At 46.0% G+C, this 71646-nt stretch overlaps 2 protein-coding genes across 5 annotated transcripts in view; one reads left to right on the top strand and one right to left on the bottom strand.

Annotated features, from left to right (window-relative positions):
• The window catches only part of CCSAP (centriole, cilia and spindle associated protein), a 15181-nt gene extending 13099 nt beyond the window's left edge, over positions 1 to 2082 (top strand). For all 3 annotated transcript variants that reach the window (XM_033099632.1, XM_033099633.1, XM_033099634.1), the window contains 2 exons: positions 485 to 750; positions 1876 to 2082. In XM_033099632.1, coding sequence (XP_032955523.1) covers positions 485 to 750; positions 1876 to 2052 — 443 coding nt within the window. In that variant the 3' untranslated portion in view covers positions 2053 to 2082. The remainder of the gene's footprint in view (positions 1 to 484; positions 751 to 1875) is intronic.
• A 14204-nt stretch (positions 2083 to 16286) lies between these two features.
• On the bottom strand, positions 16287 to 52902 carry RAB4A (RAB4A, member RAS oncogene family). Of its 2 annotated transcripts, XM_033099460.1 has the most exons (8): positions 52632 to 52902; positions 34358 to 34438; positions 32753 to 32867; positions 27996 to 28058; positions 26442 to 26596; positions 25127 to 25222; positions 21652 to 21787; positions 16287 to 16643 (listed from the first exon to the last, which is right to left on the bottom strand). In XM_033099460.1, exons 1-7 carry the CDS (start codon positions 52660 to 52662, stop codon positions 21672 to 21674), a joined length of 657 nt encoding a protein of 218 aa, XP_032955351.1. In that variant the 5' UTR covers positions 52663 to 52902; the 3' UTR covers positions 16287 to 16643; positions 21652 to 21671. The 2 variants fall into 2 exon arrangements, with proteins under 2 accessions (XP_032955351.1, XP_032955352.1); XM_033099461.1 differs by lacking the exons at positions 34358 to 34438; positions 52632 to 52902 and having other exon boundaries at positions 26442 to 26558.
• Positions 52903 to 71646: the final 18744 nt, after the last annotated feature.

Below are 71646 nucleotides of genomic sequence, written 5' to 3' on the forward strand. Positions count from 1 at the left end.
AGCAGGCTCCAGACGGGACCTCCCAAAGTAATGCACCCTGGGACTTAAGTGAGTGACTTAACAATCTGAGCCTGTGCAGCGGCTGCACACCGGCCACAGATCAGGCCTTCCCTGAAGCCAGGTGTCAGGACCACGGGGCTGCCTTGGGAGTGTGGAGAAAGCTTTTAGGCCACCATGCTCTCTGGGTTTCAGTGTTTAATGGAGACGCTTAATCTCAGAACACGCGTGACAGCAGTTGCTTTTGAAGAGGGTTGGTTCAGTTCTGCTGAATTTGTGGTTGATTTAAAAATGGGATAGACTGAAAACTTTACATCAACTTGTTTCTGCATTTCTGCTTTAGATGAACCTTGTGAATTGAACTATAAGTGAAAACATTACTGACTTAACTAAGCATTGTGTACTTTTCAACCCAAATATTTAAAGTCTTTCTATGTCGGCTTGATTTTAAAGCATTTTCATCTTGTTTTGTCTCTTTTTGAAAAAGCATTGCCAGTGAAAGACGTGAAAGAAAAACCTGAACAACCGGTGAAAACAAAGGAGACCGACCGATTGCCCAGCTGTGAAGCCCGACAGCAGCAAGGTGCCGTGTTTGGTAGAGGAGCTGGGAAAGCGGTCAGAAGTCCACAAAGATCGTCAAGTAAAACAAAAGAGAAGAAGCGTCCGTTTGCTCTGTATGGGTGGGGAGAAAAGCAGATGGACACGGGAAGCCAAAGGACTCACAACGTCTTGGCGTCTGCCCCAGTGAGCGAGGTACCCTCTGCCTGCCCTCTGCCCTCGGGGTGGGCTCAAGCTGCGTCCCATCCCTGTCATATCCCGCGGTCACTTGGACATCGTAGGGACAGTACAGTGGGGCAAGGAAACCCAGTGGGAGGAATCTGCATGTCAGCTGCCAGGAGCTGGCTGGCACCAGGAGGGCTGGCAGCACTGAGCCTGGCGAACATGTGGGCACACGGGCAGTCAGGGCTCTTGGGGTCATGGGGGCCGTGAGGCAAGGGGTGGGGTGCAGCTGGGCTGGAGCATCAAGAGGCTCCCAGGCCCGTGCGCTGATAACCAGCCATCTTCTACTCCTGTTTCTGGTTCGTGGGTCAGAGTGCTCTCCCGGCAGCTTGAGTCTGCCCCAGACCCATTTGTTCTTGGGATGAAATTCCAACGACTGTTCCCACTCAGGGGACAGTCTGTCCTCTCACCTGGGCCTGGCCTGTCCCTGCTCACCGTCCTGAGAACATGTCAGACGGATGTTCCTCCCGTCATGTATGCTAGTATTCATTTATACTGTTCCTTCAGCCTAAAGCAAAGAAGGAACGAGAAGCAGCAGGAGAAGTGCCAACTGTTTGGATTGTGATTAAACACCATACTCACATTTTACTGAGCAAACTTCTGAACCCTGGCAGACGGTGTCGTTAGAGTAACAAAGCTGCGGTTTCAGCAGAGAGTTCGGCAGCCCCATGGGATTAAGTTTAACGGGCTTTACCTGTCGTATCAAATGTCTTAGGCGGTAAAATAGCTTGAGATCCTTCTTAGTGATTTGCTGTAAAACAAAGACCTCCAGTGGAGTACGTGTCTGTGACCGATTCAAACCCAGTAGTTTTCCTGAGCCCGTTTCTAGAGGCACATGCAGGCTGCCTACCCTGGCATCTGACATTGGGTGCAGTGGACACGTTCTGTCCTCCGTTTCTGTATCACTAATGGTGGGTCAGCCACAGATGTGGGGCATGGCTCCCTCAAAAAGCTTCTCTATGCAGAGACAGTGATGAGACAGGGCTTGCCTGCTCCCTGCCTCAGCTGATCTGGGGAAGCTTCACTGCACAGATATTCTTGAACATTAGTACAAAAGCCACCTAAGTGATTGTACCCTGATTTTTGAACTCTCCCTAGATTCATGAGTCGGCATTACGAGCCCAAACCAGGAGACAGGTGGAAAGGAGCAGACTGGCTGCTCAGAGGCAGCGGGCTCTCTCCGATGGTGTGGAGGGCAGCAGGAGGACCAGGCCTGCATCCTCGGAGAACCCGTGGGTGACAGAGTACATGAGATGCTACTCGGCTCGAGCCTGAAGGAAGCAGCAGCTGCCTGCACAGCCTCCGGAAGTACAGATGCAAGAACAACCACACAAGTCATCAAAAGAAACTGGACGCAAGGTTAAAGAAACCAGCTGATTACACAAGGTTTTTCTTAGGGATTTCCCAAAAGATTGCTCTCCTCACATGACTCCTGGTCGCCTTCCTCAGCGGGAAGGTGATGGACACTTGAAACCATAGACACTTGGTTATTTATGAAGATAATTCCCTTTGATATTTTTACAAGGCTTTTGTTTTAAAGCATCTTAATTAATCCTTTAAGATAGTGTCACCAAATGCCTTTAAATGGCTGTAGATGCTTCACACTCAGTATTTTTTTCATAAATTCTATAAATTTTCCCAGTCTTTTCCCTCAGACCTTCCTATTGTTTTGAAAATGACAAAAGTAGTAGTGCATGGGTAAAATAAAATAAAAAGAAGTATTGAGTGAGAAATGAAAGTTCCCTTCAGTCACACCCCTTCAGCAAAATTTTGTACCCCTTCTTGGAGGAAATCAGTGTTGAGTCGTGTAGAAACTTCCAGAGCTTTGTCCTAAGTACTTACTATGGAGGTACATATATACATTTTTTGTAGAAATATGGAATAATGCTATCCACATTCTGTATTTTTTCACTTAGTATCTCAGGGAAGGTTTGGGTTCCAGGTGGGGTAGAGGTAAGGTACAGCCCCTTCTGTCCTCACTGAACACAGCTCTGAAACCTGGAGGGATGGACGTCACAGCTCTCTGAGAACCGAGGACGGCCGGCACTAGGCAGCTCGGCCAGGAACACCAGAACTCTCAGTGCAACTCGTGGCGAATCCACCATCCTTTTATTCCTCTGGTATCTCCCAGTCTGGATACAACACAGCGCAGAAGTGAGCTCAGCGGTGCTGAGATCCTGGGGCAGTGGGACGTGCCCCCCTTCTCCATGTTGGTGCTGCAGCCCCCAGGGTGCTGTGGCTGCCCAGGGGAGCCTGCGAGCCTGAGTCTGAGGAGGGGAACTTCACCAACAGGGTGAAGCTACGTCACCTTCTTTCTCTCCAAAGGACATGGCTCGGTTACCAAAGTGTATGCTTCGGGCTGGAGGACCAAAACAGGGTGTCCCGGGACCCAGCAAGCACTGGAGAGGGAGCTCAGGAAGTGACTCCACCAACATAATTAGCATACCACACACGTGAACTGAGGTGGACACAGGGACAGATCCAAAGAGCACCGTCAAGGCTCTGGCGGTTGAGCTGACATTGGAACCAACAACACCCACAGGGCTGGCCAGAGCCTAACCAGATCGATTACTTGCTAGAACAAAAATTTCAACATTCTCCCTGAAGTTCACTTGCATCTCTTCACGTCACACTCAAGGCGCCAGGACACAGTCCTAAATTACTCGGCACGTGAGGATCCACGAAAACAGCTCTACTGGAAACAGCGGTGTCGTGATGGGCCGTGAAGGGCTGTTAAGTTCCCAGGGGCTCTCACAACACCTGGGGTCAGTGCGAAAGGAGAGAGTGTCCTCAAATGGGCAGCAGAAACAGACGAAAACAAGACAATTGCAAACACCATGAAATAAGAAAAACCTCACTGGTGAGACTCAATAAAAGAATGGAGACAACAAAAGAAAGAGACAGATCAATGCAATCATCCAATCTGAACGGAGAAAGACTGAGATGAGTTTCAGGGTCACAGAAGGAGAAAGTATGGTGCTTTAAAAACCTCAGAAATAATGGCTGAAACCCCCCAAGTAAGCTGAGTGAACCCAAAGACATCGAAGCCCAGACCCATCATAAACTGTTGAAAACTAAGGGCATCTTGAAAGTAGCTAGAGAAAAATGAAAGATTACCGGTACAGGAACATTTCAAATGACAGAATCTTGTCATTCAAGAAACTCTGGAGGCCGGAAGGACGTGGCAGTTGCCTTTAAAGTGCTCAAAGCGGTGTCAACTCAGAATTCTCTATCCAGTGAAACGCCTCTCAGGCTGGAGGGGAAATAAAGACATTCTCAGATGAAGAAAAACTAAGAGAACTGGTAGCCAGCAGACCTGCTTTAAACGAGAGAAGAGAAAATAGGACGAAAGGGAAATTTGGAATATTGGGAATGAAGAAAGCATCAGTTATTGCGTTTGGTCGTTTGGTCGTTCGTCTTCAGTTCTTGAAATAGCTCCAGAGCCATAAAGATGAAAGAAATGTCTTGTTACCCATAACAAGCTCTTTTCAACCACAGCTGAGCTCGTGTTAATGAGGTGGCCTCTAGGAACCAACCTTGGGGAGGGGTCTGGGAGCCGGGGGGGCCAGCTTTCAGTCCCACCCCCAACCTCCAGGAGGGGAAGGGGCCAGAACTTGGGTCAATCACCACCGGCCAATGATTTCATCACTCCTGCCTCTGTAATGAGGTCTCCCTAAAACCCCACAGGACTGGGTTGGAGAGCTTCCGGGTCAGTGGACACGTGGACATTCAGGGAGAGTGACCCGCCCAGAGAGGCCATGGGAGCTCTGCACCCCTTCCCACACCTTGCTCTGTGCATCTCTCCCATCTGCTGTTCCTGAGTTCCGTCCTCTTATAATAAACCCGGGATCTGGTTGGTAAATAAACTGTTCCGAGTTCCGTGAGCCACTGTAGCAAATCAATCCAGCACAAGGAGGAGGTCGTGGGAACCTCCACTTTATAGCCGGTCAGCAGCACAGGTGACTGGACATGAGGCCAGCTTCTGAAGTGGGGAGGGGCAGTCCTGTGGGGTGTGAAGCTGTCTCTGAGGAGTGAAGATGAATGTAGGACACCCCGGGGTTGCAAAATTGCATGGTGTGAGGAAAACTGCCCAAATCTGGTGTCAGAGAAGCAGTGTGGACAGTGGAGGAGACACACAGAAGTGAGCTTTTCCTTCCGATAAAGATGAACTGGAACTTTAAGCCAACGGGTCAGTGAGGAGTCGGTGGGCAGAGCGAGTTCTGGCGCTCTGCATTCTGCGCCATCGGAGAACCCGACGGGAAGAATTCAGTTTATAATAAAGCTCTATGGTTCTCACTTCTTTCCTTCCATGAATACTCTCGATCAAGGCCCATTCTGCATGTGCCTCACCGTGTCTGCTGGCATGCCCCACCCCCGCCCCATAAACCCTGTTTGGTGACAAAACACCTGGTCAATATTATTTTTCAGTCAACACTTAGAATCTCACAACAAAGCATCAGAAAATGTGAGCTTCTGTGCCAGTGGTGTTCTCCTGACATGGTGAGTGTTCCTAAGAGCTGGAGGACGTCTGTAAGTGTGGCAAGTGTCATCCCTACAAAATGACAAACAAGGATTCTCTGTACGCACAGGAAAAGAAGCACCGTGGCAGGAAACAGTGGCTGTGGGGGGCAGGGGGGGCAGACTAGCTAATCTCCCCGGAAAAGGGTAAAACTACAAAAGAGATTGTCCTGAGGCAAAACATAGCAAGGAAAATCTGAAAGAATTAGACAAACTTACAATTACAGTCGATGACTTCACCATTCCTACCAGTAACAGAACTAGTAGACAGAAAAGCATCGAAAATATAGAAAACACCACCATTAAGCATATAAACTCGACACTTATAGAACACACCACCCAACAACAGCAGAACACATATTTTTCAAGTGCACATGGAGCATTCATCAAGATAGACATCTGGGGCGGCCGGCCGGCTCAGTTGGTTAGAGCCCGAGCTCTCAGCAACAAGGTCGCCGGTTCAGTTCCCGCATGGGATGGCGGGTTGCGCCCCCTGCAACTCAAGATTGAAAACAGCGACTGGACTTGGAGCTGAGCTGCGACCTCCACAACTAGACTGAAGGACAACGACTTGGAGCTGATGGGTCCTGGAGAAACACACTGTTCCCCAATATTCCCCAATAGAATAAAATAAAATAAAAATAAAATAAAAAGATAGACCATATCCTGGTTTATAAAATAAACATTAACAAAAATAAAGTAAATGAAATCATAGAGTATGTTTCTGACTAAAATGGAATTAAACTAGAAATAGAAGGTAACAGGAAAATTGCACATCAGTTGGAAATGAAACAATATACTCCATAACCCACCAAAGAGAAATTAGAAAAATTTCCAATGGAAGAAAAATCAAAATACAACATATTAAAATTTGTGGGCACAGCTAATGCGTCTTGGAAGGAAATTTGTAGCCTTGAGGGCTTATATTAGGAAAGAAGGGCTTATATCAATAATCTAAGCTTCCATCTTAAAAACTGGAAAAGGATGAGCAAAATAAACCCTCATCTAGCAGAAAGAAGGAAAAAGAAAAGAGCAGAAATTAATGAAATTGGAAAAACTCCAAAAACAACAAAGAAAACAAATGAAGCCAAAAGCTGATTTTTGGAAAGATCAATAAATTGATAAGCCTCCAGCAAGACTGACAGAAAAGAAAGTCACACGATACCAACAGCAAGAGTGAAACCTGGTTTTCTAATTTGCAATTCACTGAGTATCAGTGAGGTTGGCACCTTTTCATGTTTATCAATCATCTGTCTTTCTGGTGAATGACCTATTTATATGCTTTGCCAATCTTTTAAAATTATTTTGGAAAAACTAGAAAAGCACACTGCCACCTTTGTGTGTATGTGGTAGGTTTCAGTCTTAACTTCTTGGGGTCTCTATATCTGATACCAATTTTGTTAATATGTTGCAATGCTTTGTCATAGCCCACTGCTAAACTTTATGTTTTCTTTTGTCTTATAGGAAATAATAATTTGCAGAGTCAAACCTCAAACCTTTTCTTTACAGATGGGATATTTTGTGTGACCTTTAGAAATATTCACCCTTCCATCATAAAAAGAAATACATATGTTCTTCCAATGCCTTAAAAAAAATCTTGCCTTTTGCTGTTAGATCTTTCATCCAACTGGAATTGATTTTTTAGTAAATATGAAATAGAGATCTAAACTTTTTTTTCTTCCCAAATAAATGGGTAGCAAATGGACATAACACCATCCAGTGAAGAGCCCTTGCTGATGGAAAAAAAAAAAAGGTCACATCATGTTTCAGTAAACTGCCCTAGATGCATGGGAAGGTTTCTAAATGTTGCTCTTCTATGGATACAGTTTGTCTACACCTGAGCATAGAGTGCTGTTCTAATTTAATTGTGCATTGTGTCACATCTATCCCCTGCCCCCGCCCTTGTTCTGTTCTTTTCTTGGTGATTTTTGTAAATGTGAACTTTATATCCTTTAATATGAACTTTAGAATGAGTTTGTCTATTTCTATATTAAAATTCTATTTGGGAGTCTTATTAAATTGCATTGAATTTAGTAATTTTGAAGAACTGACATCTTTGTAATATTGCGTCTTAATATTGTAAAGTCTCCATTTAAGTTGTTTTTCTTATATTTATTTCGGTAAAGTTTTCATCAAAAAGGTCTTGTACACCTCTTGCTGGGTTTTTCCCCCCTTCCATCAAATTGTGTAAATAGTTTTGTCTGTGTATGGGAAAGGGGCAAAACTGGAAAGAATGCTATTACTTTTTTTTCTGAAAAAACGAGGGAAGGAGAATGTGGGTGAAGACTGAGAAATTAACAATGTTGTAATTAATGAAACATTTTGGAATACCTCAATTGTTTACGAATAAGGAGCTAGGTAGAGTACTGTATATCCACACAATGTAATATTATGCAGCCTTTCATAAGGAGAAAGCTTATTAATGTACTGAAATGTGCAAAGAGCTCCAAGATACAGTGTAGCTGGCATAAAGATAGTGTGTGTAATGTATTACCTTTTGTTAAGAAAAAGAAGGGTAGTAAAAAAGATTGTACCTACATCAAGAAACTGGACAGACACACTCCCTGTGGGTGGCGGAAGGAATGGAGTGATGGAGGGAGGACACTCCTGTGTTTACTTTTCCTACTGCTCTGATGTTTGAACCATATGAATGTATCAGTTATTTTAAAAATCCTAGAGAAAACACAAAATAAACATCAACGTAACATCCACTCTTGAACCATAGGTCCTCCCCCTGACGATTGTACGTGGGTGCGAGGGGGGTGCTTTGAACATTACCATATTTAAAATGCTGAATTTTCACTAAAAAGACTAACCTTTTCTAGGAATAAAACTTAACATGAGTCTGTTAGCAATAAGAGCCCCTGAAGCTTACCCAGCTTTTCAGAAGCACCAGGGCTTGCTGATGTAGGCCAGGCTGCTGGATTTTTCACCGGCTCTGGTTTAGACGCGCAGACTGCTCCTCTTTCCTCCCAGCACCGACGGATGTCCCCAGGGCTGTCTGCTTCAGAAGCCTGAGCGACTGCCTCGGTGGAATAAAAGGATGCGCCTTCGTGATTACCGCAGTACTTACGGCAGGAGTTAAAATTTCATAAAAACAATACAAGCCTAATTAAAAACCCCAGTATCGTGGATTTAAGTTCGGGCCTCCTGCTCTGTTAGTGGGAGTGTGAACTCTCACAGGTTCTCGGGGGACGACGTGGCTCTGTCAATCTTAACCCACGTGTGCACACTGGGCAGATTGTGGCACAGCCACCGCCTCTGATAAGGAGCCAGACCTACAGGGGGAAGAGCGAAGGCAGGAGAGTGCAGAACAGTCTGGAAGCTTAGTGGAGACAAGCGGAGACCCCCGCCGCGCCCCCTCCCCCGCCCACTACGCGTGCGCACAGGCACCCTGGTGTGCTCACCGCGCATGTGCACAGGCCTTCCCGGCCGACTGCTGGGGGGTGCCAGGGCCTGCTGCTTGGAGTCTCGCCCTGTGTGTGTGTGTGGTTTCAGTTTAAACTGAAGACACTCGCCTTGTTGACTAGGAAAGGAAGCCGGAAATCGATAAGAGTGACTACTTGTGAAAACTGATTGACCCTTTACTGCATGTAAGACTTAGGTGATGACCACTATCTTGGTTTCTCTCTCTCTTACGGCTTGAGGATTGTAGAATCGGGGAGTCCTCTGGGCCTGTGCTGCTCTCTGGTCTTTGAGACGGACTGGGGAGTCGGGACCACATGCTGCTTCCTGCCAAGAGCCCCCGCACCTGCTGGAGCCCCCTCCTCAGGCAGGGGCCACACCCCACTCAAGTCCAGGGCCCTCGTCCCAACTCACACTTCCTGTCTGCCTGCCGTGCTTTCTACAACCTCATCCATCGAACTAGACTTTTACTTCACGCCCAGCTGACTACTCTGCTGTGCAATGTCGCCCACGGATGGGACAGACCTGACATCTCATCAGAAGATCCCTACAAACACCAGACTTGGCCACCAGGTGTGGGTCCCAAAATGTAATGACACTTGTTAAAATTCTAAGCAACAGGGCAGCATTTAAAGTCAAAATCATGCCTGGAGATAAGAGAAGAGTATGGCCATAGTGGAATACCTTGATAGTCACAGATTAAGTAAACAGCCCTGAGTAAGTAATGAAATTTTTCTTCTGCCGCAGCTCAAGGACCAAGTTAAGTGACTAGAGATGAGAAGCAGGACCGGCAAGGGCCAACCTGGTCCGGTGGCTTGTTGACAGACAGCACAGGAATGTTGCCACAATAAATTCAATGTGCAGGCGAGGGCTGCGGACCCTATCCTGAGGCTCAGAATATGCTCCCACAAAGCGGGGCACAGCGGCCGTGGCTAGCCTAGCAGAAGATGGGGGCTGAGCTAGCAAGAGCAGATTGCAGTTAGCTCGGCGGATTGTAGCTAGCAAGTAGGTTGGTTGGCAGAGAAGTGGATGGCAGCTCGCGGATAGTGTGGCTCCTGCTTCCTGTGTCTCCAACCCAGCCGCCAGCGAGACTATAGTGGTGTGACTCCCCTACCTATGGCTCCGTGGGTGTTCCTTTTTGGCCTCACCATGTCCTGCGTTCGAGTGTGGGGAGTGGGACTGGAGACCCCGCCTGACACCCTACATGACAGTCATGCACTTTTGATTTGTGTTTTCAATTTACTGAAGGCAAGGACAAAAAAAGCAAGTTATCAAACTTGCAAACATTTTTTTAAAAAAAACAACAACTAAGCATAGTCTCATGGTGATTAAATCAACTTATTCCCCACCTCTAACAATTAAACATTAAAGGTATTTTAAAAAGGGAAAATACTCTTATAAGTTAAAATGAGAACTGTTTATGGTTCTTAAAATTCCCGTAAACGTGTGTTTGAAATTTACATAGTAAATTTTGAGGACAAGTCCATTCCAGCCAACAGGAATCCCAGTGCTCTGCTCACTGTGCTGTGCGGTGACATGGGCCACACCCAGGGCCACTGTCCCTTCTGGGGGGGCCAGCCCCAGCCTCTGCGCCTTGGCCCTCGGTTGTGGGATGGGCCTAACAGCTGCTCTGTATCACTGCCAAAGATCGTTTTGAAGGTTAAGTCAGGTGTAAAATGTGAGAACACCTTTAAGTTGTAAAAAATGCTATGCCCCTTCAAGTTCTGATGATTAAAGACATTTCAGTTGACTATTAAAAATGAGGAGCTTGTTAACCTAAAAACTCTCTAGCAATTTCTCCAATAAGGTAAGATTTTTAAAGAAAAGAGAAGTGGGCATTGAGTGCCAAGCTCTGATCAGAGACACTGAACTACCACGGGAGTGTCCAGCAACTGCATCTCTCCAAGTGCAAAAATAAAAAAATCAGGTAAAAACATGAATAAACACCCTAAACAGAACACGCAACTTAAGAGCTTCAGGTGAAATTGTCTAACCTGAAAGGCAGGTGGGAAAACCCTCCCTTGCTGTCCATCTCCTGCTCCTGCACAAAGGTGGCAGGTACCAGGCTTTCAAGCTCTCAGAATAGCCCTGGCTTCTGCTCCCGCGTGGGGACTTGTCCGCTGTAACAGGATGTGTAACGCACGGAGCCAGAGCCGACGTGCTAACATACGCAGCCGCAGGCCTGTACGCCCCTCGGAGCCTGCAGAGCTGGGCGCCCGGGCCTGAGAGTGCGGCTGACGGGCAGCTGTCCCAGGTGCTCCTCGAGACTCGGGACTGAGCCTCGTTTTGACGGGGACAGACCGGTGAGGACGCAGAGCATGGCGCTGCTGGTGTTGCGAGGCACCGAGAGGCCAGCCAGGAGCGCAGACAGAATCCCAAGGAACATTAATGCAAACAACACAGCCTGCAGCCTAAACACCAACGCTGTTAACCCTAGAATGTGAAATAAGATGATTTGGTAACTGTATGGGAGGGGGCATTCAGAGAAGGCGCAGGACTTTAGACAATTTTATTATGATGTGTCTTGGAGAAGATAGTTTGGGATTGAAATCACGGGGGGCCTGTTAGCTTCTTGAACTTGAATGTCTATGTCTCCCCAGGCCTGGGAAGTTCCCAGCCATTTTTTCTTTCAAGAAGCTTTCTGCCCCTTTCTCTCCCTCTTCTCCGCTGGGGCTCCCATGATGCGAGCATTGTCCCGTTAAGTCCCACAGGCTCTCTTCCTTTTCATTCTTATCCCTTTTTGCTTTTCTGGCTGGACAATTTCAAATGATGTCTGAGCTCACTGGCTCTTTCTCCTGCTCGGCCCATTCTGCTGTGGAAGCTCTCTAGGGAAGCCTTCATTTCAATCGCTGTATTCTTCAGCTCCAAAATTTGTTCGGGTTCTCTTGTAACTCTCTGAGCATCTTTAGAACAATTGTCTTGAATTCTTTGTCAGCACTTCCTGGATCTCCATTGCTTTGGGGTGAGTTCCTGGATGTTTGCTGTGTCCCTGGTGGTGTCCTGTCTCCCTGACTCTCCGTGGCCCCTGGAGCCTTGAACGGGCGTCTGCATCAACAAGCACTCACCTCTTCCAGTCTTCATGGACTGACTCTGGTGAGAAGCGACCCCCTCCGATGGGTGGGGCCATGCTGGAACATGCTGTGGCCCCAGGACTAGTGGTACAGGGTGCCAAGGGCAGGGGCACATGGTGGCCCCAGGTTGGGGGGTGCATGATGTTTCATTGGCTCAGGCCACCAAGGTACACAGCCATCAACTGTGTGGTCCCTGGCAAGCACTATTGGGGGGGCTGCATTGGTGGCATGGGCTGTTGGGGTCCTCGTGTCCAGTGGCTAGGGGCCAGGACAACAATAGCAGTGGCCAGAGGGACTGCTTGCAGACACACCATGTAGTGGTGGGGAACCAAACCAGCAAGGGCCTGGGCCAGTTAAGGGCCCACGGAAGCTACAGGGGTCCTGGCTGTTGGTGTTCTCTCCCACATCTGTAATGAGTCCCCAAGGGCCGTGCACAGCAGTACAGGTTGTTGATGGGGACCAGCCTGGGGCGTGCAGGGGCACAGCCAGGAGGGGGCACAAGTGAGCCCCGTGGTGCTGGCCAGTGACTGGACAAGGCCCAAATGCAGGCCCTCAAGCAGCCACGGGGGCCTGGCTGTCAGTGTGCGTTTCCGTGGCTGCAGCATCGGTAGTGACAAGCCAGGCTGGCAGCCTGCAAGTGCACAGCTGGACGGGCGCCACACGTGTGCACATTGCTGTAGGTCGGCCGCTGGGGCCTCACGGAGCTAGAGGCCCAGCAGGCTGCCAGTGCAGACCCAGGGCTCTGGTGGGGACAGGCACGGGGACTCGGGTGGCTGGCACCTGCGATGGGGAGGATCCATGGTGAAAAAAGCTGGGTCCTCTGCAGAGGTCACTGGGAGTATGGTTGCTCCCCCTGGTGGCTGAGCTGACAACTCCTGGCCACCTCTCTAGTCAGCTTTGCTGGTCTCTGGGTGGGTTGAAACATGCAGGTCTTGTATGGTGCCCAAGGGCTGGGGAAGCTGGTCGCTCACCCCTTTCCCAGTGAGTGAGACTTTCTGGCCGGAGCTCCGCTCTGGTGCTGAGCGGTGCTGGCCTAGGGAGGGGACGATGCCAGCACAACAGAACTGTTTGTCCCTCCCTTTCCGTGTGGTTCTTCTCAGGTTTTCTGTTTCAGGCCCTGCTGAAGCTTCTTAAGAGGTCTCCCAGATGTTTTTGTTTCTGGAGAGCTGTCTTACTGTTGTCTTTGTGGGTTGGAGGCTGGACTGGGGTTTTTTATTTCCCCATCTTAGTGACATCACCTAGAAAAGGGCACCAGGAGTTATGAAAGTCCCTTCCAGAAAGGAAGGGACTTAGCAGGACCATATGGCCACCTTTTGGGGATTTTGCAAAAAGGGATTTTGCAACGGTTGAGCTGGATATCTAGGTACATTAGAAAGAGGGACACAACCGACTGTGCCATCTGGAGTCCCTCCTGTGTGCCAGGCACTGGGCACACAGGAGCCCTGTCCTAGGGAGGTCTTGGCCCCGCAGAGAAGACAATGAGGACGCTGTATGCGTCAGTGCGATCAATACCAAAAGAGAGGCTGGAACAGCAAATGGCAGCAGCAGCGTTTGTGTGTCGGGTGGAAGGACGTGCGAGAAGCACCTGCAGAGGAGTGTTACACCGTCCGACACAGAGCCAGCAATGTGTCACAGGCAAGGGGACACAGGGGACATGCAAAGACACCGAGGCGATGAGAAGGTAAGGGGGCGTTCAAACACAGAGCTCCACATTCCCTGAGAATCAGGCACAGTACGAGGGCCTTTGGCATCATGCATTCGCAGCCCCAGAAACCAATGCAGTGATGGCGGGAAAAGAGAATAATGCAGTAGCTCATCCTGAACTAACCGGATGACAGAATTCCCACTCAATGTACAGTGATTTCAGGGCTCCCACCCCACACACAGAAATCGGCATTGTACTCTCATCCATAGTTAGTAGGTCCTTAAATATTTAGTGAACATAATTATTTCCATGGTATTTTGGAAGGTAAAATACTCAGAAATTTGGCAAGTTTGTTTCCTTAACGTTAGTTTTCTTTAAATAAATTTGCACATGACATCAAGAAGTTAGAGAAAGCAGCTGGGAGAGCACAGGAGTATTTTTCATTTGGCCCCCATGAGGTGAGGACAAAGTCCCCCAGCAGAGGGCGCACTCTGAGGTTACTGCTCACGGAGGCCCCTCGCATCTCACACCGGGTTCCAGAGGCGTCTCCTCAGTCAGCGTTAACCGCACTCCGCACCACGGGACACAGACACGCTGAGGTGCACTAAACCAGGTGTGCCTGTCACTGCAGTGGGGGTGACAGCACACGTAACCGGGGCAGCCTCGCTACCCTGGTGTCCCTGCTGAAGCATGACTGTCCCCTGGGCTAAGGAACAACACTGGTGCCACTAGCACACGCTGGGAAGTCACCTCCAACAGGACTGTGGAACAGAGGAGCATTTGCTTTCCAACACATGCCAGAGATCCAACTATATAACTGCAAGGTAAGAAACAACATAACCATTCTTGGCTGTGTAGCAACATCTTTTAAGACGTTCCCAATCATACAGTGACTATATAAATTAAAAATATATAGTCAGAGATGGATACTGAACTACTTTTGGGTGAAATGACAGATGCTATGCATGTGTCCCAATACTACAGCATTCAAACTGGGGCAGAGGGACCTAAAGTGAGGTTGCCACAGTGTAGACAGTTGTGGAAGCTGACACAATGTTATTTTCTCCATACTTGTGTATGTCTGAAAACCTCCGTAAGGAAAAATTGAAAAGAACATAAAGGCTATTTCAAAAGAAAAAATCACATTCCCCAACCACATTATCTTCTAGCAGCATGCAGTATTTCCTGACCTCAGAGCAACAGCCTGTCTTCTTGAGACTGGTAAGTTTCTGTGGCCACTCTAGCAAATTAATAGAACCCAAGGTGGGAGCTATGGGAACCTCAGATTTATGGCCAGTTGGTCAGAAGCACAGGTGACAACTTGGATTTACAACTGGCATCTGTGTCGGGCAGACTGAGTGCTGAACCTCTGGAATCTGATCGTGTCCCGGAGGCTGGCGTCAGAGCTGACCTGGGGGATACCCAGCTGGTGTCTGGAGAGTCAGAGTTAGTTGGTGGCGCTGGGAACACTGTGCTGACAGCTGCCTTCCTGCTGCACTCTTCCTAGAGGCCTTCATAAGAACCACCAGGGCTTGGTTCTCCAGCAACTTTTATTGGTCAAACAATGTGGAATTGATATGTAGTACCTATGGTTTAATTAACAAGCTCATTTATAAACCAAGTTAACATTTATCTTATTTTAAAAATTCTTGCATTTGAATAAACTGGTGTGGTCGAATGGACATGCTCCTAGCCCATGCAAAAAGCTACTCAAAAGTGAACAGCTCACAAAACTGTCCTGAACGAGACACTGAGTGAATCCTTCTTCCAGTGAGGTCCAAGGAGTAACTCAGTCTGAGAATTTGCTTCATATTCTAACTTTTCAAAATAAAATACAGGAGGATTTTTAAAGCAAATCAAAATAACTAAAACGATACACACTGACATTTTTTCCAAGTTACTTCCAAGAGTTTGTGGTGCCATCGTGCTCTGTCGATTAAAACAAAACGAGAACAAAAGCAGAGGCAGCTTCTGACAGACTGGTAGTGACATTTACCAATCGGTCTGCAGCTAAACCGTCCCAGTGGAAGAAAGCGTATAGGGTGAAGAATGCTTTTGAACCTTCAACCTTAAAGATGCTGTATTTCAACTTTAAAGAAAAGTTTTATACATACATGTACATACATACATACATATATACGTACATATATATATATATTCTGCATTGACATTTTAAAATATTAAAACGAGTCTTTGCAGAACAATGTATATTATACTTCAACAGACCTCACATGAATTAAAAACACTTTGACTTGATAACTGTACTAAGGCATTTAAGTATTCGGCAAAAGCTATACAGAAATTTCTTAGTGGTGTCCTTTTAATACCGGCTTGATTTAGTGGGTTTCCTTAAAATGAACACTAAACAATAAAAGGCTTAAAAAAGGGCAGTGAGGCTATAATACCGAATTCCGGGAAAAGCACTGGAACAACCAAGTGTTTTCTAGCAGGACCGGGCAGCTCACCACCAGCAGCAGACAGCAGCCCAGGCCGCAAGGTCTGTCGTGTTTACCGACAGCTGAGCGCAGTCAGCTGCCCGTGAGTGTGGCTGCAGGTCCAGAGTCCTCAGTGCTGACCACAGCGCCTAACGGGGCAGGTTACACGCCCGAACTGAGTGGGATGGAGATGCTCTAAAAATCAACAGAGTGCTGGACGGTGTCATGTTCATAGAAAAACCCCCACTTCTGATTTTATTTTGGTATGTAACTACTGATGGGGTATTTCAGGTGTGGGTCACATAAACACCTCGGGACTGTGGCAAATGGAATGAAGTAAGGACTGCACTGGCTGTCGACGCCAGAGTCTGAGTATCAGACCATAAATACACCAACCGTGCAATGCAACCGGCGAGATTGAAGCACACCTCACAGTAACAGGCTTCAGTTCACATGATTAAGACAATGAGAGACTCGTTTAGTGCGACGCATTTCACACGTCAGGTACCGTGCTGTAGAGGGAAGGGGCATATGCAGCACAGAGCCAGGACCGAAACCAAACGTGAAGGGGAATATGGAGCAGGGACGTTCACAGACGTCGACGCAGCTAACGGTGGTGTCCGCCGGAGCACATTTAGTATGGGGTGCACTGGGCCACATCCAGCTTGCGTCACACCGCAAATTATTTTCTTTTCCACACAAAGACCTACTCCTGTGTGAAGTAGAAACAGATGGTGGCAGAAACGTCTTCAAGCTCCAACAATTGCGTCCCAAATACCACTGTATGAACACCTAAAACACATTAAGAACAGTTTAGAAACACACATAGCCATAAATGTACAAATAGAGCTTACAGTCCCAAATGGAATTAGTGAATACCTCCAACTTTTATTTAAACTTATGTATAACTATTAGCTAGTGCTGACCACACATAAAAAGCTCACGTTGGTAAATGGGAAAGAAGAGGAAGCTTTAAGAAGTTAAAATCCCCATTTGGAAATGTTACAAATGAGCCTTCTATGTTACAAACGGGCATGTTCATTTAGCCTTCGGCGAACACCCCCGACAGACCCCTCCCACACAAAGGCCGACTACCTCCCTCACCCCATCCACTGCCGCCCTCTTTTTCTTCTGAGTGAGAGCGTAAGGATTTCCAGTAGCTGAAATTCTTTCAAGCACAACATCTAACTTCTTTTTTAAGTTCAGAAGGTTGGGTTTAATCTATTGTTTTGCTACTTGTTTTCTATTTCTCCCATCTGTTCTTTATTCCCTCTTCCCCTCTTTTTCTGCCTTTGAATTATTTAGATTATGTTTTTTTAATTTTCTTCCGTTTTAAGAATGACTATTAAACCAAAATTCTTTGTTGTGTTATTTTCTTGGTTGCTTTAGGATTTTTTTTATTATTAGGACTTTATTTTTTCAGAGCAGTTTTAGATTCATAGCAAAATTGACAGCATACAGATTTCCCATGTACCTCCCCCACCCCCGCCCCGTCCTCACACAGGCACAGCCTCCCCCACCGTCAGCACCCCCACCTGGTGCCATGCTTGTTACAACAATGGACCTGCAGTGACAGAACCACCCAGAGTCGGCAGCTGACATGAGGGTCATTCCCGGTGTTCCTTCTGTGGGTTTGGACAAATGTATAATGACATGGACCCACCATTATACTGTCAAACACAGTAGTCTCACTGCCCTAAACGTCCCCTGTGCTCCAGCTATTCACCTCTCTCTCCCCTCAAACTCCTGGGAACCCCTGATCTTTTTACTGTCACCATGGTTGTGCCTTTTCCAGAACGTCATGTACTGGGACTCACACAGTATGTGGCCTTCTCAGATGGGCGTGTTTCACTTAGTAACATGCATTTAAGGTTCCTCCATCTCTTTTCATGGCTTGACAGCTCATTTCTTTTTAGTGCTGAATAATATTCCACGGTCTGGATGGACTACGGTTATTTATCTATCACCTACTGGAGGGCATCTTGGTTACTCCCATATTTGGGCGATTGTGAATAGAGCTGCTGTAAAAACATCCATGCAAACTTTGGTGTGGACATGTTTTCTACTCCTTTGGGTAAATACCAAGCAGTGAAATGCTGGATTGTGTGGTAAGAATATGCATGGTTTTGTGAGAAGCAGCTGCACCACGTGCGTCCCGACCAGTGATGACTGAGGGCTCCTGCTGCACCACGTCCTTTGAGCCATAGATGTGTTGTAGGGTGTTTCACTGTTGTTTAATTTGCTCATTTCCCTGATGACATATGATGTAGGGCATCTTTTGGGCATATTTTCATGCACTTACCGCCATCTCTGCAGGGGTTTTATCAAGTTTTACATTTTGCACTTAGGTCTATGGTCCATTTTGAGTGAATTTTTGTGAATGGTGGAAGATCTGTGTTTATGTTCACTTTTTTTTTTGCATGTGAATAGCCAGCTGTTCCAGCAGCATTTTCTTTTTTAATACTTTGTGAAAAAATTTTTTGGGGGAATACTAGGGAACAGTGCATTTCTCCAGGGCCCATGAGCTCCGAGTCATTGTCCTTCAATCTAGTTGTGGAGGGCGCAGCTCAGCTCCAAGTCCAGTTGCCGTTTTCAATCTTAGTTGCAGGGGGCGCAGCCCACCGTTTCATGGGGGAATTGAACCGGCAGCCTTGTTGCTGAGAGCTCGTGCTCTAACCACCTGAGCCATCCGGCCGCCTCCCAGCACCATTTGTTGGAAAGACTGTCTTTGCTCCATTGTGCTGACGTGGTCCTCTGTCAAAGAGCAGTTGACTGTTCATGCGGGTGCATTTCTGAGCTCTCTTCTGTTCCTCTGATCATCTGTAGTCCTTTCACCTTGACTACTGTTATATTGTCTGCAATTGGGGACTGACAGTTGCCAACTTTGTTCTTCTCCTTCGATATCGTGCTTGTTATTCTGGGTCTTTTGCCTCCACATAAACCTTAGAATCAGTTTGGTTTTCCTCATAGAGATTTTGTTAGTTGTATCTAAGTATCTCATTTTTTGGGTGTGAATAATGTGACTGGTGTGTTTGTGTGTTTTAACTTCAACATGCACTTGTTTATAGCTGACATGTAGAAAAGTGACTGATTTTTGCATGTTAACCTTGTATCCTGCAACTGTGCTACACAATCATTTTACAGGAGTCTATGGAATCTCTTGGGTTTTCTATACATGAGGACAATTAGGTTTGCGAACTCATCCCAGAAAAAGTGCTACATACCTCATTGCTGAATATCACTATGGTCACCTTTGAAGTACTCCCCGTGGGAAGCTATGCACTGATGACAGCGCCTAGTCAACCCTTCAGAGCAATTCTGGAACTCTTTTTCTGGAATGGCCATCAGAGCTGTCCTCGTATTACCCTTGATGTCCTGAATGTCATCAAAATGTCTTCCTTTCAATATTTCCTTTATCTTCAGGTAAAGAAAGAAGTCACTGGGGCCAGATCAGATGAGTAGGGAGGGTGTTTCAATATAGTTATTTGTTTACTGGCTAAAAACTCCCTCACAGACAGTGCCGTGTGAGCTGGAGCATTGTTGTGATGTAAGAGCCATGAATTGTTGGTGAAAAGTTCAGGTCATCTAACTTTTTCATGAAGCCTTTTCAGCACTTCCAAGTAGTAAATTTGGTTAACTGTTTGTCCAGTTGGTACAGATTCGTAATTGAATAATCCCTCTAATATCAAAAAAGGTTAGCAATATCGTTGCAATAAATCTGGGAACAAAATTGGCAGACCTCATAGATAATCATGTCGTCTATGAACAAGGACAGTTAATTTCTTCCTTCCCAGTCTGTATACCTTTTATTTCCCTTTGTTGTCTTACTGCATCAGCTTGAACCTCCAGTGTAATGTTGAAAAGGGGTGGAGCCTTGAACCTGATATTAGTGTGAAAGCTTCAAGTTTCTCACCATTAAGAATGATGGTCTTGGGGCGGACGGGTGGCTCAGCTGGTTAGAGCGCGAGCTCTGGGCAGCAGGGCTGCCGGTTCAATTCCCACATGGGCCAGCGAGCTGCGCCCTCCGCAACTAGAATGAAGTCAATGAGCTGCCGCTCAGCTCCCGGGTGGCCAGATGGCTCAGTTGGTTGGAGCGTGGGCTCTCAATCACAAGGCTGCCAGTTCGACTCCTCGACTCCCACAAAGGATGGTGGGCTCCACCCCCTGCAACTAACAACAGCAACTGGACCTGGAGCTGAACGGCACCCTCCACAACTAAGATTGAAAGGACAACAACTTGACTTGGAAAAGTCCCGGAAGTACACACTCTTCCCCAACAAAGTCCTGTTCCCCTTCCTCAATAAAATCTTAAAAAAAAAAAATAAAAAAGATGTTCTTAGTAGTAGGTTTTTTTGTAGATATTATTTATCAAGTTGAGGAAATTCCCCTCTATTCTTAGTTTACTGAGAATTTTCATTATGAATAGGCGTTAAGACTTTGTCAAATGATTTTTCTGCATCTCTTGATATAACCATGACCTTTTTCTTGTGGCCTAATCATTTTGGAATTTTGAACCAGCCTTGATACCTGGGAGAAATCCCACTTGGTAGTAGTACACAGTTCTTTACATACATTGTTGGATTTGATTTGCTAATATGTTTTTGAGGATTTGTGCATCTCTGTTTATCTCTCATGAGAGAGATTGGTCTGTAATTTTCTTTTCTTGTAATGTCTTTTTCTGATTTTGGAATTAGGATAATGCTGGTTTCATAGAATGAGTTAGGAAGTGTTCCATCTGGTTTTGTCCTGTGAAAAGAGATTGTAGAAAATCGGTATAATTTCTTCCTTAAATGTTTGGTAGAATTCACAAGTGAATCCATCTGGGCCTGGTGCTTCCTGTTTTGAAAGTTTATTAATTATTCGTTCAATTTCTTTTATAGATATAGGTCTATTCAAACTGTCTGTTTCTTTTTTTGTGAGTTTTGACAAATTGCGTCTTTCAAGGAATTGATCTATTTCCTCTTGGTGATCAAATTTGTGGCCTTCGAATTGTCCCTGGTGTTCCTTTATGATCCCCTGTCCATGGGAGCTGCAGTGATGTTCTCTCTTTCACTTCTGATATTCGTAACTTGCATCTCTGTTGTTGTTGTTAATTAGACTGGCTAGAGCCTTATTGATTTTATTGATCTTTTTCAAAGAACCAGCTTTGGTTTTGTTGATTTTTCTTTACTGACTTCTTAGCTTTAATTTCACTAATTTCTACTCTAATTCTTATCATTTCTTCTGCCTACATGAGATTTAATTTGTCCTTTTCTTTCTAGTTTTCTATGGTGTGCACTTAGGTGACTGTATCTAGATCTTTCTTCTTTTCTAATATATGCATTCAATGCTATAAATATCTCTCTAAACACTGTATTTCCCCCAAATTTTGACACGTTGTGTTTTGATTTTCATTTGGTTCAAAATATTTTTAAATTTTTCTCAAGATTTCTTTTTGACCCATGAGTTATTTAAAAATGGTTGTGTAAGGTCCAAGTGTTTGGGGGCTTGCCAGCCATCTTTCTGTTACAGATTTCTAGTTTAATTCCATTGTGGTCTGAGAGCAGACAACGTATGATTTGTGTTCTTTTAAATTTGTTTAGGTGTGCTTTACAGCCTGGAATGTGGTCTCTCATGGTGAATATTCTGTGAGGGCTTGAGAAGAATATGTGTGTTGAATATCTAACTTTTAATTACGCAACACCTCTCCTGTTCGTAACGTGGCTGCAGAAAGCAGCCAATGACTCCCTGAGGGTGTGGAGCTCAGACAGTGAACAGGGCACAGGGCGGAGGGGCCGCGGACGCCGTGATGTGGGCCTACCTGGCGCTGCCTCGCTGCTTCTAACAACCGCACTCCTGGGCGCTCGGGGCCTGTGCGCGACGTGGCGACCGCAGCTGTCTCAAGGCCGCGTCTCCATACTGGATGCCCGAGCCCATTCTCTCCGGGTCCAGCTCACCTGAGGTACAAGCAAGTGTCTAAAAACAGGTCTATGTTTCTGTGATCCCCAAACTACATGAAGTGAAAAAAGCAAAGTGAAGAATACTGTGCATATACACCACATGTTTACTAAAGAGGAAAAATATACACATCTATGTTTGCTTACACAGGCATAAAGTCTCTTTGAAAGGACACATGAAGAGCTGATAATGATGGTTGACCGCAAGGAGTTCTAGAAGGCTGGGAAAGGAGAGGGGTGGTGATGGAGGCTGACCTCACTGTACCCTCTTGTACTTTTTGAATTTGGAATTAATGTGAATATATCATGCACGCAAAGGTAAATCAGTTTAAAATTAAACTACAAAGAGCATTTCTCACTTATCAGACTGCTAAAAACCCCAGTATGCTAATCTACCTACCCAGTGGGCAGGGCTCCAGTGAGAGGGGCACGGCACCTTCATGCACTACTAGTGGGTGAGAAATTGCTACAAGCCTGACAGGAGGCTTGACAGCCTCTGCCTATTTTGACCCAGCAATTCCAATTCTGGGAACTTATCCTACACATACAGTCACACGTGTGAAATGATATATAGAAGTTATTTACTGCAGCATTATTTGTGACAGCAAAATACTGGCAACAACCCAAATGTGCAAAGTAGACTGGTTAAATTATGGCAGTAACACAACTGAATATTGTGCACGCACACACACACACTCTCTGGGTGTATGCGTACATTAGCATATGTGCGTACACGAGAGTCTCCACATACTGATTTGCAATGATTCGTGGGCAGTGAGTGCAACACGCAGCTGCATATAACTTGTGTCAGTCGGGGAGGAAATAATAGTTTGTGAGTCACATGAATGCCCTGCCTACTTCGAAAATTAAGAACTGCTGAAGAATTCTAATTTGCAGCCTTATAGTTTCTCACCTAAATGTAATTATGATTTTGATGATCTCAGAAGAAATGTATCTTGAAAGTTTTATGAGTCAATTCCCGCGAACTGACCCATGGCCGCAATACTAAAGTAGCAGGAGAATTAAAGTAAACCTCATTTGAGCTTAATAATACACACCACCAAGTCAATTTTAATAACTATTTGTTATGGTCTTTAAAAATAAGTTTTTCTACCAAGTTCAGTAAAATATTTTTTTTGGTTTTCGTATCAAAAACAAACAAGCAAACAAACAAACAAAACCCAACCAAGGAAGGATAAGTGGCCCTGCTCCCGCTGTCTGACCCGCGGTCCCTCTGGCACCTGGACCCATGACCTCTCAGTGGTCTCCTCTCCTGCCCTCCCTCCTTCACCTCTGCCTTTCTTTCTCGGCATTTACACTTCTGCACACGCCAAAGCTCTTTAAATGAACTTTTGTGTGCTACTGTACAGTTCCTCCTCCACAGATGCTGTTTTCTTACCTCATCCTCATTCCTCAGTTGCCACCTGTTTTCTACCTTCATAATTCCACGGAAATGTTCCCGACAAGGGGACTCATGACTGCCCACCGCCCACCCCAGTGGGTGTTTTACCCCTCGGTTCTTAGCTCCTGAGACTCCGCTACACGTGGTAACAAGCATCCTTGACTGGGTGCTGGCTGACATGACACCCACTCTCCCCAGCTCTCTGCATATGGCTCCCACCACGTCCTGCGTGTCCCCTGCAGTCCCCCCTCTTCTGGTCATCTGCCCCTCTCACTCTCAGCTGCTCTTTGATCACATTCCTGCTAGAGTTTCAACTGCTCTCTTCAGTTGATGGCTCCCAAAAGCGTACCGTCAGCCCAGAACTGTCCGCAGACTTTACTGGATAACACCATGTGCTGCTGCAAAGGGGACACACGCCAAAAAGCGCCATCTTTATTCCCTTGAACCGGCTTATCCTCCGGCTTCACGTCACCCAAGGGTGACATTAGGTAGTTATCCTGGTTCGTCCTCCTACCAGACTACTCAGATCAATCTAAGTCTCTTCACTGCTACTTCCATATCCTGTTAAAGCTCCAGTCAGCCATCTTTTACTCCAATCACTCGAAAATGCCTACTTGGTATCCCGGCCTTTGCCTTGTCTCCCTTCAATCTGTACTGGACATGCCACCGACATACACGATTTGTCTCCAGTCACAACCTGACCACACCACTCGCTGCTTCCCACCCCAAAGCGCTGGCTGTCACTTGTGGATGAACCTTAGAATGAATCACTGAGAGAGCTTTGAGAAATGTTGACGCCCAGGCGATACCTCAGCCCAATTAATCCAGCATCTCCAGAGGCTCATTTGTACGCATCCCAGGTGACTCTGGGTACAGCCAGGGCTGAGACTCAGTAACTCACACGGGAAACCCCAGATCCCTGATGATGACCATGGGCCTGGCTGCTGCCTCTCTTCTACCTTCTCTCGTCAGGCCCTGCTGCCTCCTGTTCCAGTAACTTCCACCCCACGCCCTCTGCAGCCTAACATTCTCCTCACACCCGCGGCCAGCTCACGCTTCCCGCTTTGAGGTACTGAACTCAGTCAGCACTTCCTCTTGGAAGCCCTCCCTGACATCACCTCCAGGCCCTGGCTGGGTAGGTCCCCTTCTGTGTGACCTCAAATCCTGTGTACTCCTCAAGTATTGCACTGACCGCCCTGTATTATAATTATCTTTTGACTGTCTCCCATCAGACAGCTCCCATGAGGGTCCCATGGGGCAAGGGCTGGGATTCATCCGCTTTTGTACCCAGCATCTGACCAAGAGGAGGAATTCAGATATTTGAACGAGTCAGTTAGCGGGTGAATGTCTGCATATAATTTGTTAATATTGAAATAAAAAATGAACTTTAATATACGACAACTATATAGTATTTTGTCAGCTGCCTAAATTAGGGTTATTTTAAATTTATTTTTACTGAAGCAACAAATACAATAATGGGACCGATTACTACTGAGGTCTGCTTAGTTAGCTTCCGACACAAATTCTCCACGGTCCCCGTCTGCAACCACCAACAGCACAGGTAGCACCTGTAACCCCCACACCCCCAGCCCCCAGCCGCACAGCCGCCCCCCGCCCCCACACAACCTGGCCCAGCAGAGTTAGTGAGTGGCTGAGAAAGGGGACACAGGCCCATTCCTCCTTCTTTAAGGGCTAGATCCAGAAAGGGCCGTGGCTCTGAAAGCACACCTGCCACCCTCATCAGTCAGTGGGACCCCGGAAGCAACCGAGAGAGGGGTGGGCTGGCTTTACCCTCGGCACGTGGACGAAACCTCCAAACCCATGACGGCGGGTGTACACAGAGCGCGCTCTGACCACTTACTCTCGGAAACTCTGACGCGACTCTACTGAGCAGAGTAAACTATGCCGAGGAAGGTTGTTAATGGAGCGTCTTTTACCTGATTCGATTTTGTTAAGGATTTTTCTGGCACACTGCACAAAGGCTTCTTCCACGTTCTCCCCCGTCAGCGCACTTGTTTCCAGGAACATCAGCTCTGAAACGACAGCAACAAAGCGTGCAGCCACTGAAATGACTCGGTTACTAACAGCACTTCCCAGAGCAGCAGGCCAAGTGGAATTTGTCACTTAAAACCATGTACCCCTGTAAATATCAGATCAATGAATGTCAATCTATATTTTTAATGTGAGAAGCATTCTAACCTTTTCTGAAAAGTATTAGGATCCTGTGCCAGCACTTAACCTGTGAACAGACAAAGCAAACACCAAAGCTTGGTGAGGACACAGGCTGGTGGAAGTGGCCAGCCATGGACATCAGACAAAGCAGTGACTTCCATCTCCCAATAAGCTTTCTTGTCCCCCCAGATACAACCTGTAAGTGTTCCCATTTTGGGGGGATTACACTGCAGTCTGTCATTCTGACCACTATCCAGCAGGAAGACGGGCAGCCCTTGCCCTTGGGGACAAAGCACATTTGTAAAAGGGAGGCGCATTAAGTGACACCTGAATTCTTTTTGAGCTTTAACATCCTAAGCCTCTGTATTTCTAAGTAGCTTATTTATAAACGCATGATGGCTTATGTTTTTCTCACATGTTCATTTTCTTAGCAGAAAGCCAGCCAATTTGTAAGGCTATAACTTGGTGCTTCAAGAGTCCAATTGAAAATCGATATTAGGATATTTTAGTTCTTGATTGGTTCTAGAAATTAAAGTTATTTAAAATGTCTGAATTCCTATCATACTGTTATCTATAAGCAACCATTAATTTTCCGTGCCAATCTCATGTATTCTACGTGGACATTCAGCGAAGTTTCAAAGGCATCTATAACCAAATGACTTTAATGTACGTACGATAAAGCCGCTAGGCCCAATATTTCTTCCACTGCTTCTCTTTCTATGTAGATCTAATATTTTTCAGATCTACGTAGCTTCAAATTACATAAAAAGATGACATCATCTGATTAGAGCCTTCAAACATTATCGTTATTAACGTCGCCTTAAACGGAGGCCACAGACGGAACAGTCGTCATAGAACATCAGTACGTTCATTTTGATCATTATAGTAACTTTCGCAGGCAGAACGTAATATTGTGAAAGTATGCTAAATAAGTCTCAATTTACAGTAAACAATTGGAACGTTCTACATTTCCTAAATATAGTTTAATCTTAAAACTCCAGTATCTGTTTTAAATTGAACACTGTGTCATTACCCCCACGTCTGTCACTGAAAGTCAGTAAAAGATAAAAGGTCACTTGCCATTTTCTTGCGCAAATCTGGAGGCTTCTAAGAAAGTGACTTCCCGGTCTGCATCCAGATCCCTTTTGTTCCCACACAGGACAATGACAATGCTCTGACTGGCTAGCATCCGGGCATCTGTTAACCAATTAGTAAGCGCATTGTAGGTTTCTCGGCTGCGTGACAGAAGATTGTGAAAACGATACATGTATTTTATAAAACCGGCAACTCTTTCTGGTCATTCACACCTACTCACACTGCCTTCCACACGTCAGGGTCATGCCAGCACCTTTCAGGTAACTCAGGTAACCTGTACACCCCAGTACACCCCACACACACGTTTGTTGTGGTTGGTTTCCAGGAAAATGGGACAGCAAGTCAGGTGTTCTGCTGTTTTCTGTCTGCCCTCCGAGGCGCCAAAGGAAGCAGAATCTCCTTCACTCTGCAAGTATTTGTTAAGCTCTTGGTACATGAGGCTTGCTGCTAAGCAAGATCCAAGCTCCCTGCCACCCTCTAACAAGTCTGTGCAACAAGCTGGCGCTTTGTCTTCCAGAAACTCAGCACACTGACTCTGTCTGAGGACTGTGACGTGGGCTTTCCATGAGAAACCTGAGGCCCGGAGTCACACAGCAGCTGGTGGCAGTGCAGGGCCTGAGCAAGTCCCAGACCTGCTGTCCTCAGTCCTCATACACCCACGGACCACTCCTGTCCTGGCTCACAGCTTCACACTTGGGCAAGCGCAGCCTTTCGCTGCCCGACCAGGGAGGCCCAGCAGTGCCCCCGGCACCTCGTCGCAACACCAGATGGGGTGTGTGTCACAGCAGCAGACACACCCTCTCAGGACGCTCTTACCCAGGAACCCCAGAGGACATGGCTGAGATGACAGGTGTTTAAGGCAGTGCTGCCCACACAAGCCAACGCTGTCTGACGGGGTCTCTGCGAGGACAGGCCAGTCCCAGAATCCCACTGTCCAGCACAGCAGCCACCGGCCGTGAGTGGCTCCTGAGCCCTGGAAACAGGTGTGTGAGTCCAAGGAACGGAACTTTTAACATGACTTAATTACCATGTGTTGGTGAGGGCTACACGGAGCACACGTGGACTCCGGTCGCCGTGACACGCCCAGAGCCCGAGAGTTAGCGCTTTGATCGCTGGGAAGCTGACGAGTATCACACCATCATCATCACCACCATTCAGACGAGGACACCGCGCTGAGCATGTCACTCAGCTGGTCACCTGGGACTGGGCCTGAAGCCAGGCCAGCTAAGCCCAGCAGGTGCCCTCAGCTTCGGTCAATGTCAGCTCTGTCTGATAGTTTACCACAGGTGGAGCTGGCCTCTGTGAGCCCTAAGGAAAATGTCACGGCGCCCTGTTAAGAAGGTAGTGAGGCTGCTTATCTATGGAGACCCTGACAAACACACTTCTTTACATGGCAGTCATGGCAGGTGCTGGCTCAAAGCCTCTAGGACCCGAATGGAAGGGCTGAGGGGCTTCCTGCGGCCCAGGCCCAGCCATGCCGCCGTTGGACACACTGCCACAGGTGCTGTCAGCCAGCCAGGACCGCAGGGGCTGCATTACCTGGTGATGTCATAGACGAGTAGGGCCCCTGCTGCGCCTCTGTAGTAACTTCTGGTCACAGACCTGAAAGAGTTACAGGCTTTTACTTCCAACCCATCGCCACCTTTGCCCACCTTCTCATACAAAAGGGGCATTTCTGCTTTGGCAATCAAAGCACAGGGACAGATGTTGCTTTAAAAGAAATGATTCCAAGACATTTATGTATATGCATGAGGAAACCATGTCACAGAAGGGACGGCAGGTGGGGGCACGGGGCTGGGACAAGTGGATTCCCTGAAAGGTGGACGAAGCTCTCCACAGAATCTTCGGCACCTCTGGGAACTGACAAGGGTGAGAGGTCGGAAGCGGGGAGGGCATCCCAAAGCCTGGGTGGCACCAAGCGCTCCGTAGCCCCTCACCGCCATTTGTGGGGTGCCGATGGACCCCACTTCTTCGCGGGCAAAGGGTGGTCCTGGGACGGAACCACGAGTGCGGGCCCATGCGGCCTGGTCGCGGACAAGGAACTGCGCGCCGGGCGCCTCTCAGTCATTTCACGTCCGGGGATTTCTGTCCCGGGAACACCTCGGCATCCTCAGCCTCCCTTCGCATTAGGTTTTCCACAAATAAAGTCTTCCCTGGGAGCTCAGATCAGAGACGACAGGAGAAGCCGTGCAGGCCCTGGCGCTCCCCACGCTCCCGCACGCGGACTCCCGCCGGCCGCCCCCGGCCCTCCTCCAGGCCGCGCCCAGGCCCGCACTCCACCGCAGCAGCCTGTCCCGGTCGCGCAATATTCTCGGCGGGACCCAGGCGACTTTCTGCGCGCTCCCACCGCCTCCTCTCTCCAGCGCTTGGGCTCCTCCAACTCTGGGTGATTGTCCTCCCATCTGCCAGGGGGCGCCGCAGTCCCCAGGCTGGTCCTGTTCTCTTCTGTTAATGCTCTTGACCCAAAGTCCATCTTCACCTCAGACGACTTCTGCATGATCCAGGTGTTGCCCCAGCATCTCCACCTGATGCCTAACAACACACTTAACATTCATAGAGCTCTGGTCCGCACCCTCCATGTCCATCCTCGGGGCAGGGGACGGCAGCACCGCCGTTACACTGCAGGAATGCATCCTCCACACCTCCCTGCGCCGGCTTCACGCTGCACATGGAAGGCCCCGTCTCACTGACTACACCTGCACCGTCCTAACCAAACCACCAGGCCTCTGCCAGGCCCTCTAGGTGCCGGTGGCTGCTGTCCCCACTGCCGTGCACGTCTCAGTCCATCCTTCAGAGCAACCCGACTCCTCCTTCAAGCCTGCCTCCAAGGCCTGCTGCGCTCAGGGCTGGAGATGGGGTCCGCCAGTGGGGCCTCTGTACTGAAGCGCCATTGGAACTCCTCCCCCACCCGACTGTTGGGGAGCACACGGAGGTCCTGGGAGGGTGCCCCAGACCACACACCTTGTCATGCACCTCTTCCCTTTGGCTGTCCCTGGAGTGCATCCTTTATGAAGACACTGTTTAACAGTGACTACAGCGCTTTCCTAACCTGTGAGATGTTCCAATGAGTTATGAAGCCTGGGGGACAGACAGGTCATGGAAAGCCCTGATTTTGTGGTTTGCTGGGCACCCCATTTGTGGTCTGACGTGGGGGCAGTTTTGTGGGACTGAACCCTTCGTCTGCCAGTTCAGTGCTGACCCCAGGTAGTGTCAGACTGAATTGAATTGTTGGACACAGAGGTGTGGAGAATTGGAGAACTGACATGGAAAAACCACACTTGGTGTCAGAAAACAGGCATCACAGAAATGAACGGTGCCTACCTTTGGGGGATAAATGGTGGAACTTAAAAAACACAAACAGAACCGCTCATTATTACTTTAATATTGTGAAAAGGGCGTGAAATTTACTTTTTAGCTCTCAAACTCCAAAGGCAGGTCTTAGATTGCTTTGACAAACGGCAGACAGGATCTGGTTGTTAGGCTTCCCCAGACGGCCTCTTGCAGGAGGGGGTGAGGGAGGCCTCTTCCACACACAGTAAGAGGCAATGTTTCAGCCCCAGCAGGCACCTAGCTTCTAGAGACAGCAGTATCTGAGAGTTCTTCTCAAGATGAAACACATCAACATCTATTTCTTGATTTATTTTACACTATTTTGACACATGGCTTCCTAAATAAATTATTCAGGCATACAAATTTAAGCATACATTTTTAAGATATACATTTTTTTAAGTCATTTAAAACAAATACATGCACACAGTTGTAAGTAAAATATTGCTAAAAGTCTGGAAATGCACCAGCAGTGTCTGCTCTCCCACTCCTTCCTGCGAACCCTGCACCCCAAGGTACGCTCCTTAAGAGAGTACCCGCTGAACACCTGTGGACTAGATAATACCTGGGCTCTGAAGGAACAAACACAATACAGAAAAACCCTTCCTTGGATGAATCTTAGTTTCATCCTTCTGGGTTTGCGTCCATGTTTCTATGAAACGCTCAGGAAACTCTGAATTACCAATCTTAGAGCTTATTGCCTTCCTGCTTTGATCAGGGGGTCTTCAGCTCGCCCTCCACCCCCACTCTTCTCCTCAGACCTCTGCCTTGCAGGTGACACCACATGACACTTCCTGTTGCTCCCCCAGGATGCGTCCTGTAGGGCTGACTTCATCTTCCTCTTTCTGGGTTTACTCCCTTGTGTTGGTAAAGTACAACCTCCTGAAGTTTCTAAGAAAGAATCTGTGAAAGATAAACCCCCTTTTTGCATACCTGAAGGTATTCTGATCTTAGTCTCACATAACTGATAGCTGTTAGGTTTACAATTTTAGGTTGGGAAAGAATTTTTCATACTGTTTGGAAGGCAACAGATCAGTCTCTTCTAGCTCCCAAACGCTCCTGTAGAACGCTCCAGCACAACTCCCATTTCCAACCCTTCATATGTGGCTGTTTTCCCTCTTGGAGTCTTTCTGTATCTTCACTTCTTCTCTGTGCTCTGAAATTCCACATGACATGATCTGGCTGGGTCCTTTCCCGTTCACTTGTTTGTACTTGGCGTAAGGTAGGCTAACACATCTGGAAATCGTTCCTTCAGTGGAAAGTTTACTTTGATCATTTCTTCTGCTCTTTCATTAGTCAGGCATCAGAACTCCTGGATAAATTCTGTACGATTCTTTATGTTGTCTCTCCTCTTTTCATCTCAAATTTCTTGTTTAACTTTCTAGATCACAACTCTATTTAATATATTAATTTGACTGCTCTTTTTAAAATATAATTTTGTTCTTACTACTTGAACCCTATCTCTGCTCTTATTTCTGAGGACATGGGAGTTTTAGTGGTTTTGCCTACTCCTGGAACACTCCTATTTTCTTTATTTTGGGTTCTTTTATTTTAGAAATGTTCTTTAAATGCCTGGTGGTCCTTTATACTCAAGAGCAAGGAATACTCGTAAAGAAGTCTCCTAAAAGCAGCTCTTTATGTGTGGGCTGGAGGTCTCCCTGTAATACAGACGGCTCCACAGAGGGTGGGCCGTTTCACTGGGGAAACCCAAAGGTCAGTGCGTCAGGCTCTTCTCTCCGAGCTACTCACTTTCTGTAGAGAAGGAACGCTTCTCCTTCCTGACAAATACACACACGAGACGCACACACCCGTGAGATACACACACCTGGCCACTAACAATGTGGGAGAGGTGTGGGAAGGAGTTTGGTGCTCCCTGACCTTCACTGGGTTTCGCTCTCCAACCTCGCGGTCCCTGCCCTGTGGGCCGCGCAGCCCTGCGTATGCCCACGAGGAGCACCAGCCCCGCCCCCCATGGAGCCTGATGCCTCGGAACTCTGACCTTTTCTGGGGCTGAGCAGCAGGAATCGGCGTCCTGCTCACTGGCCTTCCTGTTACAAGCGCATAAGATGTAGCCTTCTCTGCTTTAGTCAGTCACTGCGCTGTCTGCCCACTGCTGTCTTTAACATGTTTTTTTGAAATCTCTTAATCACAATTAAGCACTTTCCCTTTTTTTTTAAAGTTATGTTACAGTCATTTCAGTGGGGTTTTGGGGTGAGAAGACATAAAAGTATGACTTGAACCCACCATGTGTAATCAGTGCTTTCAGAAGAATGATCGTGACTAAAAATGGTTACAGTGTTTTTGAAGCCAAGTTATTGAGCATTTAAACCATAATATATACCTGACTTTAATTAAGTGAAATGCTTGCGGGGGAAGTGTATTTAACCGAATTTTGAAACTGAGTATCTGTTCTGTTTTGACTTCGTTTATGTGTTCAAAAAGTGTAACTAAAATATTAACCATCTTTGCGTTAGTAGCTACAGAACGTGAACATGGGACCCTGTTGGCAATGACGGGGTCACCATTCGAGCATCAATTATGACTGTTGTGTAAGCAAAGTGTGGAGGAGAGAATGTTTTATGGAATGTATTCTAGTTCATGTAAAACAACACAAAACCCCTTAAAAATTCTTTTTTTAAAGTGAAATACAGAGAACTTGTTTGTGCTCTCGCTGGGCCCTGGATGCAAGGGCAGGCGGCACGCGCACGCCGCGTCCTCCTGACGTGCTCACTGACTCCACTAGTAAATCAGCCTAAATCACGAGCATCGCGCGCTGCAGACTTCCATGCAGTCGTTAGTAAAGGGAGCTGCAGGGACAGAAACGGACTTTTAGCTGGTCTTAAATCCTGCAGAGGTGGGGTTTCTACAATCTGTGAGAGGGGGTGGGGGGACTGTATATATCAAGAGAACATAAGTGATTATTTCAAATCCAGTTTTCCAAGGTTTTTATTAAGTTAGAGAAACGCTACCTGAATCGTTCTTGGCCTGCTGTGTCCCAGATCTGCAACTTCACATATTTACCGCCAACATTTATTATCTTGGAACCAAATTCCACTCCTATTGTATGATTTGAGTCATCTTTGACTGAAAAAGAAAAAGAACAAGACATTTAATTTTAGAACATGAAGGAAACTGGCCTCAGATGTGAACAAGCAACACGAAGCTCAGGCGTTGATCCGCAGCAACGGCACTTCGTCTGCGCTCTTTTCTCCGCCAGTAGATGATGAGCGCTCCCGTCTAGACAGAACCCGCACGGTCCCTGCCCTCAGACACACAACACAGCTTTTCCTGAAAACTCCTAACATAGACCAGACATTTTGCAGCCTAAGTGTGGAGGTGGCCATGCCACACGAGCCATGTCCACTGCCCACGGTCAAGGCACCCACCCATAAACGGGCTGCAGAAATACGCAGCACCGTCCTCAAGGGCTCCCTGCCCAGGGACCGCTCTGCAACTCGGTCAGTAATGAGGCAGGGACAGTTTCAACTAGTTCAGTGGCTACGCTAAAGAAATAAAAGGGAAGGAAAAGCTCAAAAAAGAAATTTCATGGCCACCAAAGAGTAAGGGAAAAAGAGGAAAAGAGAGTAAACAAAACAAGCAAATCCCCAAAACAAAACTGTGCATATCACAGCTGCTGAGTTTTCATGAATGTTAGCACTATGTGGCAATACTGTGGAATGGATTTGTTAGAGAAATCAACACTGTTGGAATGAGCAGGGAGTCAGGCAAAGTAAGTACTTTGCTAAACCCGCCTGCAATGAGCTGTCTAGAAAAGAGCATTTCTGTGATGATGAAAGGATTAAAAACCATCACAGCTCTGCAGGCCACTGACTAGTATATATTTATAACTGCGAGACAAAATTTAATTGTACTAGAAATCAGGTATGCTACATGACATTGTGTTTACTGTTTCCTGGGGACCCGCGAGTAAAAGGTTTTTGTGCCTTCACCTGACTGCCACTAAATAGACAAGCCACTGTCCATAATGGTTTCCATCATTACAAAAGCAGTTTAAAAGGCCCTTGAAAACCTACAGCCTTTTACAACAGGTTGGAATAAAACATTCAACCTCCCTTATCAGAATAGCAGAAGTCAATGGAAAAGGTGAGCTCTGTGAGCCTAACCAATTACTTGGTGGCCATCCCAAGAAAAGACACCAACTTGTCTACACCTGTTTCTTTACCAACAAAATAAAATTGATGACAACAACTGCTTTAACTGTAATACAAGGCTACTGAGGACCAAATGCTCTTAGTTTGTCTAACATGTACCCCTGGGGCTTTTGGGGCCATCTACTGTGCTGTCTCCACACAATCATACTGTGTTTTAGTACCTGGATAAATTAAATACATACTGAACAATGAACGATTGTAACATGGAAAGGCTAACTTAATAGAAACTCAGTCGTGTTACTAAAAGATTAGTAACAAACTTTTAATGCTATTTTCAAATATTTTTAAAATATAACTTTTTTCCTGAAAAATATTCAGAAGTTTTGCTGTAAACAAAGCTGAGCAAGAGAGCAATCTTCAAAGGAGACACACTTGACACAGTGACCATTTGGTGCCACTTACATTTTTTTTCAATAAACTGATGGAGTAAGCAAGATTTGCCAGTGCCTGCATTTCCAATAACCAGGAACTTAAACAAAAAATCTGAAAAACAAAGAGAGACTATGAAAACAACTTGAAAACAGGAGATATATACATCCATTCTTAGACTACGATTGTAAGATTTCATGAAATCTGTTATTAATATAACAGAAAAAAAAGTAACAATACTTTGTGAAAACAACATGTTGACTTACCTTTTCACATGCTGGAGACTTAGCCTACATGTTAATTCAGTGTTTTTTAAAACCATGCTCTTGGGACAATTTCCTTTGTTGTTGGAAGTTTGAAAACTACTCTTGTAATAAATAAAAATTGTCCCTTTGCTAGCCACTATTCAAGGAAATATGAATATACAGAAATAAGCAAAAACAGTGTAGAAATTTCAAGTGTTTTTTGTACAGAAAAAACAACCTGTCAGACTTACAGGCTTTGAGAAGTCCACTGTCTTGCTTTTTTTTTAAAGAGGTATAAGTTTCCCCATTTGAAGATTTTTGTGGTCTTGCTTCTATTTCCTCATCTGTAACTTGTGGCAAGAAGTAACTTAAGCCAAGTTTGGGTCAGTATTCCACGTGTGAAATTTGTCTCATTCAGTGTAGAGAGAGCTCTTCACTTCTTCTTTACACAGAATACTTAATATATTTGGTTGGGGATCTTATTTTCCACACAATGGAAATAAAAGATTTCCAGACTGGAATTTGTTAATTCACACGATGCAGCATCAACGGCCCCACACTGCCTTGCTGACTCTTTGCCTTTTCCGTTTAGCCACACTTGACTTCTGCGCGGCTTAGGAGCTGCAGCACATGGACTCCCTCTCCCACCCTCCATGTCCATCCCGGCCCAGCACGGCTAAGCCCCAGGGGCCAGACTGTTCTGTGTCCCGAGTCCCTCACTGGCCGCCCCACACTCCTTTTCCAGGCCCAGACCGAGCACTCCCGAGCCGCCGCTCTCCTCTCCCTCAGTTAAGAAGTAGCCTAGCTCTTTGCTAATGCTTGGTCCACATGTGTTTCCTAAGAACTACGTTCACCATCACTGAAAGATTATTCAACCTCTCATGATTTTCAAATGGTTACAGGCAATTAAACTTATAGAATAGTGCTATTAGAATTGTTAGCATTTAAAAATACTACCAGTTTTATGCTTCTCACTGCACGTTTTAAAAGCATGCCACATCCATGCTTGTAGGAGCATTATTCACGGTAGCCAAAAGATGAAAGCAACCCAAGTGTCCATCGGCAGATAAATGGATAAACAAAATGTGGTCTATACACACAATAGAATATTATTCGGCCTTAAAAAGGAAGGACATTCTGACAGGGCTACCACGTTGATGAAGGAGATTATGCCAAATAAAATAGGCCAGTCACAAAAGGAAAATATTGTGGGATGCCACTTATCTGAGGTACCTGGTCATCAAACTCACAGAGACAGAGAGTAGAGTGGCAGTGCCAGGAGCTGGGAGGCTGGAAAACGGGGCGTTGGCGTGTAATGAATACGAGTGTCAGTTTGGGAAGATGAACAAGCCCTGGCGACAGTGGAGGGGACGGTGTGAGGATGGTTGTACAACACTGTGAATGTGCGCAATGCCCCTGAACTGCAGATTTAAAATCGGTTAAGATGACAAAGCTTATGTTTCATATAGATTACTACACCCACAAAAAAGAAAACATGCTGAGTCTAATCACTTCCATTGAACAGTTTTACCCTAGAAATCAAAGGGAATACGGTTAAGATTGCCAGGTGAGAATGAAAATACTGGAATTTCTCAAACTTGTCCAATATCCTCTTCTATTTAAGAAATAAAACCCAATACATCGTGTAAGTCGTATTGTGTACAGAAGATGAGAACCAGGTGAAGAGGCTGTCAATACATAAGTTTTGAGAGAGAAAAGATTTTGTATATACAGATTCAAATGTTTCCTATGTACATAGGAAAACGGATCTAACAAAGCCATGCAATCCTGGAACGTAAACTCACATGTCTAAGCACAGACTTTGGCTAGCTGTTTGTTCCATCATTGTTTTCTGCTCTGGAAGCTCTGTTGAAATGTACACTGTTATGGTGACTGCCATCCAGTTTGCACCATGGCTTCAACAGGCAAAAAGGTAGCATGCCAACTGATCTGCACCTTGCTGAACAAAGGTAAGCAAGATGTGTAATCTACATATGTAAAAGTATTTCATTCCTCCAACAAACTCTTCATGCTCTGAACCTTAAGCTTCAACAGGTAAGAATTCATACTTAAATAGAAAACCCTTCTATTTGAAAACCTCTTTGGGTCAAACACCTAGAAATACTGGATAAAAATATACCACATTTTAAAAAAAATGCATAGTTGAGCTTTTAGGAAAGAAAATCTCTAGATACCTAGAACAGAGAGGAAATGGGAAAAAAAGCAGTAGAGGGGCCAGGTGTGAGGCTTTCAGTGTTGAGTTTTAATCCCTGAGTGGGACAGGTACAAGAGCTTGTGCCCGCGTGAAGGAGCAAGCAGAGAGCTCAATCTGAGTTCTCTGCAGGGCCAGACTCGACGTGAAAGGGGAGGCTGTAGAAAAGATCCACTCACTAGCTCAGGAAAACAAGGAGCCTTCTCGGACTCCGCCTGGCCTCTCAGCAGAACGGGAAAAACACTCCCCTGTGAAGATTAATCATAAGCTGGTACCACTGGTGGGTGTGAAATTCAAATTTAAATAACCATGTGGACAATAAACCTCCACGTCAAGAAACTAACAATAAAAATGGCTCTGGAAAGTGACATCACGGGTATGCCTCGAAGAAGCCGTGTACATCAGACTGGTGGGACACACCGTCAACCCCACACGTACAGGATTCCCACATGCAGCTCCTGTGCAGACGAGCTCACAGCTCCAAATTACAAAACGCTCAAGGATATGAGCCACCACGATGAGTCAGCAGCCCGCAGACCGATCACACTTTCAAGAATCTGATTTGAAAAAAAAAAAAAAAGAACCTGATAAGGTATACCCATGATGATTAATACCATAAAAAAGAATTGAATTCATAAAAGAATAAGACGATATGAAACAATAGGTTGACTTCTAGAAATAAAAATTGCAGTCATTATAATTAAATAGTTGATGGGTTAAAGAGCAAAACTGAGGAGAAAAATTAGTGAACTGGAATAGAGACTGGAGAAAATTACCAGGAGGCAGAAGAGCAAGTTGAAGAGAGAAAATATGAGAGCTTCAGAAATATGGAAGACTGAAAGAAAAGGTCCATAGGTCTAATAGGTATTTTGGGATGAAAACATAGAAAATGAGGTAGAGAGCCAATACTAAAAGAAGTAATTGCTGAGAATTTTACAGAATTAAAATTAAAGGAATAGTAAGAATCAAAAATAACTCTGAACCGTGAAAAGGATAAATAAGAATAAATCCACATTTAAACACATCATCACAGTGAAACTGGAGGACAAAGGCAAAGACTGTAAAAGCAATCAGAAAGAAAGGAAAAATTCCCTCTAAAGAAACTAGGTTCTTTAACTGCAAAGGTCAGAAAATAATGGGATATTATCTTCAGTGTTAGGGGTAGGAGCACAAAAACCTCCTAATGTAGAGTTTGATGTGCAAAAATTTAAATCCTTCATGCCAATGTGGACTTCTGCTTCCAAGAAGATGGAGTTAGAAGTACTTCTCTGTTCCTCTTGCTCAGTACAACTTAAACCCCTAGACATTATGTATGAAAGAAACACAAGGAAAGACTTTGAAAAATGTAGAGAAGACAGACTGGCCAGGGACCTGGGGGTTGGAGGAATGACATAGAGATGAGTCCTTGGGTTTTCCTTTTGCCTTATATAGTCTAGACTTGGAGATGAGCAAGCTGGCAAACTGGAAATGGCAATGGGTACAGATTTTTTTAAAGCCCCAACAAAAGCCTGTACTCTAGTCACAGGACCCAGAAAGGACAACCTAGGAAGAGAAAAAACTTGTATACAATAACTGCTCTACTCCAGCCAAACACCACAGGAAAAACTGTGGACTCACTCCCACCCCCACCAGCAAAGACTGAGTGAAGAGCCTAGAATTCCACCCTGTCAAGGCTGTAATGAGGTTTGCCAACCTCATTACAGCAGGGTGGTGTCAGAGAAGACCAAATACAGAGCTGGGACTCTCATCCCTGTCCCCACCATGTTGTCAGTGGAGACCATTGTGGTGGTGGTGTGGGAGGTGCAGGACACCAGAGCTCTCATCCCTACCCAGCAGTAACAAGGAGTACTCCCTCCACCTAAATGTCAATGGAAGCTGCACAGAGAATCTGGGCTTCTACCTCCACCTGGCAGTAATGAGGCAAGGCCAAGAGTGAGAGCCAGTTAAACCAAAAACTTAAATAAATATCTAAGGTCTCATAACATAATACAAAAATTTACAGGTTTCTATTGAAAATCCGTCATCATATCAAGAACCAGGAAAATCTCAAACTGAAAGAAAAAAGATATACAATAGACTCCAATGCCAAGATGACAGAAATGTTAGAAATACCTGACAAAGATTTTAAAGCAGCCATCATACAAGTGCCTTAACAAGCAATACAAACATGGCTGAAACAAATGAAAAATAGAAATCTTCATCAAAAAAAAGTCTCACGAAAGAAATAGAAGATATAAAGAAGAACTAAATGGAAATTTTATAATTGAAAAACAAATAACTGAAATATAAAGATCAGTAGATGGGCTCACAATGAAATGGAAGGGACAGAAGAAACGATCAGTGAAATGGACAACAAAACAAAAGAAAATATCCAACCTGAACAACAAAGAGAAGATACGAGATCTGACAATTAAGTTCGCAAACTTGCCACCGTGCGCCTACATTGGCAGCACTGTACAAACAGCTCGGTCAACTTTCATAACCTTGGTACATCAATGTCTCACAACTGTGTTCATGTCAACGTGTGGCGGTGTCTTGCTGAGTGGCATTCATTCTTGTTGTCGTGTGTTTTTGTGTGCCATCGTGAGAATGTCTGAGCTTGAATTAGAGCACAAACATACATTAAATTTCTTGTTAAACTAGGCAAGAGTGGAAGTGAAATCAGGGACATGTTAGTCCAAGTTTATGGGATGATATCACGAAGAAAATGGCAGTGTACAAATGGACTAAACGTTTTTCTGAGGGGAAAGAACGTATCACTGATGAAGACAGGTCAGGGCGGCCAATAATAAACAGAACTGATGAAAACATTGCAAAAATTCGTCAAATTGTTGTCAAAATCATTGGCTGACTGTAAGAAGCATAGCAGATCAAGTAAACATCGATAGAGAAACAGTTAGGAAAATCATAGCTGAAAATCTTGGCATGAGAAAGGTGTGTGCAAAAATGGTTCCAAAGGAGCTCACCAATGAACAAAAGCAAAAGAGAGTCGAAGTTTGCCAAGACCTTTTGGAGAGGCAAGACGATGTTTTGGGCCATGTTATCACTGGTGATGAAACATGGGTGTACCAATATGACCCTGAAACAAAATGTCAAAGTGCACAATGGAAGTCAGCCGATTTTCCACGACCAAAAAAGTTCTGTCAGTCCAAATCAAGAGTCAAAGTGATGTTGCCAATCTTTTTTGATGTCAAAGGGATTATTCATTATGAATTTGTACAAACTGGACAAACAGTTAACCAGGTTTACTATTTGGAAGTGCTGAAAAGGCTGTGTGAAAAAGTTAGATGAAAACAACCTGAACTTTTGGCCAACAATTAATGGCTCTTGCCATTAATGGTGCATCACGACAATGCACCAGCTCACACAGCACTGTCTGTAAGGGAGTTTTTAGTCAGTAAACAAATAACTGTGGCGGACGGGTGGTTCAGTTGGTTAGAGAGTGAGCTCTGGGCAACGGGGCTGCCGGTTCGATTCCCACATGGGCCAGCGAGCTGCGCCCTCCGCAACTAGAATGAAGTCAATGAGCTGCCGCTCAGTCACGGGTGGCCAGATGGCTCAGTTGGTTGGAGTGTGGGCTCTCAACCACAAGGTTGCCGGTTCGAATCCTCGACTCCCCGCAAGGGATGGTGGGCTGTGGCCCCTGCAATTAAGATTGAAAGGACAACAACTTGACTTGGAAAAGTCCTGGAAGTACACACTGTTCTCCAATAAAGTCCTATTCCCCTTCCCCAATAAAATCTTAAAAAGAAAAAAAAAAGGAAAAAGATAACTGTATTGGAACACTCTCCCTACTCTGGTCCCCAATGACTTCTTTCTTTACCCGAAGATAAAGGAAACATTGAAGGGAAAACATTTTGATGCCATTCAGGACATCAAGGGTAATACAACGACAGCTCTGAGGGCCATTCCAGAAAAACAGTTCCAAAATTGCTTTGAAAAGTGGACTAGGCGCTGTCATCAGTGCATAGCTTCCCAAGGGGAGGACTTTGAAGGTGACCATAGTGATATTCAGCAATGATGTATGTAGCACTTTTTCTAGGATGAGTTAGCAAACTAAATTGTCAGACCTCATGGACTGAAAATATATGAATACAGACTCCTAGACCTCTGCGTCTATAAAAAAGATCTAACATCCATATCATTGGATCAGAGAAAGAGGAAAAAGAGGATGGGGTTGCAAAAGTACTCAAAAAAATAATAGCTGAAAACTTTCTAAAATTGGCAAGGGATATAAACCCAGACTTGAAGAGCTGAGTGAATCCCAAGAGGATAAATCCAAATAAATCCATGCCATGACACATCATAATTAAGCTTCTGAAAACTAAAAACAAAGGAAAAATTTTTGAAAGCAGCCAGAGAAAAATGATACCTTACTTACAGGGGAAAAAACCCAATCCAAATGACACATTTCTCATCAGCAACCAGAGGCCAGAAGGAAATGGCACAATAGTTTTCAAGGGCTGAAAGAAAAGAACTTTCAATCCAGAATCACATATCTAGTGAAAACAACCTTCTAGAATGCAGGAGAATCAAGACATTCTTAGAAGGAAAAAAAAACACTAACAGAACTTGTCACCGAGAACCCTACCCCAAAAGAATGGCTAAAGGAAGGTCTCTAAACAGAAGGGAAATGATAAAAGGAACCCTGGAACATCAGGAATGAAGGAAGAAAAAACATGGTGAACAAAAATACAGGTAAAACCATTATGCTTTTCTTCTTTGCCTCTTGAGTTTCCTAAATTATTACATTTGGCTGTTTATGCAAAAATGGTAACACTGTCTGATGTTATTCTAAATATAAGTAGAGGAAATATTTAAGACAATTACATTACATTACCTCACATTATAAGTGGGATGTAAAGGGATGTAAAAGAAAGCAAGGATTTTATATTTCATCAAACTGGTGAAATGATACCAGTAGATGCGATATGTATATATAATGTAATATCTAGAGCAACCAATAAAAAAGCTATACAAAGAGATATACTCAAGTATATTATGGAAAAATCAAATGGAATTCTAACATATGTTTACTAAACCACAGGATGACTGGGAAAAAAGAGAAATGAGAAACAGAAAACAAAAAAGTAAAATGGCAAAAGTCCTAGTAATCAATAATCACATTAAACGCAAACTGCATGAACTATACCAATTAAAAGGCAAAGATTGGCAGATTAGATTAAAAAACATGACCCAACTATATGCTGTCTATAAGAAACTCACTTCAATTATGATATAGGCAGGTTCAAAGCGAAAGGATGGAAAAAGGTGTATCATGCAAACATTAATCCAAGGAAAGCATTATTAATTATCAGATAAAACAAACTCAGAGCAAAGAAAATTACCAGAGACAGAAAGGGTCATTATAGAATGATAAAAGGGTTAATCCATAAGACATAGGAATCCTAAATGTGTATGCACCAAATAACAGAGCTATAAAATATGTCAAGCAAACACTGACAGAACTGAAAGGAGAAAGACAAATTGGAGCAAAAAAAAGAAAAAAAAAAGGAGCCATTTTAAAATGCAGCAGAGCTGCCATTGGAGAGGGACCACTATGCGTGACTGATGCCTCAGACCTTTGGATGGGTCCAGAGGTCGGGGCCTAAGCCACCTTGTGCCCCCAAAGAACTACTTGCAAATATAACGAGAAAGCAGTTATATTATGGCTACCGGACTGATGGCTACGGAACTGAAGATTAAAATATTGCTTAGAATTAGCATTACTGTGTTAGCTTTTCTCCACCAAATGCAATGCCTTCCTTATGTGGATGTCATTGTCCCCTCCCCTTCTCATAAACACCGCTTGCCTTGGTCTCCTCATTGGAGCACCATTTGGGTTCTTCCTGATTCAATGCATCCGAATGGCTATTCTTATTGACCTCAAACAAATGCTAGTTGCTGCTTACTTTGAAAGGTCTCTTATTTTGAGGGTAACACCCATAATTATGCCTGGAGACTTCAACACCACTCTCAACAATGGATAGAACTAGAAAGAAAATCAACAAGTACACAAGAGAGTTCAGCACAGTCAATAGCGGCTTCTCGTCGGTGTTTACAGAACACTCTGCCCAACAAGGACAGAGCATGTTCTTTGGAAGGGCGCATGGAACATATATCAGGACAGACCATGTCCTAGGCCATAAAACAAACCTCAACAAATTAAAAAAATCTGAACTTATATAGAATGCAGTTTCCACCCACAATGGAATCAAACTAGAAATCAGTAACATGGTGATAACGGGAAAATCTCCAAAGGCAGTCATGTTCTGCTTAACGAGAGGCGCCTCGTGGCTGCGCGAACATCACAGAGGCACACATGCACACACTTGGGCTAGCACCCACTGGACACCTCAGGGGTGGGACAGCCCATTGCTCCCGGGCTACAAACCTGTACTGACGGCACGTGCCTGTACTGCGTACTGTAGCCAACTGTAACACACGGTAAGTATTTGTATATCTAAACTTACAAAAGGCACAGCAAAAACACGGTATAAGACACCAAATGGTCCACCTGCACAGGGCACTCAGCCTGGATGCAGCCTGCAGGACAGGAAGCTGCTCTGGGTGAGTCGGAGAGTGAGCGTGAGTGGCGTGAGATCTAGGACAAAACCGCCCACTCCTGGAGACTTTTAAACGCTGCACACTATGCCACACTAGTTTATATAAAAAAGTTCTTTCTTCAGTAATAGATTAATCTTAGCTTACTGTCACTTTTTTACTTTATAAACTTAAAATTCTCTTTTAAACTTCTCAACTCTTCCATAGTAACACTCAGCTTAAACACAAACACACTGTAAGTTGCACAAAAATATTTTCTTTCTTTATATCCTCATTCTATGAGCTTTTTCTATTTTTAAAACTGTTTCTTTTTTTTACTTTTTAAATTTTTTGGTTAAAAACCGAGGTACAAACACACATTAGGCCAGGCCTACATGGGCCAGGGTCATCGACATCACTTTCTTCATCCAGCCGCACTGGGGGGTCTCGGGCAGCAACACACATGGCGCTCCCATCTCCTGTGATAGCAGTGCTGTCTTCTGGAACACCTCCTGAGGGAGCTGCCTGAGGCTCTTCTTCAGGGGGTGTCACTTTTTCCAGAAATCTGTCCATAGTGGTTTGCTTCTTTTTTTCATGTTAGATTTGCGTGTAAGCAGATAATGTATCCTCTATATTAATGAAAACCTTTCGGTGTTGGGGTCATGCTTTCAAACTTTTTAAGGCACTTGTTGAAGTCTGTAAAGCTTCTGCTTAACCCTCACTGTGAATGTTTTTTCTTCTCCCACAGTTTCCTTTTCTCTCACCTCTTCTTCAGCTGTGTGTTCCTGTTCCAGTTCCAACACCTCCTCAGGGACCCCCTCTGGGAGCTCCCCAGTGCCATCCTCACGCACACCCCAGTTAAAGCTGTTTGCCACCTCAAGCATAGCCTCATTTCTGCAACCTCCTCATCCCTGGCAAATTCTTTTAAGTCACTAGTGGCAGGAATTTTTCAGCCCCATTATAATCTTATGGGACCACTGTCACATATGTGTTCTGTCACTGACTGACTGGGTCAGCATTCAGGAATTTCATGGTGATTTCTGTATGGGAAAGACAGTAGAGTAAGAACTTGACTACCCTTGAAAAAGTGAGGCAAGACAAAGTGAATTCAAAGCCCACCCCCCAACCCCCGGCAGGCTCTGGGACCTTGGGCAGAGCACCCAAACTTACAGTTTCCTCACAAATGGGTCCCAGTGTTTACCTCACACTGGTTGTGATGATCAGAGACACTGGACACGAAGTATTTTGTGTATATTCTAACTTCACCCCATACCTAGAGGTTAGAGTTATAATTCTGCCTAGATACACCCATGGCTTTTCAATAAGGAAAGGTTTCCTGGTACAAGAATGGAAACACAGCAATAGGTTGATACCAAAAGAATCTTCGATCAGCACAGTCAAGGATAGAGACTTGGAAACTCTCTTGGTCATGTGAAAGCTAGAAATAGTCCTTAGGAAACATAACTAGGGAAAAGTAACTTCATTACCAAATAATATACACCGCAGAACTGCAGCGATGGGTCACGTTTAACTCATAATGCTTTTATAGTGCTGTACATTTAATGGAAAGTACTTATATGATAATAAAATATACTTTAATATAAATTTTATCAATAAAGTTTTACCAGTCAACGTCTGGTAAGAGACTATGAAAGTTTCTACTGATTTTAACATAAAAAGATAATCCAAAATATGGATTCATTCTTATAAAGGCATGTAACAAGTAGAACATGCTAGTTTATGTACATATCTACGACAAGATTACTTAAGGTGCTAACAATACTGGGAGTGCCAAAAAATGTGTACAAGTGGACACTTTGGTCAACGTGGCTCAAGCAGTAGTTCCCTGTAATCAGAAGTGTCTGGATGCTGATGGGAACCACTTTGCAGAAGTCGAAAGTGACTTGTATTCATCTTTGGTATTGGTATATATTGAGTATTACAATTTTAATACAGTTTTCCTTTCTTAAAATGTGTATCCATTTTTTTTTTGCACCCTCTGTATATGAAAAGCAAGGAAACAGCAAGACATCAAATGGTCAACTTTCATTTCTCCCTAAAAGTATTATCTCAGTCAAGGTGACTCGGAACAGGAATATTAATCTTCAAAACACCAACTATTTTCAGCAGGTTCAAAAGACAGTAAGAATGAAGATCAAATGCAAGTGCCCTGTGTTTGCACAGGAGCGTGAGACACTTCCATCTGTCTGTAGGAAAATGAGGGATTCTGATCTACACGCCGTCCCAGGCATGGGCTGCTTCTCTGAGCCCCTGTCGGAGGAGGGGTGTGAAGGAGCACGTAAGTCCTTCATCTGCTTCTGGAAGATCACTTGGGACACGCGGAAACTGAATTGCAGCTCAGTGTTTGGAGACTGCAGTACACGCAGCTGTAGGAGCCAAGTAACCGGATAAGATGACCGGAAGCTCCTTATTTAAGCCAATCATAGTCACTCCCAGCCCCCTGATCCCTGCAAGAGCCTGGATTAGAAATACCTGTCAGTGCAAGCCTTGATTGGCCCAGGGACGGGCAGAGGCCTAACACCGCCCAATCAGATGGGGAGGAAGGGCTTCTAGCTCACAAATGCAGGGAAAGGCTCCTCTTTCTATGGATGGGAATGGGAAGCCTACGATGGGACAGAGCAGCCGTCTTCTGGCTCTGAGGGACGAGGGGCGAGCACGCCGCTGGTAGAGGAGGAGACATGAAGAAGTCAGGGCCCTGCTGACGCAGAATCACCCAGCCCGGAACCTCACCTATAATCATTTGAATTATCTACCGGATATTGAGTTGGGTTTTCTGCCAGTTGCAGTTGGAAGCATTCCACCTGGTTAAATGACCAAAAAAGCTAATAACCTACTACCTATTAAATGGAAACTTTCTGTTAGGCATAATTTTCTTCTTAAATTTATTTTTGGTCATATAGACTCAATCAATGAGAAGGTTGTTAGGTAAGCATGGGTTTAGAACTAGGTGAGGTCATTCAATAAATATTTACTTAATAACTACCAAATGCCAGCCATTTGGATGTTCAGTGACCACAGAGTCAGGTCACCTGGTACACCTGTCACCACAATGGCAATATGCCTGGGCTTGGTGCCAGTCCCCCAGTGGTGCCTGACAGAATACCAGAGCCCGTCTCTGTGGCTCTTACCTCCATGGCTGACCAACTCCCACTTGAACAACAAGTTCTCTCTTAAGTGCAAAATCGAACCCTGCAGCTCTCTGCTCTGATGCACTGAATTGATTTCAGATTTCAGTTCTCAGAAGGGATCTATTGTCTCAAACATGCCTGTGTGACTGCTTTAATTCAGACAATGCAGTCTGTGGAAGAGGTCTCAGAGTTGCCTTTATATTATTCGAACGTGAAAAACTGTTCACTTCCACCATAAAGAAAAGGATTAAATATGTCTTAAAAGTCGGCTTTTCTGTTTATCCTGGCCTTTCGTTTCATGTTCTGTAACTGAGAGGAACATGCATACGGAGTCAAATCAGGCTCGTCGGGCGTTCCCTGATGGCCACGTTCAGGGAGTCACAGCACCGTGGGCACTCACCTAAGCAGTCCCCTGCTTCCACTGAGTTTACATCTCGTCTTGAGAGATTTGCTTTGTCACAGCAGAGAGCTGCCTGAACTGCAGAACTGGGTCTGCAAGTCCACAGGCAACACAAAGACGAGGTGTGTGCGCGGCGGCCTCCTGTACCGACCAGCACAAGCAATGAGCGTGCGGAACAGTATGACAACTGAGGGCCCTACATAGAACAATGTTTTTAATTATAACAAAGAGACATGTTGTGTTTTTAAGTCTCCAATTTTTTTCTGCATGATTAAAAATTCATCTGGAAAATGATAAACCTCCAAAATATATCTTCTCATTCATAGTTTATTAGCACTTTAAGAAGTGTCCTTCCCCTTCCATATCTAAATATTGTTAGCTGCTTTTTAAGACTTTTTAAATGCCAAAAACACAGCACATAAGAGAAACAGAAAGAATTAAAAGACGAAAATCACTAAGTATTGCCATAGAAGAGGTCGCCATTCTGAGTAGTTAGGGCTGCATTTGGCTGTGGCAGGGCTACGAAGCTTTACTTTTCTAGGTATCAGATCCATCACTATCAGGGATTTACTTGTATAGGCCAAATCTCTCTCAACATAAACTTATTTCTCTTTGGAACTCTTAGAGGGGAATTACAAAGAAGAAAACCTGCAGACACACAGTGTTAATCTGACTCGCACGTTGTGCTATGGTACGCTTTCTCTTACATCTGCCGGACTTCATCTACCCTAAACAACATCCCTACACGTCACTTTAATCCATATTTACAGCTACAGAGAAGCAGAAGTCAAGTATTCTTCAAACAAAAGGAACACACCCCATTACCAAGATCAGATTGGCAGAGAAAATAGTAAGATTCAAAGACAAGTATTACAGGATTCAAAAGTTTTCCCTGAAACTATTTTTACTGACAAGTATTCAAATGGAATTATTAGAAATGGAGAAAAAAATCTGTGACAAGAGTCTGATTAATTTCTACAGATGGTTTAAGAGGAGGAACTTAAGAAATAACATCAGCTTTCTTCTCATTCCAAAGAAATATTCAGAGCAGAGGTAGATCGTCAGCACACTTGCCTGGTTACATATGGTGGGAGTGCTTATAATAGTGCACCTTGCAAAAGAACCCAAGGTTATGGCTAATTCTATAGAAGGGGCCAAAGGGCGAGACATTCCTAACAGAATGTTGGCAATGGTCATTACAGCAGATATTACCATTCTCACAGTTAGAAGTAAAGTTCACATTCACGTTTACATGAAATTGTTTCTCAAGGAGCTCAAAAAGCTTTGGAAATACCGTTAACTGAAATTGCCATGATTTTCCTGTGAAGCTGTGGTCTGGGCCACAAAAGAAGCTTTACCAAGTGCCTCCCAGCTCACTCGGCCCAGGGGCTGTCTTGTCTTCTTGCACAGGGGCCAGCGGCCATGGCACAGGAGTGGCTTGTGCAGTGAGCTCAAGCAGCTGCGATGAACTTGGGGACGATGGGTTTTCTTGCCTTATAATCTACTCACCTGGCCCCAACTTAACCTTCCCTTGACTCTTCTGGGGTAAACAGTAACTTGAACCATGTTAAAAGGCCAGTTTAAAAAGACAGAAACCAACTGGACTCAAGAGATAAGGATGATTAAGAAGAAAAACTGGGTTCTGGCTTTGGTGGCAGTGTAGGAGATGGATGGGAAGCACGGGGTTGCGGCAGGCAGGCAGAGTGCCACAGAAGTCCTCGGGAGGGGGGAGGGAGTGGGTGCAGCAGGTGTGAGAGCTACTTAGAAGAAAGAAGCCATAGGAATTGGTCACCACGGGACAAGGCTGTGAAGGGAGGAGGGGTGTGCGCCGGGCTGGAAGACCAGGCAGGTGTCAGGACCATCCTCCAGGAGGGACAGAGAAACACGGGTCCTACCTTTTTCTCTCTTAGGCAAATGAGTGTGTGGGGAAAATAGAAGATTAGGGGCAGGAATGGGTAATTAGCTGGGTTTGGGACATGTGTCAGGATACCCCTAGCTCATCCAAAGAGGACGGTTAGGTAGGGAGTTGCAAACAAGATGTTTAGCTTGAGAGAATGATGTGACAGGACAGAGGCACTTAGGAGTCTTCAGGCAAAGACAATCGCTGGGATGGATACTTTCTAGCTCAATGACCGTGAAAAACGATCACCAACTTTTGATTTTCCAAAGAATGTTTTCAAAGTTCGTGGCATGGAGGTGTGGCAGTCTAGGGTCGTGGACCTGCATAGCCTGGGCTGGTCATGCACAGGACCTCCCCACGTCACTGGGGTCAGAATCTGCATGTCTACCAGGGGACTCGAGGCACACTCATTTGAGAACCACTGGTTTAGTGCTCCCCAATCTTTGGTCCTTGTTCACCAATTTTCAATGAATGAGAAAAGAAGAACATAAACATTTGAAATGATACATTTATTCAGTTTAGAGAAATGTCCTTCATTCTGTTATATGCTTCTTTTGTTGATACTGTTTATACATCTTGTCTAATGGTACTTTAGGTAATTTCCTGAACAGCCAAGTTACTTTATACTTTATTGGAACCAGGTGACTTTGAAGATATTACTTCCTTTACCTAGAATATCCTTCTCACTCCACCTTGCCCTATCAAGCCTAAATTTTTCTCTGAATCCTACTGAAGCCTATGTATTAGTTTTATAAAGCTGCTGCTGTAATAAAATACCACAAACTGAATGGCTTAAAAGAGGTTATTATGGCAGTTCTAGAAGCTGCAAGTCTGAAGTCCAGGTGTCCGCAGGGCCATGCCCTCTCTGAAGACTGGAGGCTCCTGCCCTGCCTCTTCCAGCCGCTAGGGGTCGCCAGCCAGCCCTGGCGATCCCTGGCTTCTAGGCAGGTACACCACTCCAATTTCTGCCTCTGTCTTCACATCACACTCTCCTGGCATGTGTCTGGGTCCAAATTCCCCTCTTCTTATAAGGACACCAGTTATTGAATCAGGGCCCACCCTACTCCAATGACCTCATCCTAACCTGAACACATCTACAAAGACCCTATTTCCAAATAAGGTCACAGTCACAGGTACTGGGGTTAGGACCTGCACATATCTTTTGCAGGACACAATTCAACCCACAACAGCCTATAATGATATATATCCCGATAATTTCAATATCCTGATAATTCTCAAAATTATGTAGTAAATACTATTATACTTTCAAAATAAAAACATTAAGGGTGTACTGTAATAAGAATTAGCACAGGACCAACAATTTGTGTTCTTGTTCCATAATTTGTTGTAGAAGGCATAAACTCCAGTGTGTAGAGAGAGATTTACCTTAGATTTTTCCTCTCTCAAACTGCCTCGGCCCTTAAACTTTTTATTTTTAATTCATAGCATTTTCTGCATCACTTAACACTTTTTAGCTCCTTTCTGAACTCCATTGCTGGGAACTATTAATACTTCTCTGATTTGTTAGTTTTGTCTCATAAATCTTGATTATCAGAAATTACTTAAAGCTAATTTGCGATCTCCCGTGTTAGATGGCTGCAGTTCCTTGGGAAGTCCCAAGCCAGCCTACTTGGCCAGGGCTTTCAAAGTGTCATGAACCTGGTAACATTTGGGAACCACTGTTTTAGTTGACGGCTATTCAGATTGAAGGTTTCAATCTGAAACTTCTGTGTTTATTTCAATTTTCTGTTACAATAATACATAGAGTTTTCATGTGGTTAGTGGTTTCAAAGCAGCAAAATGTTGCACACTCCTCAGTCTATGAGGGGATCAAATGCTTTAACAGGCACACAGAGGGCAGACAGAGCTCACTAACGGTACATTATAAGCCTGGCTCTTCCTTTTTCATCATCCCGGTCAAGCTACACAGAGCCTTCTTTCCCAGAAGAGAGAAAGTGAGCCCAGACTAGAAAGGAGTTTAAAGATTAGGCAAATATTCCTTTACCAGCTATCCAAGAGGCAAATGTGTGGGAGGAGGGCCCCTGATTGATTTACCTTTGGGGCACAATGCTGTGCAAAAATGGTCAATAAGGGAAGGTGACAGCTTAGGACTTGGTTTGGAGTGATTTTTAATTTTAGGTTGACACTTTCAATTTCCACATTTGCTCTTTCTAAAACTTATTTTCTATTTGTTTCCTCTAGAGAGAAAGATTAAATTCTGTTGGTAAAAAGTAAAAACATGTTTGGAAGTTACCATGAAATAAGAATACTGATGGTCAAAACCTTAGGATCAAATTTAATCAGTTACTGTGATGCTCAAAAGTTTAATTCACTGTCAGAAGGGAAGCAGAGATGCCAGAGGCATGCTCCATTTTATCAAGGTTATCATCCCATATAAGAGAAATGAACTCTTCCACTCATTTCTTATTATTTCATAACCCCACTGGCTTTTCTTATTTAGACTTTTCACCCCTTTCTTGTGCTCCTTATCCAGGTTAAAGAGGAGTGTGGAGGTTAGGAGCACTTGAAAATAAAGAAAAGCAAAAGTATAATCAAACATTGCTAGAGAAATATATTTTCTTTAAGAAATTCAACAGTGGTTCTCTATGGACCACGGGGATGTGACGGGATGTGACGTACTGTAGCATTTGCAGCTCTGACTACACTGGTCCTTGTGAAGCCAGCGACTTCCTGGAGGATCTCCAAAGCCTTCTAGGGACAGACCTGCTGCAGTGCCCCCCAGTGTCACCATGCATGTACCACTCCCAGGAGTGGCAGGACATGGAGCAAATGCACTGACCCACCCACCGCTCTCGGGAGAAAGACCACATCCTCGCACGAGGTCCTCTGTGCCTCGCCCTCAGGGCTCTCCCAGGGGCTGTGGGGCCCAAGCCACACTCCCCCAGTGGAACTGCATCTCCCTCCCGGCCTGGGCCTGGGCACGTGCTGTGCTGCCGTCCCCTGGCCCCCAGCCTGGGTTAGGTTTCTTTCTCACATACTTTCACAGACCACAGGCTTCGGAACTCCTGCCAGGGGTTTTAACTAGTCACTCGTCAGTGGCATAAGCAGGTCCGCACTGAACCCCCAGCCAGACCGCCCGCCCGCCGGGAGTCAGCGCCTTCCAGCGCGGCTCCGCACGCCCGTGCACACACACTTGCTGAAGGGGAAGGAGCAGCGTGACAGCACAAACGGAGACAAAAGTGATCCGACGTGAGGTACACACTTTTGAATCCGAGCCTCTGACCTGGGCTGTAAAACTCCCAATCGGCCTCGACCTGAATGCACACGCCGTTCAGGGCGACTAAAGCGGCGCCAGCTCAGCCCCGACAGGGCGGGCGCGCACACCGCGCACTTCACTTCTGTCGCGCAGGCCTCACACCCAGACGAAAACCGCGCGTGACTCCGCAAGGCTTCGGTTTATTCAAAAGGTATGTGCTGGGCGCCCGCAGGTGTGGGCGCCGACGGGAGCAGCGGCGCGCAAACGCGGGCCCCGGTGCTCGCGAGGTGCCCGCCGTCTGGAGACACTGCCAACGTCAGGCGCAACCAGAAGGGGCTGAACCCGAGGGGACACGAGCGGGGCACACGCCCCCGAGAGCCGCTCACAGAGCCGGCCCCACCCGTGACCCCGTGCAGGAGGGGGCTCCAAGGCAGCAAAGGTCCACCGGGGCCGCAGGCGTCGCCCGAGCCCGTCACGTCCCTCGCTGGGGACAATGCCGCAGATGGAACAGCCGCGAGCCGCCTTCCCAAACCCCGCGCTACGGAGACCAGACCGCGCCGAGAGGAACCCGGGGCGTCAGCGCGGCAGGAGGCCTGGACCGGGACGCACCGCCCGCCCGCCCCCGGCCCTGCGCCCGGTACCGTAGGTCTCCGACATGGCCGTCTGCGACATCTCGGGGCGGCACCGCCTCTCGCGGGTCCCGGCGCAGCTCCGGCCCGGCCGGCGGCAGGGGACGGGCGTGGTCGTCCCGGGGTCGTCCGGGGATCGTCCGGCTCGGTGGGCAACGGCGTGGGGCGGGGTCCGGAGGACGGAGGGGCCCGCGCGGTCTCTAAGACAACCGCCCGCCACCCCGCGGCTGCGGCCCCGCCGGACTGCCCATCCGCGCAGGCGCACCAGGCCCAGTCCCCGCCCGGGGACGCGCGTGCGCACGCAGCCCGGGGCCGGGCGGGGCGGGGCGGGGGGCGGGGCGGGGCGGGGGGCGGGGGACGGGAGGCGGGGAGCCGGGCGGGGCGGGGCGGGGCGGGGCGGGGCGGGGCGGGGCGGGGCCGGTGAAGTGAAAAATTCTTTGCATCTCGGTAACTTGGGATCTTTGAGACAAAATAAATTTCTCTTAATTAATCTTGGGAAGTGCTTTCATTCTGAGGTACTGTGGGGAAAGAAAACTTACGGCAAAACTCATCTGTGTTTTTCTTCGATTATTTTCTCCTTTCTCTTCAAGGGAGGTTTGTGAAAGAGTAAAAGCAGGTTTCCAAAAGCCTAGGCACATCGAAGATTTGTCTCAGGGAAACGAAGGGAGAAGCATTTCTTCCAAAATAGATCCCACCTGCTGCTAAGTAGCTGACACTGTCCTTCTTGCTCTCTGGCAATGCCTCACGGAGCCAGCCTCACAAGGATTCCTGTTCTCCAGGACTAGCAGAGGGTCACATGGGTGGGGACAGTGGTATCTGGAGGGTGGGGACAGTGGTATCTGGAGGGACGAGTGGGGACTGATGGACAATAACTGAAGGCGCCTGGGAACACCCATAGTTGGACCTAGAACAGTAGTAGCCCCGTTCCCTGAGGGGACCCTAAAAGGCCTAGGGATGAGAATCCAGCAGCATCCTGACATTTCGGGCAGCAGTGGCTTTGGGAGCAAAGGGACATGGCATCCTTGACGGAGCTAGGCTTGGTAGAGGGCACTGGTCACAGTCTCTATGGTGACTTTCCTTGGACGCTGAGCCAACGTGTGTGTCTGTCGGAATATTTAGGGACTCAGAAATATCTGGTGTTACTTTCAGAAGAAGTCAAGTTCCACACAGGTAGGTGGAGGCTTGAAAAACTGACCTCAATTAAACACCCAGGCGGTGATACCTGTGACATATAACTCATATCTTCAAGTTGGAAGAGACCTCAGAAGTGGATGGGCCAGTTTGCATTCCAGTGCCAAACAAAACGACCTCTGTAGCTGGATGTGTCTGTTAGGAAACATTCGGTCAGGATGGGCTAAATTAGCTGCAGTAACAAAGACCTCCCGATGTGCCTATGCCTGAAGTTTCTCTCACTTGACTCTTGTCCTGCTCACATTGGCAGAGAGACTCAGTTCCCTGTGGCCACGTGGAGACCCAGGATGACCCAGGTGTTGTGTAAACACACGCTCCCACCATGACTCAGGCAGGAGAAGGAAATGACATCACTTGTGCGTTAGCTCGTGAAGGTCCCATCAGGAGTTGATAGAATCCTTTCCCTTTACAATTCATAGGCCAAAGCAAGTGACGTGGCCACACCTAACTTCAAAGAGAACAGGGAGTGAGCTATTGTTGTGTTCTAGAAGGCAAGAAGGTAGATGCATGTGGAAAGACACGATGACCATCATGGGAGATTTTTACCCATCCAAGCAGCTCACTCTGCTTTTATTCCAAACAACTGTATGGAAGCATAACTGGGATAGCTACACATGTTTAAAGTATACACTTTGATAATTTTTTATGTATGTGTACACCTGTGCTCACTGCTACAGAGGTGTCACTACTCCTAGGCCTTTTCAATGGGCAGGGGCACTTTTTGCGATTCTGTTTTACCTTCTTCATTGCTCATTAGGAATAACTTCTTGTGAGATTATCTCAGTGCTTGTTTTAGGGTTTCTAGTGCAGGTTTCTAAGTGATCGCAGCCCACCTGCAGGTGCGATGCCATCTCACCTGGAGAATAAGAACGGCACAGAAGGTCTCCTCCACCCGCCCCTGTAATTGTGCTGTGGAGGTCCTACTTCCACATTTGTTGTACACCATACACATGTCATTCTTATTTCTGCTCTAAGCAGCCAATTTTCTCCCTTTTTAAAATTGTGGTCAAATGCACATAACATAAAATTTACCATCGCAACCATCTTTAAATGCACAGGTCAGTGGCATTAAGTTTACAATGGTTTCTCCCCATCCATGGGTTCAGTGACCCACAGTCAACCCTAGTCCAAAAACATTAAATGGAAAATTCCAGAAATAAACAAGTCATAGGTTTTAAATTACAAGCCGTTCTGAGTAATGCAATGAAATCTTGTGCCATCCTGCTACATCCCACCCATGAATCATTCCTTTGTCCCGTGTCTCCACGCTGTAGATGTTCCCCTCCTGTTAGTAGCCACCTCAGTTTCAGGCAACTGTCGTGGTATTGCAGAGATTGTGTTCAAGTCACCCGCATTTTATTGAATGATGGACCCAAAGTACAAGCACAGGGATGTTGGCAATTCAGATTTGCCAAAGAGAAGCTGGAAAATGCTGCTGTTTATTGGAAAGGTGAGTACACCTAGGGAAAAAAGATAGTATATCTAGGGTTTGCTACCATCTGTGGTTTCAGGCATCCACTGGGGGTCTTGGAATGTGTCCCTGCTGATAAGAGGGGACAATGTATTCACATCGTTGTGAGACCATCCCCACCATCTGCCTATGGGAACTCTTCATCTTGCAAAACTGAAACTCTGTCCCCATTAAACACTAACTCTCCGTCCCTCCTCCCCCAACCCCTTCTAATTTGTCTCTCTGTGAATCTGACGATTCTAGTAGCTCATATGAGTGAAATAACACAATATTTGTCCTTTTGTGACTGGCTTACTTCACACAACGTAATGTCCTCCAGGTTTATCCATGTTGTCGCCTATGTCAGAATTGCTTTCCTTGTTTAAGGCTGAATAGCATTCCACTGTATGCATAGACCACATTTTTTTAAAAATAGATTTAAGCAATAAGAACAAGTATTACATATTTACCCACAAAGTTACCATGTTTATGACTCCTCAGTCCCTCATGTGGACCCAGCATCCCACATGATGTCATTTCCCTTTTGTCCAAAGGACTTCCGGTAGCAGACCTCGAAGTGCAGGTCAGCTGGCAAAGACTTCTGCCAGCTTTTGTGTAGCTAAAAAGGATATTGCACTTGTTTTTGAGGGATAATTCTGCTAAGTTTAGATTTCTAAGTTAATAGTTTTATTTTTGTTCCCTTAATACAGCATTTTCTGGCTTATGTTGTTTCTGATAAGAAGTCTACTGCCATTTTTAGCTTTATTCCTTTGTAGGCAGTGCATCTTATCTCTGACTGTTTTAAAGATATGTTTATCACTAGTTTGAGTAGTTTGGTTACGATGTGCTATGCTGTGCTTCGGTGTGATTTTCATTATGGTTTTTGTCATGTCAGGCCACATGAATTTGTCCCATAGCTAACTGACACTCTGTTCATTTCTTGCCAGTCTCTGTGTTTCGTGTTGGATGGTTTCTATGCTATGTCTTTGAGTTCACTAATCTTTTCTGCAATATTTAATCTGCTGATAATCTCATCCAGTGTATTTTCCCTTTCAGACATTGTAATTTCATTTCTAGAAGTTCAATTGTGTATATGTATGTCATGCTCAGTACTTAATCTCTTCTCTACCTTCTTGAATGTATGGAATATGTTGTAATAATGGTTTTAATGTCATTTTCTACTAATTTTTATCATCAGTAATTTCTGAGACAGTTTCTAATGATTGCCTTTTCTCCTCATTATGAAGTATTTCCCTACTTTACATGTCAGGTAGGTTTTGATTGGCTGCCAGACATTTAGAGGTTTACTTGTTTAGTGAGACATACATGTTTCACTCGGCTCTGGTTGTGTCTTGGCCTTCTTGTTGTGTTTTGAACACACGAAGCAGGCTTTGGCCTCAGGGTCTCTGCACATGCTTTCTTGTCCGCCTGGCAGGCTCTCTGGAATGCCCTTGTCTCAGGTGTCTACATGGTGCTGCCCTCAGCCTTTCTGTTTTCTGCTCATACGGCGCCTCAACAATGAGGCCCTCCCACTCAGATATGAAACGGCAGCCCTTCTCCTCCCCAGAATTTCATACACCCCCTGCTTTGGGTCCCCCCACTCCACAGCATTGAACACCTTCTAACACATATATTGATTATTTTTATATTGTCTGCTCCCATTTAGATTATAAACTATATAAGGGAAAGGGTTGTGTCTGTCTTATTCTCTTCTCTACCCTCATGGCTAAAATGGTATTTGGCACATAGTAAACTCTCAATAATTAAATAGTTGTTTAATGAATAAAATAAAACTCAGTAGCTCTCTATTTAATATGGATTTAATTTAATGTAATGCACTTAATTTCAAACTTGTTGATTTATTTTATTTTATTTTTGTATTAGTTTCAGGTGTACAAAACAATGTAATAGTTAGACATTTATCATTTATATCCCTCACTTTTGTAACCCTCCCCATCCACTACCCCTCTGACGTCGCACACAGCCATTACATTTCCATTGTCTCTATTCCTAATACTGTACTCCACTTATAAATATATATATTAAAATTATAGTTGACATTCATTATTGTTCAGCTTCAGCTTCAGGTGTACAGTGCAGTGATCAGGCATCTATATCATCTCTGCGGTGGTCTCCCTAATGAGACAAGTGTCCATCGGATACCCTACAAAATCTTTACAACATTATTGATTACATTCCCCAAATTTTCAAAACCCCAAGGCCATCTTGTGGTTACTGACTGTTTTCTAATCCCCTCACCTTCCCCCTTATCCCCTACCCCCTCCCATCTAGCAACCCTCAGTTTTTCTTTTATGTCTCTGAGACTGTTTCTGATTAGTTCATTCATTTATTCTTTTCTTTAGATTCCACATATAAGTGAGATCATATGGTATTTGTCTTTCTCTGTCTGACTTATTTCACTTAACATAATGTTCTCTAGGTCCATCCATATTGTTGCAAATGGTAAGATTTCATTCTTCTTTATGGCTGCGTAATACTCCATTGTATAAATGTACCACAGTTTTTTAATCTAGGTGTCTACCGATGGGCATTTCGTTTGTTTCCATGTCTTGGCTATTGTGTATAGTGCTGCAATAAATATAGGGGTGCATAAATTTTTTGGAATTAGAGTTTTGGATTTCTCCGGATAGATACCTAGGAGTGGAATTGCTGGGTCATATGGTAGTTCCATTTTCAGATTTTTGAGATACCTCCATACTGTTTTCCATAGTGGCTGCACCAATCTGCAATCCCACCAACAGTGCACAAGCGTTCCCTTTTCTCCACATCCGCGCCAGCACTTGTTGTTTGTTGATTTATTGATGATAGCCATTTTGACTGGGGTGAGGTGGTATCTCATTGTGGTTTTTATTTGCATTTCTCTGATTATTAGTGAGGTTGAGCATTTTTTCGTATGTCTGTTTGCCATCTGTATGTCATTTTTAGAAAAATGTCTCTTCATGTCCTCTGCCCATTTTTAAATTTGGGTAGTTTGTTTTTTTTGGAGTTGAGTTGAGTGAGTTTTTCATAAATTTTGGATATTAACCCCTTATCAGATATATCATTGGCAAATATCTTCTCCCATTCAGTAGGATCCCTTTTTGTTTGTTGATGGTTTCCTTTGCTGTGAAAAAAACTTTTTAGTTTAATGTAATCCCACATTTTATTTTTTCTCTTACTTTCCTTGCCCAAGGGGATATATCAGTAAAAATCTTACTCCGGATAATGTCTGTAAACTTTCTTCCTACATTTTCTTCTAGGAGTTTTATGGTAAAACTTATTGATTTATGGCACATTTAAAAGTTGATCTTTTGTATGTCACCATGTAATTGTGGAAAGGCTGTAATAAAATCATTTAAAAGTATCATCTAATGCTGGTATAATGTATCAAGTACTTAATAAACACTAAGTGTGCTCAGTGCTTTGCATGTATTATAAAACCTTACAACAAGCTCATGAAGTAGGTATTATCCCATTTTGCAGATAAGGAACAAAGGTCTTGATGGCTTACACATTTTGCCCTAGTCCTCACGGTTAGAATGTGTCAATGTTGGGATTTTTCTCTAAAGCCCAATTAAAGTAGACACCTCTCCTATCATCTAAAATGTGTATGGGGGGGGGGGGGAATCCAGTGTAAAAACATGGAAAACACAGAGGTGTGACTTCAAAAGGCAACAAATTGTTTAATGTAAGGGAGCTTGTCCTTTCCATCCCAGCCCTGTTCTAGGTGCTATATGTCACTTCCCTTGATCCTCACAACACCTGACAAGGTCACTCTCCTCATCCTCCATTCAGTCCAGATGTCATCAAACCAGGGTTCGCTACTGCACTAGCTGGTAAATGAGGATGAAGGCATGAGTGAGGCAGTGCTTATGGGAGCAGAAATTTCCGAGGCACTTGTGTAAGACAAGCGTCAGCTCAGGCTTGCTCTGAGATAGAAAATCACTCTGAAGTTAACCTTTAGGTCTCCAGCTCTGGACTCAAATCTTTGCATTTATCTTTGCACCTAGAAGCACAGCAACCTCCGTCTACCTGACAGGGATGTGCCGCAAACACTCCAAGGGAACAGTGTTAAGTCAGGGCTAGGGCTGGGGACACGTGTCTCAGCTCAGAGACACCGCCATTCCCCACCTTCATCTTTTCCTTCGAAAGTTCCCAGCAAATCTTCCATAATTCTAATGGGAGCATTTCTCTGCTTATTCTGCATTCAACAGCATTTATACTTGGGCATTATTCGTGAATCCTCTGAATTTTTGTTCTGTATTCAGACAAAGAGGATTTTCTGGTTCCTCTTTTCTTTTTATCATATTTCACAGATCAGATTAATTATCTGACTGAGGATATGAAAACACATGTTTTTTCCTCCCATTTCCTGATAAAAATACCATAGAATTATCTTTCTTTTATTTTTCTATTTCTTTTCCACATTGTGTTTCAAATCAAATGGCCTATTTTTTAGACTGATTTTTGTTAAAAAGATTGTTTGCAAAACAAGTGTTCATTTTTCCTTTCCCTTTGAATTTTCTCCCTGATCACCATCAAACCAAACACTTTTAACCAGAATTTTCTTCATGGGCAGTTTTTTCTTTTTAAAACTGTAATCAGTTTTATTAAGGTATAATTTACATGCAACAAAATTCACCAATTCTAATTGTACAATTCAATAAATTTTGGCAAATTATACATAATAGTGCAACAAACAACCACAACTATCAGAATATGAAACTCTGATATCACCCTCAAAAGTTCTCTCATGCTCTTTTGCCATCCTCTCTAAGCTGATTTTTAAGAAGTTTTGATGGAGGATTATTGACTGTCACATGGGAAAATGTAATGTGTTCCATGGGACTGGGGTGGGGATTTTCCCGCTGCAAAGGGCACCCACCAACTCCTGCCTCTGCAGTCTGTCCTCCCCGTTTCAAACGCCTTCGTTTGTGCCGGTCATCGGCATTTTATTTGAGCCCGAGCAGTAGCCAACGCCATTTCCGTCCACCAGCCGGGTGAAATGTGTTTTTCGTGGAGGACGGATGAGACAGGAGCTTCCTGGGTTTACTGGTGACTTCACATGAGAGAGGGGTCCGTGTCGGAGGCACTAGAATCCCTCGTCCTTTCCCTGGAATGGTGCAGTCTAGACTGGCAAACGTGCGATGGGACACTGTAGTGTTTGCCCATTCTACCTGTCTCCGTCTGCCCGGGCTGCTGGGATAAAGCGCCACGGACTGAGTGGCTTAAACCACAGAAACTTACTGTCCCCAGTCCTGGAGGCTAGAAGCTCCCTCCCCCTGAGGAATCTACCAGCACAAGGCAGCTCCAGGTCCCTCGTACGGGGGAACAACGAGACGTAAAACTGCTCTGAAAATGAGGAAATCCTTGAGTCCCTCTAACAAATTTTAAGCTCCTAACTAAAGAAATAAAGTTAAAAAATAAATTTATTAAGGAATTTAATAAAAACCACAGGTAGTTTTGTTATTTTCTGGTCACGTAGTGCCCCCTGCTGGGCACTTGGATGTACTCTCCAGGATGCCCTTCGTGGCAAAGCAAGACACCGGCAAGGACAGTCCCAAGAACCCCAGTTTGGGCCCAGTCCCATGATCTCTGTGGATTGTCTACTTTGGAAGAATGTAATTTATAAAAGTGTTGTGTGTTAATTTGTGTCCCCCTCAAAGTCATGATGAAGTTCTAACCCCTGGTGCCTGTGAACGTGACTTATTTGAAACGAGGTCTTTGTCATCAGCATTTTATTTGGGCCCGAGCAGTAGTAGCCAACGCCATTTCCGTCCACCAGCCGGGTGAAATGTGTAATTCAGCTGAGATCAGGTCATTAGAGTGGGCCCAAAAAACATGCCTGGCACCCTGTCAGAAAGGACAGGGACACCTGGGGAGGCGGCTGCAATGATGATGGAGGCAGAGACTAGAGGCAGCCACAGCCAAGAACATGCAAGGTCGCCAGCTACACTGCAGCTGGACGGGGGTGTGCAGACTCTCCCTCAGAGACTCAGAAGGAACCAGCTTTGCTGACCCTTTATTTTGGACTCAAGCCCCTGGAACTGTGAAAGAATAAATTCCTACTCTTTTCAGCTATCCCTCTCATTATAGCAGATTCAGGAAACTAATACAGAGAGTCTGGGCTTTGGGGTCAGAGTCACAGCTCCTACTTACTCCCTGTGTGACGCTGGACAAATCACTCAACTTCTCTGAGCCTCGATTTCACTAACTACACGGTGGAGACAAGGCTTCACTGGTAGCAGTAAGTCTCCCCTGGCCAGAGGTTCCTGTGAGGAGGCGTGTGAGTGTGTGTGTAAACACATTTTGTTACCCTCAGGGCACTGTGCAAATGCTATGCCATTATGCAAAAGAAGCTGGGGGTGGCGGCTAAGAGCTGGGCTCTGAGGTCAGGGTGTGGGGGTCCATGTGTGGGAATATCATGGAAACTTGATTCTCAAATGAGCCAAAGGCAGTGGTGCCAAGGCATGGAGTTGGCATAAATTAAAGGGATCAGCCATTTATTGCTCTGCAACAAATTACCCCAAACTTAGTGCCTTAAAACAGTGAACAGTTATTATTTTACACAATCTCTGTGGGTCAGGAACCGGGAGGTTGCAGTCAAGAACTTGGCTGAGGCTGTGTCATCTGAAGTTCAGAGTGGGACTAGGGCCACTCCAGAATGACGCGCTCACACGGCTGTGGGCAGGAGGCCTCAGTTCCTGCCTATGCGGTCCTCTCCAAGGGTCTGCTTGGGTGTTTCATTATATGGCCTGTGCTCATTCCTGCCACCTGCCCTGCTGTGTGCATCAGCATGCTCTTCCCTCCAGCAGTCGGTCTTGACCATTATAGGGGCACTGACTCACTGTTATGGGATCTAGAGATCTAGGGCCCCTCCCTCCAGTAGAGCAGGCACAAGCGTCTACATCAAATATCCTTGATAGAATTTCGAGAGGCTCCACGCTTAAGTGCCACTAGTCCACAGAGAGCTCTGTAAAACCCAAATCTATTTATGTAACTCCCTGTTTAAAATCCTTCCATGACTCCCGTTGCCATAGGATAAAATCTCTTTAGCATGTCATGATCTGACCCCGACTTTAACAGCAATGTTTTACCGAGAGTCTTCTTTTCAATCCTCAGAAGAATACTTCAAGGAGCTGGTTTTATTGCTCCTGTTTGGAGATGAGGAAGATCTCAGAGAAGAGATATAGCTGGTCCACGGCCCCCACCGAGAGTAAGTCTGGATGGAGATGAGTTTCTTCTGGCTGTAAAAGAGTGTCCCTCTGTCATGTTCCCCACCCTGCTCTCTGCCGCGTCCTGGTTGCTGCTGGTCACACTGCACAGTCCGGGCTGTGGGGCTTCAAATGCCTTGGACTTCCCAGACATGCTGTGTGCTTTCTCCTCCTTACAATCCCTTCTCCCACCTCACTGCTTCCCTTCCCCAACCTTCCCCTCTCATCGTTGTGGTCTTGTATCCTGTTCCTTCTTCAAGACTCAGGTGTGCTTCTTCTATGAAGCTTTCCGTGGATGCCCCAGTCACAGTGGGCAGCCCCATCACGGCTCCCTAGAAGCCCTTCACATCTTCCAGAACCATCCCCAGGTTGTGCCGTAGTGCCCACTGACTCACCTACCCACTCCCACAGGACTGAGTTCCTTGAAGGCAGGTGTCAGGCATGTCTAACCCACTTCTCCTTGGCGCTTGGCACAGGATGGGTGTTCAATGCTTATTTGTTGAGTAAGTGAGTGAATGACATTTTTGCAAGAATGCCCAACTAGCTGCATGTAGGGCACCCAGCTTTTGAATACATGTAGCAAGTCCCCATGACAGTCCCTGAGGCTTCAGCAGTGTATAGTCTAATAAGCCCAGGGTGGCAGGGTAATGCCACAGCGGAAACGCTCTGCCATTTTCTAGTCTTTAACATTTTATCACCCGAAGGGAGAAGTCGCCGCGCTTATTTGTGCCTTGCTATTATAGCTATTTGTCACATTTTAGCAGAAAGGGTAAAAGCTCTGCAAATTAAAATGTGTCATTTAATGCTGTGCTGAGTGAGGACCAGAGCCAGGTACGGGGCTCGCATCTGCACAGGGAGGAGTGGGCACATGGGAAGGCCCAGCTGGTCTTCGAAATCTTCCTGCATGTGAAGGGGAAAAGCAGTTTGCAAACAGACTTCATACAAGCGGTTGTTTTGTGTGGTTCCATTTTAACGAGAAAAAAACGTAAATATGCATATGAATATATTGACAAAATGGCAAAAGGATACTGATCAAAATAGTGATGATTGTTATCTCTGCATAGGATTTCGAATTTTTTTCTTTTTTATTCATGTTTTCTGGTTGTTCTATAAGGTGTATGAACTACTTATGTGATTTAAGAGGTCTCCCAGTAGTCAGAGGAATAATGGTCTGCGGTAAGATAAGCTCTCAGTGCAGTGTGACTTCTTTCTCCACACACACAGCACCACGCACAGCCTGCACTGAGCGCAGGAAGCAGGTTGTCCCGGTGGTCACTGTCACACTGCGAAGGTGACCTCCATCAAGCTTATGTTCACAAACGTCTGGTTCTGTGGAGCAGCTGTGCTTGCTGTGAAGACCTGCTGTGTCTGAGGACAGTCGGGGAGCCGGAGGTGGAAGACACAGGGGTGCAGGTGAGGAACACCCCACAGTCAGAGGCTTGTTGGTGGAGTCTCTGTTAAAGTGGTCCACTCAAAAAATCCGTGCTGAGGGAACCGAAACAAAGGTGGGTGCTCTGCTGAATCACTCACCTCTGTGTTGACAGCGCCCTTTGGCAGAAGTTTCAAAGCCATTCATTCATTCATTCACTCATTTATTCATTCACCTGGCTAGATAATATTCAATATATGCGAATTAATCCTACATTGTGTTCCGGTTCCTGGGGATGCAGCTGTAAGCAGAGCAAGGCTCCCGCCCGCATGAAGCTCGTGGAAGAACATGAGCAAATCAGTAAGTTACGTAACTATGTCACGTGTCAGGAGTGACATGTATACCTGGAAGAACAGACGGCACCCAGCGTGTGGGGCGGAGGGGCACAGGTGGTGGGGCCCGTCCTCATACAGCGGTGGGTTTCTCGAAAAGGACATTTGAGCAGAGACCTGAAGGGAGAGGGAGCAGACCCTGTGAATATCTGGGGAGAGCCCTCTCGGGGGGAGACTGAGCAAGGGAAAGACCGTGATATGGGACTGTCCTGGGCACGTGGGGGCAGGGGCAGGAGGCCAGAGGGCCACAGGGACACTGAGTGCGCAACGGCTGAGGGCGGAGTGGGGTTTTGTGAGCCACTGCCAGAGTTGGGCTTTCCCTCTGAGCGAGACTCACGGAGGCACCGAGCCGCTAATGGCTGTGTGAGAACAGGTGACAGACCGCAGGGCCTAGCTGGGGGGCCGTGAGGCAGCTGTGGCCGCAGCCTGCGAGCCCATGCCGGCTTCTGGGGGCTGTGAAGGGGTGGGGAGTGGACGGTTCTGGATGCGGTCAACTGGACATGACGAGAGACGCGATTGGGATGTGAGAAGAAAACGCGCTGGGTTTTTGGCAGAGCAGCCAGATAAACTATGGTTCTATTATCTGAGAAAGAGAAGATAGCAGGAGGAGCAAGTTTGGGGAGTTCTGATGATCTGCTGCTGACTAATAAGCTGTCCCAAACGCAGGGGCTTAAACGTCCGCACTCATTAGCTGTGCTCACAAGTCCGCACTATGGCCGAGCTCAGAGGGGACTTCGTGGCTACAGGTGATGATAGTTGGGGCGGCTCAAACTCACATCTGCACTGGATGTTGGCTGTGGGCTGTGGGCCGGGCCCCACCTGGACTGTCACCTTGCCTCTCCATGTGGCTGGCGGGTGGCAGGGCCCCAAGCCTGTGACTCCCAGAGGAGAAGCGAGGTGGAAGCGGGTGCATTTTACTCCCTAACCCAGAAGCCCAGCGGCCTCCTCTCCACTGTCCGCTCTTGCCTGAGGGACTCCAGGTTCAAGGGGAGGGGACTGACCTGGCACTTGGTGGGGGGGGGTCTCACGTCACCTGAGCCTGTGGGGCAGGGTCACAGGAGGGCACAGCAATCAGATTGGTGAGGGGAGTGGGGTGTCGGCTGGACAAATGAGTCTGGAGAGGTCAGCCAGGGAAAGAAAGACTGTACTGGGGGCTTGAGTGGATAGCTGGTGTTTTAATCCTCTGGTATGAGCGGGGAGAGGGAGCGGGGAGATAGTAAGCGGTGCACGCCTCACTGTTTATCCAGCGGTTACACGTTTGCTTTGTGGGGGGACTTAGGGCTGCATGCTGGGCCATAGGTCTCCTTCACTAACACAGAACGCAGCTCAGGGTCTGATTCTACGTTTTTAGATCTAACACAGGCTCTTTTGTCCTCAGGAAACTAGCCTCTCTGCTGTGCCCTCAGGTTTTCCCTGAGTAACAACAGCCAAAAGTATTCAAAATTTTATGAAACTTAAAAACCTTCAAAAGGGCAACATTAAGAAATAAAGAAATGAATTATCCCATTGTTAAGCAACTTCGTGTCAGAGTAAGAAAGAACAAGAAATTATGGTGGTTAAAGTATTCGCTGGAGGTTAAAAAAGAGAAAAGAAATGAGTTAAGAAAGCCACTTTTCATCTCGAAGAGATCAGGTGACACTTAACGCCAGGGTAGCTAAGCATCAGGTCTTTGTTTTATGTCAGACTAAATGCCAGACTATTGGAAAAGGTGGGACACAGCTTCTCTGCGGCACAGAAAAGTGTTCATCACCTTCCCTTTGTAACCTCACTCACTAGCAACCCCCCATTCTGTCTGGTCACCCCACAGACTCCTCTGAACACATCACACCCATTCAGCTCTCTGTCGTTTTGTTCCCCTTTTCTATTCCTGGCAATCTCCTACTCATCCTTCAAAGTCCCACTTAAATGTCACCTCCTCCACAAAGGAGGTGTTCCTATTGTCTGTGGTGGTCCTGTAGTGTTCGTCCCGAGCACACAGTCAGTCCCTTAAGGGCAGGAACCCTGGGTGCTCCCTCTGTCAGCCCAACACACAGCAATGCTGACATAGGAGTGGCATAATCACTCCTTTTTTGTTTCTGGAATGGATGCACTAAAACCGTGACAATGCTCTTTGCTCCATTTCTCTGGTCTTGCTTCTAGACTCACCTGTGTGGGTGGTCAGGCCACTGTCACCTATTGGACAGCCTGACAACGCAGACAGGAGAGGTTTACCCAAACCTGGGGCTGCTTCCGGCCTACTTCACAGGTGGGGCTCAGGGAGCCCCTTTTCTATTTCTCGCCAATCTCCAAGTTACGGAGATGGCTGGCTCATCTCTCGAGCTGCCATAGCTCAGTATCTGCTGACTTCTGTCCATGAAGCCTGGGCTCTCGGGCGTCAGTGGGCTGGACAGATTGTTTGGGTTCTAAAGGCACTGGTTGCAGAAGCTGATTCTAATGTAGTTTTGTGAAGCTTAAAGAAAGTGGGCAGAGTGATGTGTGCTGTGGTCATTTGTGAAAGTGACATGGCTGTTACCACAAGTGGCCTTGTCTGTGGGAAGCTCCATCCCAGCCAAAGGGATGATATCAGAAACCCTGTGTGACAGTTACTTGTAGGACTTACAGGTGACATCCTCTGGTTGGGCCTGAGTGGCATGAGCAGTCCCAGAAAGCTGAAGATTTGGGGGAGTAACAAGTGTACCATGGGGCCCCTCTGTACCCCCTTCCCCTCCCACACACACACCTTATCACACAGTGGCTGTCACTGCTAAGTAATGAAGGGAAATGTTCCTCCGCTGGAGCAACAGCCAGGGGTCGCTCCTCTGTTGTCACAACATCAGTGAGGAGCTGTTTGGGGCAACGCCAATATTTCTAGTCTCCAACGTCAGATGAGTATGACAGGTGCTATCACTTCTTTCACATACTACTTTCAAAGCTCCGGCGGGCTGGCAGGTGTTCCCTGGAATGCCATGGGGTGTGCGGCTCCCTCCTATCCGCCACCAAGGCAGGAGCACATACAGTTAGGAAGCCAAGGTCCCATAGCAGCTGCGGAGGGACGAGAGGGGAAGAAGCTGGGTGCGGGACAGCTGGGTGAAGGTGACAGGGTGACGGAGCCAGAACTGGGAATCAGGCAGTGAAGGTGGAAAGTGGAGTGGGCATCTTGATTTGTTCGCCAAGATGTACGTGAACCTTGTCTTGACACTCGATCTGGACTGAGAGGCAGAAAGCACAGCTTCGGCTCGTGCTGCTGAGCAGGCGGTGCTGTGCCCACAGAATTCCCTGCAAGCTTCAGCTCCAGCTCCCACCCAGAGTGCCTGGCACTGAACCTCAGTGAGAGCTGCGTAGGCCGGGTGGGCTGGGCGGGTGTTTCCTGCGAGACCCCCATGGAGCCTGTGCGTGTCCCTGGGCTGTGGTGGGAAGAGAAAGTGACCAGGAGGCTGGGAGCTGGCTGTTTCTGCCATTGAGTCCTTGGAAGTGTCTGTGCCTCCAAAATGCGATGGACATCAGTTCTAGAAAACAAAGCAGCTGGCCTTCTGACTATTGGAGAGCCCCATTTGAACCAAGGAACAGCCAGCTGTTGAGACTTCCGCCCTTAAATGTGTGTATTCTTGTACGTTTGTGACCAGACACAGGAGGAGTGGACTCGGCTTTCACATAGCAGCCTGTCAAGGCCAAAGGACAGGTCGGGGGGGCGGGGTGGGGCCCTCCCTACCTCCCCAGGGGAGCACGCAGGGTGGGTATCTGTGCTCAGTGCACATTTGTTGAATGAATAAATGGAACCCCACCACCATCTCTGCAGCTTTAATCATTGGGACCCCGTCTTGTTCCCAGCAGGTGGGCTGGGGCTGTGTTAGGCTCCCGTATGACATCTTGAACTTTCTTCCCTTTGGCGTCTTCCCTGAGCACAGCACGGGCATGGGGGGTGGATGAAGTGAACCTGAGATCAGGAGAAAGGCATCAGTGCCCATCCTCGGCCTCAGGCCTTCTCCCCTCCCTCCTGAAACCAGAGGGCAACTGAGTCCGGGGCTTGCACTGCCTGCGCCACTCAGCCAATCGACCCACAGGAGTTGCTCCGTAGGACAAGTGTTGATTGTCAGAGCCTGGGTCGTCTGAGAAGGCAGCGGGTTAACACCTTCAAAAACTGCCTCATATTCTCAGACCGGCTTAGGGTATTTCAGGGAACATCTGGGTGTGCCTCCACGGGCTACGTGGCGTTCTGGGGATCTGCATGGAACCTTCCCTGTGGCAGTTGGTTCTCCCTTGGCATCAGCAACCCAGGAACAGGGACAGGAGTAGCCTGGAAAGAATGCTAGGCTACAGAGATTGTGATCAATAAGCCTGAGGGTATTAATCAGAAGTTTCAGGGTAATTTTCTAAAACAGGGAACTGGGACAGGGGCCATTGTGAGCTCCAGCCGCAGGGGGACCTAGTGTTAGGCTGTAGGTCAAGGACAGGTGGGGCCTGCATTATGGGGGTGCCAACGGGCCTGCCTCCTCCCGTGTCACTTGTCAATGCAACAATTTGCCCCAAGTTTGCTGTTTGAAACAGCAAATGTTATCTCATAGTCTCCAGAGGCTGGGAGCCCAGGATGGCTTTCCTGGGGGATTCTAGTTCAGGGTATCTTACAGGTCAAGCTGTCGGCCATAGTTGCCATCATTGGTCACCCGACAGCTTGACTGGGACTGGGAGAGTTGCTGAAAAGCAGATGAACAGGAAAAATCAAGGCTGAATATGTATATATGAGGAATTCACATAAGCATAAAACATTCCATAGACAGTAAGGAAAAATGAAATATATGCGTCCTTCTGGACTAAGGAGAAGGAGGCTGGGTGTGGGACTTCAAATGGAAATAAAGCAATTCACTGGGAGATGAAAAGGTTAATATTTGGTAAACAAATGTTTGTGGGCCATCTAGCAACGAAGAGTGACAGAGGACTTTGACCAAATGGCCCTGTTAGGTTCCTCCCTGAATGCCACACCTAGTTCAGATTACACTGTGTCCCTGCTGACAGTTCTTCCGGAACAGACCCAGGTCGGCTGTGGTGAGGTCTTTCAGGCAGTTTGGGGGAAGGTCAAAGGTTCTCTCTGAGCCTCTGCACAGTGACTGTTCTCAGCTCAAAATAATCGCCCGCCCTGAACCCCACAACCACTTGCCCTGTTCTGTTCTTTAGAGGCAAGTAAGTACCTCCTGGCCACACCTGGGGGGCGGGCAATGAAGCCCCAGGTCGTGAAGGGAGGGGTCACGCTGGAAGGACTCACAGCCCCGCCTCCTCCCGCCCCCCGCCTCGCTCCAGCCCCTCTCCCATTTGCTCTTCCTTCTCACAAGTCAGCTGCCTTTCTAACAAGTTTACTGATTTTAAAGGGAGTTGTGAGCTTGCTGTGGATGCCCTCAGGCCCAGGACCCCGAGATCTATTCTCCCCCTTAACTCAGTGTCTTTGAGGCAGGCGTCCCGAACATGTCGGTGTAATTCATGCTGAAGTGGCTCACGTTGTGGAAGCCTGTGGCATATTTAAAAAGGGACCAAGAGATCATCACTCTAGAGAGTAAGTCTAACCGCAGGGAGAGACTGCTGGCAGATTTACATGGAAACTGCCTGAGGCAGAGCCAGGCCAGTCTCGCAGGCCACAGGGTGCTTCAGCAAGGGGACAAGGCCTGAGAAGAAGAGGGATGCACTCCGGCCTGCTGGCCAAAGTGGGAGCTCTCTCTGTCTTTCTGTTTCTTGCTTTGTCTCACTTTGTCCCTTTATCTCCATCTGCCAGTCCCCACCCCATCCCCACTAGTGTGCATGTGTGTGTGTGTCTTTGTGCCTTACACTGGCATTCTGAAGCCCCTTTTGCACTGTTGACACTTCTCATTCTTAGAAGCTCTTTTCTCTCTTTCCTTCCCTAACTTTCGGCCCACTCCCACCCCAGAAGTTATTATTAGCAGATTGCTGAAGAGTTATTTGTTTCATTTAAAGAAAAAAAGAAACAAAACCTGTACCTACAATAATGAAGCAGGAGACTTCACTCAAACAAAGTTTATTTTAAACTTGGTGTAACACAAAATGTTACCTAAACAAAACTTACTTTCCTGATTATGAAAGCAGCGTTTATTCATCCCAGAGAATTTGGATTTTATAGAGAACACAAAAAAGAAAAGGACAGTGATTTCTTATTCCACGTCCTTCAGTCTTTTACATACTAAACACACATGCACACACTGTTGAGATATACTGTATGTATTGTTTCATAATCTGCTAACTTCCTTCACATTAACATTATATGACAAGCATTTTCCCGTGCTAGTTTTTTCTATCAAACTAGTTTAAACTACTACATAGTACTGGACATTTAGGGTCACCGCCCCTTTTTGCTGTTAGCAACAACGCTGTGTTGACCCCCTGGTACTTGTCTACACCCACGTCCATGGTTATTTCCCCAGCATAATGCCTACAAATGGAACAGGTGAATTATGGGTGTGCACAGGGGAGCAATGGTCTTGAGGGCAGTTCTGAGCTCCATGGCTCTCTGTTCGGTCTCATGGGAAAGTAGCCAGGGTGTTGTTCTACCTGAGGGCTCAGGAGCTGAAACGTAACTTAGGTCAAGGTGTTAGCTGTAGCTGCCAGAGGTCCGGACCGTGTGGCCATCGGTCAGGTCCGGGCCACTGTCTTCTGCTGCCGTGGGGGTTGCTGATTATCCGGGGAAAGCCTGGCTCTCTGAGGGCTGCACAGAGAGAGGGATGTGGTGTCTAGAGCTAGGATTTAAAACTAAACTTAATCAAAGTAATAGGGACTCTCCGTTTCCTAAGTGTCAATTTGATCAGATGGGTTGAGAGTGTTGAAATCTTCCAGTTCCTTTCTGTCTACTTGTTCGATCCGTTACTAAGAGAGTGTTGGAATAGCCCACTCTAACTTTGCATTTGTCTGTTTTTCTTTTCTATCAGCTTTTACTTCCTGTGTTTGGAAGCCCTGTTATTAGGGGAACACATATTTGGCTTTGTTATGTCTTCTTGAAGAATATTTATCCGTGACAGTCGTCTTTGTCCTGAAGTCCACTCTGCCTGCTATAAATAGAGCCTCTACATCTTTTCAAAATTAGTGGTGTTTGCATGGCATCCCTTGCACCAGCATCTTACTTTTAACCTATTTATGTCTTTATATTTAAAGCGGGTTTCTTGTAGACAGTATAGATTGAGACTTGCTTTGTTAAAAAAAAAAAATCTACCTGACAATCTCTGCTTTTTAATTAGAGTGTTTAGACCATCTACGTGATGTAATTCTTGATGTTACTGGTTGCAACCTATGATCTTGCATTTTCCCCCTATTTGTTCCATCTGTCTTTTGTTGCTTCTTTCCTTTTTTCTGTCTTATTTTGAATTAACTGAACGCTTTTTATAATTTTACTTTATCTCTGCTCTTGGCTTATTAGATACGCCTTTGTATTTTAGTATGA

This window comes from Rhinolophus ferrumequinum, chromosome 27 (genome assembly GCF_004115265.2).
Source record: "Rhinolophus ferrumequinum isolate MPI-CBG mRhiFer1 chromosome 27, mRhiFer1_v1.p, whole genome shotgun sequence".
NCBI classification, from domain to species: domain Eukaryota; kingdom Metazoa; phylum Chordata; class Mammalia; order Chiroptera; family Rhinolophidae; genus Rhinolophus; species Rhinolophus ferrumequinum.

Excerpts from the sequence above, each read along its gene's own strand:
- RAB4A (XM_033099460.1), bottom strand. The coding sequence starts at position 52,662 with ATGTCGCAGACGGCCATGTCGGAGACCTACG. Across the intron at positions 32,868-34,357 it reads TCAGTTTATTGAAAAAAAAT|TCAAAGATGACTCAAATCAT; the intron begins GTAAGTGGCACC and ends TTTCTTTTTCAG. Across the intron at positions 25,223-26,441 it reads CAGATTTGCGCAAGAAAATG|AGCTGATGTTCCTGGAAACA; the intron begins GCAAGTGACCTT and ends CTGTCGTTTCAG.